We start from the raw sequence: 72,089 nt of genomic DNA, 5'->3' as shown, positions 1-72,089 counted from the left end.
GCTCTTTGAGGTTTCATTATGTTGGATTGAGTATTGGAATTGGGAACACTTGGTGTATGTCTTGCGATGGGATATCTATGGTGACAATGGGATGTTCTATTGATTCACCTGATGTATGTTTTGGCACTCAACTTGCGGATTCCCTAGGTGACATTGGGGTAATCTGTGCATAGGGGTTGATGCACGTTTTTGTCCTACGTTCTCCGATAGAAACTTTGGATTGATTCTTTGTTGCACGTTGAGGGATTGTTATATGATCCAATTTTGTTATCATTGTTGAGAGACTTTGCACTAGTGAAAGTATGAACCCTAGGCCTTGTTTCCAAGCATTGCAATACCGTTTTTGCTCACTTTTATTATTAGTTACCTTGCAGTTTTTATATTTTCAGATTACAAAAACCTATATCTACCATCCATATTACACTTTTATCAGCATCTCTTCACTGAACTAGTGCACCTATACAATTTACCATTGTATTGTGTGTGTTGGGGACACAAGAGACTCTTTGTTATTTGGTTGCAGGGTTGTTTGAGAGAGGACATCTTCATCCTACGCCTCCAACGGATTGATAAACCTTAGGTCATCCACTTGAGGGAAATTGCTATGGTCCTACAAAACTCTGCAATTGTAGGCCCAACAACGTCTACAAGAAAAAAGGTTGCATAGTAGACATCAGGCCCTAAGCCGGCAGATCTTGTGAGCCGCCCCTTCAGCCTTACACCTTGAACTCAAGGGCCTGACTGAGGCCCGTTGTCTTGAGTCGCCAACGGCCTAACTTGGCCCTTTCAGGGCAGGTTATATCATGGGGTTATATCCCCAACACTCTCCCTCATATAACATTGCAATAATGATTACTGGTCTAGTTATCGATTGCCTAGGGACAAATAACTTTGTTGTGTTACAAAAAGCTTTCTACTAAACACCTAACTTTATTATCTTGCAAATTACTCGTAGTTTTATTCTCTCTAAGTACATCTAGTTTTATTCTTGGAAACCTATCCTATCACACCTACAAAATAGTTTCACACTTGTTCTAGGTAAAGCGAGCGTTAAGTGCACATAGAGTTGTATCGATGGTCGATAGAACTTGAACGGAATATAAATTCTACCTTTAGCTCCTCGTCGGGTTCGACACTCTTACTTATCGAGCAATGCTACAGTTGATCCCCTATACTTGTGGGTTATCAGGGGATTTTTCATAAGTTTTGTATTTGCCCACACTTGCAAGTCAACACTTGACTCACAAGAGGGGGATTTTTTGTAGTTGAAGTTGCCCTGGTTGCAAGCCAAGCCGCGACTTGCAACTAGAGCCCCCAGTTGCAAGTAAACCCTCGACTCGCAACTTGGGGGGTCCTATTTTTTTGTATTTGCCCTTACTTGCAAGTAAATACTCGACTCACAAAAGGGGGGCTTTTTTTAGTTGTAGTTGCCCAGTTGTAAGTCAGTCCCTGACTTGCAACTTGAGGCCCCAGTTGCAAGTCAACCCTCGACTCACAACCTACCTAGGGGGGATTTTTTTTGTAATTTTCGCATTTGCCCCCAGTTGCAAGTCAACACTCAACTATTTTTTTTGTATTTATAGTTGATCCAGTTGCATGTCAAGCCCCGACTAGCAACTCAAGATCCCAGTTGCAAGTCAACCCTCAACTCGGTTTTGTTTTCATAATTTCTGTATTTGCCCCTAGTTGTAAGTCAACACTCGACTCACAACTAGGGGCTTTTTTTAGTTGTAGTTGCGCCAGTTGCAAGTGAAGCCTCGACTTGCAACTCGAAGCTCTAGTTGCAAGTCAACCCTCGAGTCCAACCTGTGGGATTTTTCGTAAATCTTGTACTTGCCCCCAGTTGCAAGTCAACACTTGACTCGCAACCGGGCGCTTTTTGTAGTTTTACTTTCCCAAGTTGCAATTCGACCATCGACTGGCAACTAGGGGGGCTGTTGCAAGTCAGACTTGCAACTAGAAGGCGAGTTGCAAGTTGACCATTGACACCAACTAGGGCTTTTTTGTAGTTATAGTTGCCCTAGTTGCAAGTAAACCTTTGATGACCCACAAGTATAGGGGATCAATCGTAGTCCTTCCGATAAGTAAGAGTGTTGAACCCAACAAGGAGCAGAAGGAAATGACAACTGGTTTTCAGCTAGGTAATCTCTGCAGGTACTAAAAGTAGTGGTAACAAATAGTTTTGTAACAAGTAAACAAGTAGCAGTAGTAACTAAGGTGCTACAATGTGGCCCAATCCTTTTCATAGCAAAGGACAAGCCGGAAAATTCTCTTATATAAAGCAAAGCATTCTCGAGGACACATGGGAATTGTCATCTAGTCACGTTCATCATGTTTAGTTGATTCGCGTTCGCTACTTTGATAATTTGATATGTGGGTGGACCGGTGCTAGGGTGCTGTTCTTACTTGAACAAGCAACCCCCTTATGATTACCCCCTCTCGCAAGCATCCACAACTATGAAAGAAGAATTAAGATAAATCTAACAATAGCATGAAACATATGGATCCAAATCAGCCCCTTACGGAATAACGCATAAACTAGGGTTTAAGCTTCTATCACTCTCACAACCCATCATCTACTTATTACTCCACAGTGCCTTCCCTTAGGCCCAAGTATGGTGAAGTGTTATGTAGTCGACGTTCACATGACACCACTAAAGGACGAACAACATATATATCATCAAAATATCAAACGAATACCAATTGCACATTGTTGGGAAACGTAGTAGAAAACAAAAATATTCGGCCTACGATCGCCCAAGAACAATATAAAGATGCATAACGGGTTGTGATCAACGATTGTTACCGACTCCAGGAGTGCAGCGGAAGTAGAGAGTTGGTGTAGATTGTATTTAGAGTCCCTCGAACGTTGATGACAATCCCACGAACTGCCCACGAACGATCCCTCGAAGGGAAGACCGAAAGCACGACCTCTCTACTTGGTTGCAAGCATACGGTCTTCACGATCTGGCAGCACTTCGCCGTCCCGAGCTAATCGTTGCCAGAGAATTAGAGGGAGGATATTAGAACCACATGGGGCTTCTAATTATGAGGATTAGAGGTGTCTAAGGCTCGCTCTAATTAGTCAACTATGACCAACTAGAACGTGCACTAGATAAACTAGAGGAGGCTCCAAAACTAGTGTACCCATAGGGTGGAAATCCTCTAGTATATATAGGTTAGAGGGGAGGGAGAGGGCTGCCATGAAGGGGGAAAATACCCCTTGGGGCGCCCGCCAAAGGGGGAGGAGTAGGACTCCTCCCCTAGTGCAATTCGGGCCCCCCCCCTACAAGGAAAGGGGGGCGCCTTCCTACTTGGGCCCTTGTGGCCCAGGTTGCCCTCCCCCTTTGGCCTTTTAAGGCCCATTGATATTTAAATTAAATATTAAATGTTCTAAACATTTTCAGAGCATTATATATATATATAATTTAACATCCCCGGAAACATTTTCCGCCTATATATAATTAATCGGTAATACCCGGTATTACCCAATATTCACCGAAACCCTTCCAGTGACCCCGAAACGCTTCCAGAACCTCTCGGAATTATTCCAGATATTAATGAAACAATTCCAAAAATATATTATCATCCCTCCCATCCCGCTAACACTCAGCAAATCATGATTACCTTAAGCTTGTGACCCCATAGGTTCAGTAAACCATAGACAGGAACGAAACCCCCTTCGTTCAATGACCGATAGCGGAACCATGGACATCCATATCGGTCCCTATGATTACACGAATAATATTTGACTGAACCTTTGGTTATCATGTGATGTTCCCTTTGCTTCGCGATACTTTACCAAACCCGGTGTGCATCGGTATCCTCCTGAGTCATCACCATGCTCACTATACCGTTGCTCCCGTTACCGGTTTTGTTCTTCTTCCTTGTTGACGTGTTCTGGCATCCTCGTGACGTAGTCACCTGTGTTTGGCCAAACGATGATGGATGCCATCACACCGAGAGGGCCCTAAGAATATCTCTCCATTGTCGGAGGAGCAAATCCCACTCTTGAGCTATCCGGTCACTTGTCAAACTTTCCGGTGTGCCTGAGAGTATTCGTTATGATCACATTGTTACAGATGATGTTTGAGCAACCCGAAAGCCCACCATTCAGTAGGAAGTGACAGAGACACTCTCATGGTCTGAGGAACTAAAACACATGCTAACACTCCATGTTATAACAGGTGATTTCAGACGATATAATCACATAGTATAACAGACAAGTATTGGGTCGATTCAATATGATCATTCTTCTAACATCATACCCTCAATGTTATTTTAGGACTATCGTTACACTTAGCGATATCCTAAGATCCGGAAAACGTGATCACCAACAACACTTGAGCCGGTCTTAGAGGCGAGACTGGGAACCTATTGTTTACCGTTTATCATTCACACGTGCTTATGAGTTTTCCACTGAATCGCATATTCCAGGATCATAACAATTATAGCATGAAATATAAACTCTTAACTATGAATAATGGAAATATAATAATACAATATTATTGCCTGTAGGGCATATTTCCAACTGTCCCCCACTTGCACTAGAGTCAATAATCTAGTTAGCACTTTTAACTTTTACACCAATGGCAATCCGCTGTCAGTCCATGCTTTGCTTGTGGAATAGACTTCGTCCTATCGATTCTGACAACTGCATATCCGCGTGTATCATTTGCATTTCTATGCATCTATAATGCTTTCACAAGAATTCATAATTTGTGTGAAACCAGCTTTGTATATATATTGAATTACTGGTAGAACTTTTGATTCCTTAGACTGAGTTATGGAAGCACTATTAAGAATAGTGTTCCAATGATACAATCATCTAGAAACCATACCAAGCTCATGAATGAACTTTCGATTCATCACCCTTCATTTTTTATTCTAAAGCAATAATATACCTAGCCTTCTGTTATAGAATTCACCACAGTAAATTTTTGGACAAATTCCAACTTACTGTGCCACTATAAACCACTTTTAGTTTGAAATTGAAAAATCACTTGGAGCATAGATGAAGATTTTATCGATGTACTACTTACAACGAGCCTTCACTGATGTAACTCCTTACAACAATATCTTCATTTTATCGGTGTGTGAGAAACATGTCGTTAATCCTTAACGATATTTTTCATTGTTGTCCTATGATCAACAATTTGACCATACTAGTAACTTTTACTTACAAGTAACTGAAGTATTGGAAATATCTGGTTGTTTACATACCATGGAATAGAAGTGTGGTTGGAATCATATTTTGCTCATCAGTATTTCAGGATACCGACTCCTTCCATGTGACATTGACAGGAAACTCTTCTTGACATTTTACATACTAAACTGCTTTAGTATTCTGTCAATATGTATTTTGGCTAAGTCCGATTAGAAACTACTATCTCCATGGATCATTATTTCTAATACCAAGAGTATTCATTGCCTAAGTATTTTACTGAAAAACTACTTTCAATAAAGTCATAATCCATGTCAAGAAATTTACATAACTTCCAATCAACAATATGTCATGTACATATAGTGCTTAGAAATATTATCATGCTCCCACTTACTTTCTTGTAAATACAAGCATCTTTGCTTTACTCGATGAAATTAATTTATTTGACCATTTCATCAGTACGAAGATTCCAACTCCACTATGCTTGCTTCAGATCATTATAGGATCTCTTAAAGTTTGCATACTTACTAGAATCCTCTAGATTTACAAAATTACCTTGGATCGTGTCAAACATACAACCTTGGTTCTATTTCCATCTCATTGAATCATTTTGACATCCATCTGTTTTATCTCATAATTGGAATATTTAATAATGGCTAGTTTAGCCCGAACAAACTTTAAATATTGCTATGATTAGACAATCTCATCATAGTCAATTCTTTGATCTTGTCATAAACTATTTGTAACAAGTCAAGCATTATAAAACATTTTTATCTTTGTCAGTTTATAGATCCATTACTATTCTTTAGACTCTAAGTCTTTCGAAGGGTTCACCAAGTTCTAAGCTTGAATTATGTGAACGGATACTATCTCGGATTATGTTGGCATATAGCCAATTTCCGGAGTCAGGGCCCATCACCGCTTCTCTATGATTTATAGGTTCATTGTTTGCCCAACAATATTTCGTCTACATACCACAATGGTCTGCACGAATTTTCGCAACCTATATAGCTCATCTGCAAGTTCGACCGTAGTCTCTATATCTCATGTAGAGGCTTTTGTATCAGTCACAGTAAGAAATTCTAGAATTACTTCCAGTGTTTCTTTTCTTTGAGCTGATTACGAAGATTCCGCAATCTTGTCGAGTTGCACTGTCCTCCCACTCACTCTTTTGTAGAAAACATTTTCTTCAAAACTTCCGCACTCTATGGCAACACTTTGCCTTGGCGTAGTGATAGAGGAAAACCAATTATTTGGGATAACCTACAAAGTAGCACTTATTTCAATAAATTTGATGGCGCTCCTTTTACAGTGTGAAAGCCAATGTCTCTAAAGCATCACTTTGAAAGTATATTGGCAAAATAATTAATGTCATCTTTGATCTCACCATGTCATACATAGTAAAACAATCTACTCTTAGTAGTGTTTCTAGGAGGTGCAAGCTATAAAATTCTTTTATAGCTCATGAGACATTCACTAAATTTGTAACTCAAATATTCTTTTCTGCAATTCAATTGTAGAAACATAATTTTCTTGTTCAATAATTTCTACTTCATTCTGAAAACCTTTTGAAACACTTCAAAAGATCCAGATTTACGTCTCAATTAGTAAATATAAATATCTACTTGAGTCATCCTTGAAGATAGATAAATCCACTCCTTGCAACAACACTTATTGGACTACACACATCGATTTGCATATTTCCAATTAGTTTGTTGCTCGTTCTCTATGGCCTGTGAATGGTATTTTAGTTTACTTCACTAATTGGACAAAACTTGCAAGTCTGAGATGATTCTCAATCAGATGACTTCAAAATTCATCACTATGGAATTTCTCCATGCTAGTTTCTCCAATGTGACTAAATGTAGTGCCACACACATGTGGTATTCTTTTAGTCTTGCTACATTTAGCGTAAGTGTTATGGATGTTTAATTTTATTATCAATATTCATAACATACATCTTATTCACAATAAGAGTATGCCCTTTTGTTCATAACATCGAACAACTATTGTTCTGTCATGGACAACCTCCTTCATAAATCAAACAACTATTGTTCTGTCATGAAGAACCTCCTTGTAACTTCTATGCAATGGGCTAGAGTGTATACAAACTCTAAAATGAATTATGATAATAAATACAGAGGAAATACACTGATAGAAATATTGTAACCTTTTACAATCCATCAAAATAATTTAGCCTCATTATTTGTTGGTCATTTAGGCCGTTCGAAGTTTCTTGCAATGATTTGCAATAATATGCAATAGAATTGATGTCCTTGTGATTAACCTTTTAACCACAATACCGAAGAATTAGTGATGAACAAATTGATCATTTTTCCCAAGAACTACACTTTACTTGACCAACCACCTCTACATCTCATAACTTGTATGACATTCATACCTGAGCTGGACATTCCAGTCTTCTTTTCTTTCTGCCTTTTACTTCTTATAGTTTTACTTGAATATTTCTCTTACTCTCAGAAGAAACAACAACTTTAAGAGTGGCGTGAGCCCCAAACTTCCCTAGGCATGTAAGTCTCATTACATCCTTCGGTTTTGTTCTTTCTCTACAAGTTTTCACTGTCAACACATGACTGGCTTTCTTCCAGATCTTACGCATTTCAGTCTTAAACATAGTTGAACACTTCACTAGAATTTGAAAACAAAACACCTCTTTAGATATTGCATATCTTTTACCCTTTGTTTGTTTCTGAAAAAAAATTTTAGTTCCAAGAATATCACATAACTGTCCCAAATATTTTGAAGTTCGGGTTTCTTGGAAGCAAGCACAGGATTGAACGACGTGAGTCTCATCATCCATAGCATCAGGAAGAGAGTATTGTAAACATGTAGTAGGACAAAATCCTTGTTGGCACTTTTAGAGGACGATCCTCTCAAACATAAAGTTTCAACCAGGTAAATAACAGTCAATCAATTTCAACAACAATGGTGGAACTGTGAGCAATAATTCTACAACTATAATGCAAACTACACATAGACATTGTTCATAATTAATTTGCACTAGTTATTAAACTTAATTAATACATAATTGTGCTCCCACTCAAATCAATATCTCTCATAATTGACAGTGAGTGATTCAAGATCCAAGCCTAGTTCTCAGCCATTGATGTGGACATCACAGGTGGCGAGAATTTTGACCGGTGGGCAAACTTTTGCCGATCATATCTCCATATGACTCTTGTTCATTTTTTGATGTGTTGTGCTTCGAGCTCAGAATGATTCTGCTAGAACTTTAAGACAACCGAGTGCTATCTGCAAGCATGGTCTGACCATCCCTGTCTTACACCTCGCGCCCCGTTTGTGCTCATGTGGACATGACCCATTCCGGAACGCTACGTGTTATAGACGGTTCCAACACTGGGAAGAGCACCTTTTAACTTAATATTTACTGTGAGAGATCACCCTAATAATTGACTATGCGCAATCAATGGGTGCAAACAACAAAGGGATAAACATCTCACGCAATTCATAATAGCATGATATGGTATAGCCCTAGGTACCGAGAGTTCTCCGTGATTGTCTTCAATCTCTAGTTGAAGCGACGTCACGGACAATATTTTGTTGTCGTGACAACCATTTCGAAAACATTGTCGTGGCGGCAATCTCAGAAAATGTTGTCGTGGCGACAGTTTAAGAAAATGTTGCTATGGCATCAAAATCTGAAATTCCGCCATGGCACGAAATTATAGCTCCTCGCCCTGCACCTTGGTACACCTTCTCCTCATCGGTGTCCTCCATGTACATCTTGCCACCATCACCTGTACCTATCTCTACGATATTTACAATAAGTTGGCAATCTCGTGGCTCAAGCCATCATGTCGTGACGCGCAGGCCACTCAACATTACAACATATAACCATCTCATACATAAACTCATTATCACGACGAAGTCTATACCACATCATATGCAAACCCTGCAAAACCAAGTTAGATGTCCTCTAATCGCTTTGGAAAATTTAAATTATGTGGCATCTAGGGTTTCTGGATAAACCTAGCTATCTGCGTGCACACCATAAAGTGATAATCCTTGTTGCTAGATTAACTTTTGGGGTGTATGAAAGAAGAGACTTAATTAAAAATCTCGTTCCCCCACACTGAACTTTTTCTAATACGCGTGACCCCCTAGAAGGTCATCCATCTTCATTGCCCCCTTGCGCACGCGACGGTTCACTATTCCTGACTATGGTGAAGCCCAAGGAACTGTTAGCAGATCGTCGACAGTCAGAGCCGATCGATTGTCAGAACCTTGTGGAAAGTGACACCATGCCGTCAATGAACTGAATGAAGCAACACTCTAGGGAAGCATAGCAAGAACATCACCCTCACATCCACATGTGATCTAGATCGAAGCCTACATGTACTCATAGAACCGCTCATGATGCCACTGTTGGGAAACATAATATAAACCTAAAAAATTCGGCCTATGATCACCTAGGAACAATATGAAGATGCATCACGGGTTGTGATCAACAATCGTTACCAACTCCGGGAGTGCAGCGGAAGTAGATGAGTCAATGTAGATCGTACTTGGAGTCCCTCAAACGTCGATGATGATACTGCAAACCACCCACAAATGTTCCATCAAATGGAAGACCGAAAGCACGACCTCTCTACTTGGTTGCAAGCGTACGGTCTTCACGATCCGGCAGTGCTTCGTCATCCAGAGCTAATCATCGCCGGAGAATTAGAGGGAGGATATTAGAACCACATGGGGCTTCTAATTATGAGGATTAGAGGTGGCTAGGGCTCGCTCTAATTAGTCAACTAGGATCAACTAGAACATGCACTAGATCAACTACAGGAGGCTCCAAAACTTGTGTACCCATAGGGTGGAAATCCTCTAGTATATATAGGTTAGAGGGGAGGGAGAGGGCGGCCACCAAGGGGGGAAAGTCCCCCTTGGGGCACCGGCCTCCCTGGTCCAATTCGCGCCCCCCCCCTACAAGGAAAGGGGAGGTGCCTTCCTACTTGGGCCCTTGTGGCGCAAGTTGCCATCCAACTCTTGGCCTTTTAAGGCCTATTGATATTTAAATGAAATATAAAATGTTCTAAACATTTTCAGAGCATTATATATATATATAATTTAACATCCCTGGAAACATTTTCCACCTATATATAATTAATCGGTAATACCCGATGTCGGTGTCAAAACCGGCGGATCTCGGGTAGGGGGTCCCGAACTGTGCGTCTAGGATCGATGGTAACAGGAGACGGGGGACACAATGTTTACCCAGGTTCGGGCCCTCTCTATGGAGGTAATACCCTACTTCCTGCTTGATTGATCTTGATGAATATGAGTATTACAAGAGTTGATCTACCATGAGATCGTAATGGCCAAACCCTAGAAGTCTAGCCTGTATGACTATGGTAATGAGTATCCGCATCCGGACTAAGCCCTCCGGTTTATATAGACACCGGAGGGATCTAGGGTTACATAAGGTCGGTTACAGAGAAAGGAAATCTTCATATTTGATCGCCAAGCTTGCCTTCCACGCCAAGGAGAGTCCCATCCGGACACGGGTGGAGTCTTTGGTCTTTGTATCTTCATAGCCCATCAGTCCGACCCATGGCTAACAGGTCGGACGCCCGAGGACCCCTTAGTCCAGGACTCCCTCAGTAGCCCCTGAACCAGGCTTCCATGACGAGGTGTCCGGCGCACAGATTGTCTTCGGCATTGCAAGGCGGGTTCCCTTTCCCGAATACTCCAAGATAGTCTTCGGATGCGAAGAATGTATCCGGACCTGTAACATAAATACCACACACACAGCCGTAGAGAGTATAATATTTCACGAGTCCAATCTGCTGACAACTTTTTGCAACATGACATCATGCTGGCCCGGTCTTTATTTCGAACCGTTTCTTGTCCTGCCGTTCCATGTTTCGAGGCGTGGCCTCTATTGGCACGTCTTGTCAAAGCAGAGATTGTTGGGGAACGTAGCAGAAATTCAAAATTTTCTACGCATCACCAAGATCAATCTATGGAGTAATCTAGCAACGAGGGGAAGGGGAGTGCATCTACATACCCTTGTAGATCGCGATGCGGAAGCGTTGCAAGAACGCGGATGAAGGAGTCGTACTCGTAGCGATTCAGATCGCGGTTGATTCCGATCTAAGCACCGAAGAACGGTGCCTCCGCGTTCAACACACGTGCAGCCCGGTGACGTCTCCCACGCCTTGATCCAGCAAGGAGAGAGGGAGAGGTTGGGGAAGACTCCATCCAGCAGCAGCACGACGGCGTGGTGGTGATGGAGGAGCGTGGCAATCCCGCAGGGCTTCACCAAGCACCGCGGGAGAGGAGGAGGAGGGAGAGGGGTAGGGCTGCGCCGAAAGAGAGACGTTCTCATGTGTCTTGGGCAGCCCAAACCTCAACTATATATAGGGGGGGAGGGGGCTGCGCTCCCCTTAGGGTTTCCACCCCCAAAAGGAAGCGGCCAGCCCTAGATCCCATCAAGGGGGGTGGCCAAGGGGAGGAGAGGGGGGGCGCCCCACTAGATGGGCCCTAAGGCCCATCTGGACCTAGGGTTTGCCCCCTCCCACTCTCCCATGCGCCTTGGGCCTTAGTGGGGGGGCGCACCAGCCCACCTGGGGCTGGTCCCCTCCCACTCTTGGCCCACGCAGCCTTCTGGGGCTGGTGGCCCCACTTGGTGGACCCCCGGGACCCTCCCGGTGGTCCCGGTACATTACCGATAACACCCGAAACCTTTCCGGTGACCAAAACAGGACTTCCCATATATAAATCTTTACCTCCGGACCATTCCGGAACTCCTCGTGACGTCCAGGATCTCATCCGGGACTCTGAACAACATTCGGTAACCACGTACATACTTTCCCTATAACCCTAGCGTCATCGAACCTTAAGTGTGTAGACCCTACGGGTTCGGGAACCATGCAGACATGACCGAGACGTTCTCCGGTCAATAACCAACAGCGGGATCTGGATACCCATGTTGGCTCCCACATGTTCCACGATGATCTCATCGGATGAACCACGATGTCGGGGATTCAATCAATCCCGTATTCAATCGTCGGTATCCCTATACCTTGTTCAATCTCGTTACCGGCAAGTCTCTTTACTCGTTCCGTAACTCACATCATCCCGTGATCAACTCCTTGGTCACACTGTGCACATTATGATGATGTCCTACCGACTGGGCCCAGAGATACCTCTCCGTTTACACGGAGTGACGAATCCTAGTCTCGATTCGTGCCAACCCAACAGACACTTTCGGAGATACCTGTGGTGCACCTTTATAGCCACCAAGTTACGTTGTGACGTTTGGTACACCCAAAGCATTCCTACGGTATCCGGGAGTTGCACAATCTCATGGTCTAAGGAAATGATACTTGACATTAGAAAAGCTCTGAGCAAACGAACTACACGATCTTGTGCTAGGCTTAGGATTGGGTCTTTTCCATCACATCATTCTCCTAATGATGTGATCCCGTTATCAACGACATCCAATGTCCATGGTCAGGAAACCGTAACCATCTATTGATCAACGAGCTAGTCAACTAGAGGCTTACTAGGGACATGGTGTTGTCTATGTATCCACACATGTATCTGAGTTTCCTATCAATACAATTCTAGCATGGATAATAAACGATTATCATGAACAAGGAAATATAATAATAACCTATTTATTATTGCCTCTAGGGCATATTTCCAGCAGTCTCCCACTTGCACTAGAGTCAATAATCTAGTTCACATCACCATGTGATTAACACTGACAGGTCACATCACCATGTGACCAACATCCAAAGAGTTTACTAGAGTCAACAATCTAGTTCACATCACTATGTGATTAACACTCAATGAGTTCCGGTTTGATCATGTTATGCTTGTGAGAGAGGTTTTTAGTCAACGGATCTGAACCTTTCAGATCCGTGTGTGCTTTACGAATATCTATGTCATTTTGTGGATTCTACCACGCGCTATTTGGAGCCATTTCAAATAATTGCTCTACTATACGAATCCGCTTTTCTACTCAGAGTCATCCTGATTAGTGTCAAAGTTCGCATCGACGTAACCCTTTACGACGATCTCCTTTTCACCTCCATAATCGAGAAAATTCCTTAGTCCACTAGATACTAAGGATAAGTTCGACCGCTGTCATGTGATCCATTCCCGGATCACTATTGTACCTGTTGACCAACTCATGGCAAGGCACACTTCATGTGCGGTACACAACATAGCATACTGTAGAGCCTACGTCTAAAACATAGGGGACGAGCTTCGTCCTTTCTCTCTCTTCTACTGTGGTCAGGTCTTGAGTCTTACTCAATACTCACACCTTGTAACACAACCAAGAACTCCTTCTTGCTGATCTATTTTGAACTCTTTCAAAATCATGTCAAGGTGTGCGTTCTTTGAAAGTATCATCAGGCGTCTTGATCTATCTCTATAGATCTTGATGCCCAATATGTAAGCAGCTTTATCCAGGTCTTCCTTTGAAAAACTCCTTTCAAACAACCCTTTATGCTTTCCAGAAATTCTACATCATTTCGGATCAACAATATGTCATTCGCATATACTTATCAGAAATGTTGTAGCGCTCCCACACGCTTTATTGTAAATACAAGTTTCTAACAAACTTTGTATAAACCCAAAAACTTTGATCACTCCATCAAAGCGTATATTCTGACTCCGAGATGCTTGCTCTAGTCCATGGAAGGATCGCTGGAGCTAGCATACCTTTTAGCATCCTTAGGATCGACAAAAGCTTTCTGATTGTATCACATACAACCTTTCCTTACGTAAACTGGTAAGGAAACTTGTTTTGACATCCATCTGCCAGATTTCATAAATGCAGCTAATGCTAACATGATTCCGACGGACTTAAGCCTCGCTACGGATGAGAAAATCTCATCGTAGTCAACTCATTGAACTTGTGGAAATACTCTTTGCCACAAGTCAAGCTTCATAGACGGTAACATTACCGTCCATGTCCGTCTTCTTCTTAAAGATCCATTTATCTTGGATTTCATGGCTTCTAACCATTTGTCGGAATATGGGCCCACCATCGCTTCTCCATAGCTCGTAGGTTCATTGTTGTCTAACAACATAGCTTTCAAGACAGGATCACGTACCACTCTGAAGTAGCACGCATCCTCGTCGTCCTACGAGGTTTGGTAGTGACTTGATCCGAAGTTTCATGATCACTATCATAAGCTTCCACTTCAATTGGTGTAGGTGCCACAGGAACAACTTCCTGTGCCCTGCTACACACTAGTTGAAGTGACGGTTCAATAACCTTATCAAGTCTCCACCATCCTCCCACTCAATTCTTTCGAGAGAAACTTTTCCTCGAGAAAGGACTCGTTTCTAGAAGCAATTACTTTTGCTTCCAGATCTGAAATAGGGGGTATACTCAACTGTTTTGGGTATTCTATGAAGATGCATTTATCCGCGTTGGGTTCGAGCTTATCAGCCTGAAACTTTTTCACATAAGCGTCGCAGCCCCAAACTTTTAAGAAATGACAGCTTAGGTTTCTCTAAACCAAAGTTCATACGGTGTCGTCTCAACGGAATTGCGTGGTGCCCTATTTAAAGTGAATGCGGTTGTCTCTAATGCCTAACCCATAAACGATAGTGGTAATTCGATAAGAGACATCATGGTATGCACCATATCCTTTAGGGTGCAGTTATGATGTTTGGACACACCATCACACTGTGGTGTTCTAGGCGGTATTAATTGTGAAACACTTTCCACAATGTCTTAATTGTGTGCCAAACTCGTAACTCAGATATCTCTATGATCATATCATAGACATTTTATCCTCTTGTCACGACGATCTTCAACTTCACTCTGAAATTACTTGAACCTTTCAATAATTCAGACTTGTGTTTCATCAAGTAAATATTCTCAGCATCTACTCAAATCATTTGTGAAGTAAGAACATATCGATATCCACTGCGTGCCTCAGCACTCATTGGACTGCACACATAAAATGTATTACTTCCAAGAAGTTGCTCTCTTGTTCCATCTTACTGAAAACGAGGACTTTCAGTCATCTTGCCCATGTGGTACGATTTGCATGTCTCAAGTGATTCAAAATCAAGTGAGTCCAAACGATCCATCTGCATGGAGTTTCTTCATGCATATATACCAATAGACATGGTTCGCATGTCTCAATCTTTTCAAAAACGAGTGAGTCCAAAGATCCATGTACATGGAGCTTCTTCATGCGTTTTATCCCAATATGACTCAAATAGCAGTGCCACAAGTATGTGGTACTATCATTACTTTTGGCATGAACATGTGTATCACCACGATCGAGATTCATTTTAGGTGCAAGACCATTGAAGGTATTATTCAAATAAACAGAGTAACCATTATTCTCCTTAAATGAATAACCGTATTGCGATAAACATAATCCAATCATGCTCAACGCAAACACCAAATCTCGATTGTAGAGGGAGCATGCGATGCTTGATCACATCAACCTTGGAAACACTTCCAACACATATCGTCACCTCACCTTTAGCCAGTCTCCGTTTATTCCGCAGCTTTTATTTCGAGTTACTAACACTTAGCAACCGAACCGGTATCTAATACCCTGGTGCCGCTAGGAGTACTAGTAAAGTACACATTCATATAATGTATATCCAATATACTTCTGTCGACCTTGCCTGCCTTCTCATCTACCAAGTATCTAGGGTAGTACTGCTTCAGTGACCGTTCCCCTCATTACAGAAGCACTTAGTCTCGGGTTTGGGTTCAACCTTGAGATTCTTCACTAGAGCAGCAAACGATTTGCTGTTTCATGAAGTATCCCTTTTGCCATTGCCCTTCTAGAAACTAGTGGTTTTACTAAACATCAACAATTGATGCTCCTTCTTGATTTCTACTTTCGCGGTGTCAAACATCGCGAGTTGCTCAAGGATCATCATGTCTATCCCTGATATGTTATAGTTCATCACGAAGCTCTACTAGCTTGGTGGCAGTGACTATGGAGAACCATCACTATCTCATCTGGAAGATTAACTCCCACTCGATTCAAGCGATTGTGGTACTCAGACAATCTGAGCACATGCTCAACGATTGAGCTTTTCTCCCTTAGTTTGCAGGTTTAAGAAACTTGTCAGTGGTCTCATACCTCTTGACGTGGGCACTAGTCTGAAATCCCAATTTCAGTCTTCGGAACATCTCATATGTTCTGCGATGTTTCAAAAACGTCTCTTGTGCCATAATTCTAAACCGTTAGCATTACGCACTGAACTATCACGTAGTCATCAAAACGTGTATGTCAGATGTTTCGCAACATCTATAGACGACGCTGAGGTTCAGCACACCGAGCGGTGCATTAAGGACATAAGCCTTCTGTGCAGCAATGAGGACAATCCTCAGTTTACGGACCCAGTCCGCATAATTGCTACTATTAACTTTCAACTAAATTTTCTCTAGGAACGTATCTTAAACAGTAGAACTAAAGTGTATGACATAATTTGCAAAGACATTTTGACTATGTTCATGATAATGAAGTTCATCTGATTATTGAACTCCCACTCAGATAGACATCCCTCTAGTCATCTAAGTGATACATGATCCGAGTCAAACTAGGCCGTGTCCGATCATCACGTGAGACGGACTAGTCATCACCGGTGAACATCCCCATGTTGATCGTATCTGCTATACGACTCATGTTCGACCTTTCGGTCTCTTGTGTTCCGAGGCCATGTCTGTACATGCTAGGCTCGTCAAGTCAACCTAAGTGTTTTGCATGTGTTCCGAGGCCATGTCTGTACATGCTAGGCTCGTCAACACCCGTTGTATTCGATCGTTAGAATCTATCACACCCGATCATCACGTGGTGCTTCGAAACAACGAACCTTCGCAACGGTGCACAGTTAGGGGGAACACGTCTCTTGAAATTTTATAAGGGATCATCTTACTTACTACCGTCGTTCTAAGCAAATAAGATGCATAACATGATAAACATCACATGCAATCAAATAGTGACATGATATGGCCAATATCATCTTGCTCCTTTGATCTCCATCTTCGGGGCACCATGATCATCTTTGTCACCGGCATGACACCATGATCTCCATCATCATGATCTCCATCATTGTGTCTTCATGAAGTTGTCACGCCAACGATTACTTCTACTTCTATGGCTAACGCGCTTAGCAATAAAGTAAAGTAATTTACATGGCGTTATTCAATGACACGCAGGTCATACAAAAAATAAAGACAACTCCTATGGCTCCTGCCGGTTGTCATACTCATCGACATGCAAGTCGTGATTCCTATTACAAGAATATGATCAATCTCATACATCACATATATCATTCATCACATCTTCTGGCCATATCACATCACATAGCAAATGCTGCAAAAACAAGTTAGACGTCCTCTAATTGTTGTTGCAAGTTTTTACGTGGCTTGTATAGGTTTCTAGCAAGAACGTTTCTTACCTACGTAAAACCACAACGTGATATGCCAATTTTTATTTACCCTTCATAAGGACCCTTTTCATCGAATCCGTTCCGACTAAAGTGGGAGAGACAGACACCCGCTAGCCACCTTATGCAACTAGTGCATGTCAGTCGGTGGAACCTGTCTCACGTAAGTGTACGTGTAAGGTCGGTCCGGGCCGCTTCATCCCACAATGCCGCCGAAACAAGATAAGACTAGTAACGGCAAGAAGAATTGGCAACATCTACGCCCACAACTACTTTGTGTTCTACTCGTGCATAGAAACTACGCATAGACCTAGCTCATGATGCCACTGTTGGGGAACGTAACAGAAATTCAAAATTTTCTACGCATCACCAAGATCAAGCAATGGAGTAATCTAGCAACGAGGGGAAGGGGAGTGCATCTACATACCCTTGTAGATCGCGACGCGGAAGCATTGCAAGAACGCGGATGAAGGAGTCGTACTCGTAGCGATTCAGATCGCGGTTGATTCCGATCTAAGCACCGAAGAACGGTGCCTCCGCGTTCAACACACGTGCAGCCCGGTGACGTCTCCCACGCCTTGATCCAGCAAGGAGAGAGGGAGAGGTTGGGGAAGACTCCATCCAGCAGCAGCACGACTGCGTGGTGGTGATGGAGGAGCGTGGCAATCCCGCAGGGCTTCACCACGCACCGCGGGAGAGGAGGAGGAGGGAGAGGGGTAGGGCTGCGCCGAAAGAGAGACGTTCTCATGTGTCTTGGGCAGCCCAAACCTCAACTATATATAGGGGGGGAGGGGGCTGCGCCCCCCTTAGGGTTTCCACCCCCAAGAGGAGGTGGCCAGCCCTAGATCCCATCAAGGGGGGCGGCCAAGGGGAGGAGAGGGGGGGCGCCCCACTAGATGGGCCCTAAGGCCCATCTGGACCTAGGGTTTGCCCCCTCCCACTCTCCCATGCGCCTTGGGCCTTAGTGGGGGGGCGCACCAGCCCACCTGGGGCTGGTCCCCTCCCACTCTTGGCCCACGCAGCCTTCTGGGGCTGGTGGCCCCACTTGGTGGACCCCCGGGACCCTCCCGGTGGTCCCGGTACATTACCGATAACACCCGAAACCTTTCCGGTGACCAAAACAGGACTTCCCATATATAAATCTTTACCTCCGGACCATTCCGGAACTCCTCGTGACGTCCAGGATCTCATCCGGGACTCTGAACAACATTCGGTAACCACGTACATACTTTCCCTATAACCCTAGCGTCATCGAACCTTAAGTGTGTAGACCCTATGGGTTCGGGAACCATGCAGACATGACCGAGACGTTCTCCGGTCAATAACCAACAGCGGGATCTGGATACCCATGTTGGCTCCCACATGTTCCACGATGATCTCATCAGATGAACCACGATGTCGGGGATTCAATCAATCCCGTATTCAATTCCCTTTGTCCATCGATATGTTACTTGCCCGAGATTCGATCGTCGGTATCCCTATACCTTGTTCAATCTCGTTACCGGCAAGTCTCTTTACTCGTTCCGTAACTCACATCATCCCGTGATCAACTCCTTGGTCACACTGTGCACATTATGATGATGTCCTACCGAGTGGGCCCAGAGATACCTCTCCGTTTACACGGAGTGACAAATCCCAGTCTCGATTCGTGCCAACCCAAGAGACACTTTCGGAGATACCTGTAGTGCACCTTTATAGCCACCCAGTTACGTTGTGATGTTTGGTACACCCAAAGCATTCCTACGGTATCCGGGAGTTGCACAATCTCATGGTCTAAGGAAATGATACTTGACATTAGAAAAGCTCTGAGCAAACGAACTACACGATCTTGTGCTAGGCTTAGGATTGGGTCTTGTCCATCACATCATTCTCCTAATGATGTGATCCCGTTATCAACGACATCCAATGTCCATGGTCAGGAAACCGTAACCATCTATTGATCAACGAGCTAGTCAACTAGAGGCTTACTAGGGACATGGTGTCGTCTATGTATCCACACATGTATCTGAGTTTCCTATCAATACAATTCTAGCATGGATAATAAACGATTATCATGAACAAGGAAATATAATAATAACCTATTTATTATTGCCTCTAGGGCATATTTCCAACAGAGATCGTGTCCCCTTATTACGGGATTCTTATCAACACGGTCGTGGGTAATCCAACCGTCTCTTTGGTACGATTCCTGGGGAATAGGCATGTTTTAAGGCCCGAGAGGAGGCGTTTGATATTCACAGCCTTTATAGAGGGGTACATACCCGCCCTTCTCCTCCGCGCTTGCTCCTTCTTTAGCTTTCCCCACCTCGAGCCCTAACACCCGGGTTTCAATCACCACGAACCTCGATCATGTCCGGCTCCAGCCTTCAAGGCTGGTGGGTGGCTTCTTCCGTTACACAGGAAGACATCGCAAAACTCTGAGCGGCCAGATATCTGACCGAGGAAATCCTCCACCGGCTCCCTGCTGAAGGGTGATGTCTACTACACAACCTTCTTCTTGTAGACGTTGTTGGGCCTCCAAGTGCAGAGGTTTGTAGGACAGTAGCAAATTTCCCTCAAGTGGATGACCTAAGGTTTATCAATCCATGGGAGGCGTAGGATGAAGATGGTCTCTCTCAAACAACCCTGCAACCAAATAACAAAGAGTCTCTTGTGTCCCCAACACACCCAATACAATGGTAAATTGTATAGGTGCACTAGTTCGGCGAAGAGACGGTGATACAAGTGCAATATGGATGGTAGATAAAGGTTTTTGTAATCTGAAAATATAAAAATAGCAAGGTAGCAAGTGGTAAAAGGGAGCGTAAACGGTATTGCAATGCTAGGAAACAAGGCCTAGGGTTCATACTTTCACTAGTGCAAGTTCTCTCAACAATAATAACATCATTGGATCATATAACTATCCCTCAACATGCAACAAAGAGTCACTCCAAAGTCACTAATAGCGGAGAACAAACGAAGATATTATGGTAGGGTACGAAACCACCTCAAAGTTATTCTTTCTGATCGATCTATTCAAGAGTCCGTAGTAAAATAACACGAAGCTATTCTTTCTGTGCGATCTATCCTAGAGTTCATACTAGAATAACACCTTAAGACACAAATCAACAAAAACCCTAATGTCACCTAGATACTCCAATGTCACCTCAAGTATCCATGGGTATGATTATACGATATGCATCACACAATCTCATATTCATCTATTCAAACCAACACAAAGTACATCAAAGAGTGCCCCAAAGTTTCTACCGGAGAGTCAAGACAAAAACGTGTGCCAACCCCTATGCATAAGTTCACGAGGTCATGGAACCCGCAAGTTGATCACCAAAACATACATCAAGTGAATCATGTGATATCCCATTGTCACCACAGATAAGCACATGCAAGACATACATCAAGTGTTCTCAAATCCTTAAAGACTCAATCCGATAAGATAACTTCAAAGGGAAAACTCAATCCATTACAAGAGAGTAGAGGGCGAGAAACATCATAAGATCCAACTATAATAGCAAAGCTCGCGATACATCAAGATCGTATCACCTCAAGAACACGAGAGAGAGAGACAGAGAGATCAAGCACATAGCTACTGGTACATACCCTCAGCCCCGAGGGTGAACTACTCCCTCCTCATCATGGAGAGCGCCGGGATGATGAAGATGGCCACCGGTGAGGGATCCCTCCTCCGGCAGGGTGCCGGAACAGGGTCCCAATTGGTTTTTGGTGGCTACAGAGGCTTGCGGCGGCGGAACTCCTGATCTAGGTTATTTTCTGGAGGTTTCAGTATTTATAAGATTTTTTGGCGTAGGTTTCACGTCAGGGGGGTCTTCGAGCCGTCCACGAGGCAGGGGCCCACGCCCAGGGGGGTGGGCGCGCCCTCCACCCTCGTGGACAGCTCGGGACTCTTCTGGCCCAACTCTTTTGCTCCGGAGGCTTCTTCTGGTCCATAAAAAATTATCAAAAATTGGCACGTCAATTGGACTCCGTTTGGTATTCCTTTTCTGTAAAACTCAAAAACAAGGAAAAAACAAAAACTGGCACTGGGCTCTAGGTTAATAGGTTAGTCCCAAAAATCATATAAAATAGCATATAAAACATCCTAGAAGGATAATATAATAGCATGAATACTTCATAAATTATAGATACGTTGGAGACGTATCAAAGGGCAGGTTATTCCTACCCCTAGATCCGGCAAGAGGGTCGTGTTTATCTCCCACTTCTTCCGAGGTTTAGGGTTTGCTCTCAATCCCTTTGTTCGTGGGCTCATGTTCTATTACGGGCTAGATTTTCACGATCTGGCCCCGAACTTCTTCCTTCTCATATCGAAATTATCGTCACATGCGAAGCATTCCTCCGAATCCCTCCACACTTCGGCTTATGGCTGAAGACCTTCAATCTGAAGCCACAGGTGATCGAGGGGAGACAGGCAGAGTGTGGTGGTGCCACAGTGAGAAAGCTTACTAACGCTCCTTGGCTAAAAGGATCCTTTGCAGAATCTTCAAATTTATGGCAGCAGGAGTGGTTCTATATCACCAAGCCTCGTGGTTCCAAGTGGGCCACTGCTCCTGCGTTTCGATCTAGCCCTCCGACTCAGCTCTCGTCGTGGATCAGTAAGGGGCTATATTGGGGATCAATTGATGAAGTGTGAACTCTGCAGAGCCGCATTCGAAGCCTCCTCGAGAAGGACATTGATCTTATCAATGTGGTTCAAGTAATGCTAGTTCGCCGGACTCTACCGTGCCAACGACGACCTCTCCGCCTGTGGGAGTTTAATCCGGAAGGAGCGCGAACCCTCCAACACTTCTTTGGCACTAAGCACAAAGGGATGTGGAAATTCTTTTTCGGAAAACGAAAACAATGGCCGGATACCACCGAGGACATCGGCCTCGATTGCAACCATCCGGATACCCCGGTAAGCGCTTAACTCCCGAACACTTTGAGTACGCTGTAATATGTTACTAAGCATACTGCCTATTCCCAGGGCTAGATAAAGAAAGCGGAGCGAATCAGGTGTTCGGCCCCCCTCCCTGAAGACTCAGCAGATTCCCTACTAACAAGGATGCTGGCCCCGGCACCGTTCCAGATGCCTGTGGAGGGGGACAAGGCGGAAAGCGGATAGGAAGAAAAGCGGCTTCCACCCCGAAGGTATATCAGGCACTGCGCCCGGGGGAACCAAAATTCCGTCGTCCGAAGACAAAAGTGAAGGAGAAGTCAAGGTACCTTCCCCCCGGGGTAAGAAAAGGGGTGCCTCCGAAGATTGGAAGGAAAAGGCCCCCAAGCGAGGCAAGATGCCATCGTCAGGCGGCTCAGGCTTGGAAGATGACGTTGTCGCACAGTTTCATAGTGAGGATAAGCCTCTGGCCAAATCGCAAGTTGAACAAGGGAGTTCTTAAACATATCTCGTCCCTTTCCCGCTACCAAGGTAACATTGGGAATATATATTTTGCAGTCCGGCAGACTGTCCTCTTCAACAATCCTCCTCCTCGGGGGACCTTCTTTCGAAGATGATGGAGAGCGAAACGCCTCCACCAATTTCCTCACCCAATAAGGCGGACGACTATGAAGTGTCGTCCCGGAGGGTCTCTCCCGATCAGCAAGTAGTGTGGGGGATGAAGAAGACATCACCCGGAGGTGATACCCAAGTCGCGCAGGGTTCAGGGGCCAACAATGAAGGTCCGGACTATCCGGTTTAGAACCGGAGATGATTGTAGGGACGAACAAACGGGTTCCTTCAAAGGGAGGCCGTGTTCCAACGGCGGCTTCCGAAGACCCAGAAGCACTGGATAAATTGACGAACATGCTGCGACAACCGTCCGTCTCAGAGGAACACCGTACCTTGATGGGTATGGTTGTCGAGAGGGTTCTGTCCGCGAAGAGCGGTTTGCATGAAGCCTTCACGAGCCTGCTAAGAGGCTTCGAGATTTGTGATGTAATATTTTCAACTACGTTTTATTCGCAAAATGCACCTATATATAGGTAGTAGCCCCTGAGCCTCGGATTGGCTTCCCAAGGGAGGCGATCAGAGGATCAAAAGAGATATGCTCAGGGAATGACGTGATTGAATTGGAACACATGCAATTTCCCCCTCAGTGACCGCCCAGACTACAGAAGTCGCCGAGCTTCAGCGGAAGCATGATGTGGCGAGTGAGGACATCATGCTTATCCACAAGCGTCTTGACGAGTCACAAGGTATGTATTTCGGGCAGTCATTATATGCACTTGCTTATAATATAAGCGGGACTTGAAGGATTGTATGCTAAAATATGCATAACTACAGATGGTGCTGCCGCGGTTGAGATTCTTCGGGCGGAGCTATTCCGAGTCAAGGAGCAGGCCCGGTTTCGTAACGCAGCTGCCAAAAAGGCATCGGCCGAATTGAAGGCCGAACAGGCTGCTCGGCGTCAGGACGAGGAGAAAATATCCAAGATGACGCGTGAGCTCGAAGGTGCCGCTAGCCGCTGCGAATTCCTCGAGAAGGATAATAAAGCAAAAGCGGCTGATCTTGGTACGGCCTTACGAGAGGCAAAAGAAGTGCGGTCTGAGTCTAGAGCTGCTCGGGAGGAGATCCGGCAAGCTGGGGAGATCGTGGCTGGTAAGCCCTTTTTATTGCAAACTAAGTTCGGCGATCCGAATTATACCCCGCTTAACCAAGTGTGGAGTTCTCTAGACGAGTTATTGGACTTGCCGAAGAGTGGGCCGATGCGGTGCAGTTTTACCAAGCGCAAGAAGGATATGCAACGGAGAAGCTTTTCTGGTCACAATTCGGTGCGTCAAAGCGCCCGCTATTGCTAAACGAACAGATGACCCAATGGGCCGAGCTTCACAGGCTGTCCGGTGCTGTCATGAAGGACATCGTGGTCCGGCTGTGGCCAACCGAGCCAGTTCCGGATAGTTATTTTGGTTTGGTGCAGCGACTTGCTGACACGGTGCCGCGTATCGATGCTGTGAAGCGATCAACGTGCATTGAAGGTGCACGGATGGCCTTTGCCCGTGTCAAGACATACTAGGCGAAGATGAAGGCCACCGATGTTGCAGCGAAGAGTCCACCCAAGGGCAAGGAGCGTCACGCGCCAGAGCACTATTTTGAGGATGTCTTAGAGGGTGCCCGCTTAATAGAGGGTCAATGCTCGAAAGATGTAATTTTCGAGTGAATTGTATGAAAAATTGTAAAAGAGAATATGATAATAAGGCTAGTTTCTTTTTTAGTTTCGCCTAAAAACTTTTATTCCTCTTGATCGGCCGTTTTTGTATAATTTGAAAGTTTTCCAGTCGTCGGCTTCAGCCCCCTCGTAAAAATACGGGGGTGTTCGGAAAAGCATTTGATCACTCTTGACCCAACGTCTTGGTCCACTAAGGAGGTGTCAATGCGGCAAACCAGGCAATCAGACTATAGGGTGTCAACACTTTCACTTAGCCATAGGAGTTTTATGGTGGGTCTACGATATAGCCCCTGGTATGCACACGACTTATTCCAATATGGTGCGTTGCATATGTGACCTGAAGAGAACGTCCTTCGTATAATACGGAGGGAATCGCGACAGATCCCGATAAGTCATCAAGTGGTTGACCAGCTCTCGCCGCATCATGACAGTCAGTTTTCGGCTTTCTCTACTGAGGTGCTTAACCAGATGAACCGGAAGCACAATCGCAGTAGTTCTCCCTTTACTACCTTAGCCGATAGAGCAGAACGTAAGGTAGCAAGCACAGGAGCCGGGCAACCCAACTATTGACCCAAGACATGATTCAGAGCTGATGCATATAAGGCCAAACTCGCGATGCCGAGGTACGCTATAGAGCTTTTCGGACTTGGTCGGCAACTCATTTGTTCTCATCCCGAGCCCCTGGCAAGTTATGCCGAGGTGTGAAAACAACCAAAGGAGCGAAATTCAGTTCTTTAGAAAAAGGCGAATGCTGAATACAGATTATGTTCACTGGGACCTGAGTGATATGCCAATCGTTATGTTACTAATAAAAATGCCATGGCCCCGGCTATTTGACATGCCATGGGTCGAAGGCTGAGGAAAAAGGCACCTTACAGGCTCGAAATATAGAGTGCGGTCTTCAAAAAGTTGTTTTGGACCTCCTGTCGCACGTCTGCGTCACCTGTCCTCGGTTGAGGGACTCCTTTGACGGGAATGGCCCTTGGATAAAAGTATTAACCCGAACTCCGATAGAGTCCGTGAGATAACCAGCCTCCGAGTCACCTGTGGAGGGAACATAAGAAAAAAAGGTAGTTAGAAGAAATAGGAGAGGCTGTGAAGTGCTTGCAAGTCCTTCCGTATTGTGCTTCCGCCGATGCCCAGGGTATTTCAAGTGCATAATTATGTATGCGTAGTACCAAATTTGCAGGCGTTTTAGGCGAACGGCGGAAGCCGAATTGCTAGTCCAATATGGACATTGATCGGTCATGTTGAATGGAGACCGGCGGCTTAATGGCCGATGAGGTGTGCAGTGTGACAGGACCGCTGTGCGGTTCGGCTGAGTTAGCCGTGACGTGCTCTTCTGTACGGAGGTAGCGTTCCGTGCGTTCCCCTGTAGGGGTGTGCGTCACATGCCATGTTCACCATTTTTACTTTGGGGGGGAAACTGCTTTTGACCCCTAGTATTTGTTTGGTGAGTTTCTTCATTGTCGCTATCACCGGGCGGCCTCCTCCCTTTGTGTCCGGCGTTGAGCTTGCCGGCCTACTTGAAGACCCAACAACTTCTGTTGGTATGATTGGCTGGTTTGTCGGGGTGGCCATGAATCTGGCAGGGCCTATCCAGTATCTTGTCTAAGGCGGATAGTCCGTCCTTGCTTGCCTTGAATGGCTTTTTCCGTTGACCGGGTTTGGGACCGCTGAATCCACCGTTGACCGTTGTGTCCTGCATTTTTTCATTGTGTTCGTGCTTGCTGCATCGCGGCTTGCCATTGCCGTCTCAGACTTTGGATGTGCCCGGATCGCTGGCGCTGCTGCTTTTACGAGCCAGCCAGCTGTCTTCGCCCGCGCAAAAGCGGGTCATCAGAGCGGTAAGGGCTGACATGGATTTTGGTTTTTCTTGTCCGAGGTGGCGGGCAAGCCATTCGTCTCGGACACTGTGTTTGAAGGCCGCTAGGGCTTCCGCGTCCGGACAGTCGACAATTTGGTTCTTTTTAACTAAGAATCTAGTCCAGAGTTTCTTGGCTGACTCTCCGGGCTGTTGGACAATGTGATTTAAGTCATCGACATCTGGTGGCCGGACATATGTTCCTTGGAAGTTGTCGCAGAAGGCGTTTTCCAAGTCCTCCCAGCTGCCGATAGAGTTTTCCGGCAGATTGTTTAACCAGTACCGAGCTGGTCCTTTGAGTTTTAGTGGTAGGTATTTGATGGCATGGAGGTCATCTCCACGGGCCATATGGATATGGAGAAGAAAATTCTCGATCCACACCGCGGGGTCAGTTGTTCCATCGTATGATTCGATATTCACGGGTTTAAACCCTTCTGGGAATTCATGCTCTATTACTTCATCAGTGAAGCAGAGTGGGTGTGCGGCGCCTCTATATTGGGCCACGTCGTGACGTAGCTCAGATAGAGTCCTTCTGTGGTTTTTGGCCCAGGCGCGACTAGGTTTGTCACGTCTGAACAGATAGCCGTAGTCGCGTGTCAAAGTATCTCCTCGCGATTCGTAGATCGATCTGTTATGTCCTGCTCTACTGTCCAGGTCCTGTCGAAGGTCATATGTAGCATTCCGAGCTGTCTTATCTCTGTTTTTACGTTGCGGTGGGGCGGGCTGCTGTTCGGCTGGGGTTGCCATTTTATCTCGACCGCATTGTGGTCGGTCGGCCGCATTGTCCCGACCGCGTGGTATAAATTTTTTTGCCTCCTCCTCGAACTGAGGTAGCAATCTACGCTTCGGGTAACACTTGGTTGGGCGCTTGAGGCTGTATTCTTCAGCTGCTAGGATATCTGCCCATCTATCGTTGAGCAGGTCTTGGTCGGCTTGAAGCTGTTGCTGTCTCTTTTTCAGGCTCCTTCCAGTGGCTATTAGCCGGCGTTTAAAGCGCTCCTGCTCGAGAGGTTCCTCAGGAATGATGAAATCTTCGTTGCCGAGGCTCTCCTCGTCCTCGGAGAGTGGCAGATAATGACTGTCCTCCGAGTCTTCATGTGTGGCCTGTTCATCGGGGCTAACATGCCCGTTTCTTTGTTCCTCATGTTCGGAAGTTATCTCAACGGGGCCTTCATTGTTTTCGGCATCGTCCAGAGTATTATTTTCTCCGGTGCCAGTATTGTTGTTTTCAGAACGACGCGACTTAGAGCGGTGGCGGGAGCACCGGCGTTTGGGCTGTGTCTCAGGGGGTTTATCCTCAACTGGATCTTCTTTGTCGTCGTCGTTAGTTTCTTTATATGTATCCACCATGTATACATCGTGCGAAGAAGTGGCCGTCCAACATCCAGTAAATGGCGGGTTTTGGCCTTGCTCCTTATCGGCATCGTCGTCCATACCGTCGATGTCTTCGGAGCCGTAATTGAGCATGTCGGTTAAGTCCTCGACGGTGGCTATGAAGTGGGTGGTGGGTGGGAAGCGAAATTCTCCATCATCAGCCTCAAGTTCGAACCGGACATAATTTGGCTGTGAGTCTCCCGCCAAGGACAGATTCTTTAATGAGTTTAGCACATCGCCAAAAGGCGAGTGTCGGAAGATGTCTGCGGCGCTGAATTTGAAGATCGATAACCGATCAAGCTCGGCGTCCGCGGACGCGCATGGTTTGGAACTTATAGCCGGAAACGAGTCCGGAGTTCCGGTGACGCAGATATCACATGAGGCTAAGTCTGTGTGCGGCTCCAACGCCGCGGAATCTGTGGCCTCCGTGGCGGGGTTGAGCTTCCCGTCCTCGGATGGTGCGATTTGCTCCGGATCTAAGGCCAGAGTAGTTACAGGAGCTATCTCCTGGATGTGGTCCGATGACAGATTTAAATCATGTTCATCGAGGTGACAAGGAGCGGCTGGCGCGGTCTCGAATCTGTCGAAGATCAAGTCTCCGCGGATGTCTGCGACGTAGTTCAAACTCCCGAATCTGACATGATGGCCAGGGGCGTAGCTTTCGATCTGCTCCAGATGGCCGAGCGAGTTGGCCCGCAGTGTGAAGCCACCGAACACGAAGATCTGTCCGGGGAGAAAGACATCCCCCTAGACAGCATCGTTGTAGATGATCGAAGGGGCCATCAAACCTCTTGTCGACGGCACACTAGAACTCTCAATGAAAGCACCAATGTCGGTCTCAAAACCGGCGGATCTCGGGTAGGGGGTCCCGAACTGTGCGTCTAGGATCGATGGTAACAGGAGACGGGGGACACAATGTTTACCCAGGTTCGGGCCCTCTCTATGGAGGTAATACCCTACTTCCTGCTTGATTGATCTTGATGAATATGAGTATTACAAGAGTTGATCTACCACGAGATCGTAATGGCCAAACCCTAGAAGTCTAGCCTGTATGACTATGGTAATGAGTATCCGCATCCGGACTAAGCCCTCCGGTTTATATAGACACCGGAGGGATCTAGGGTTACATAAGGTCGGTTACAGAGAAAGGAAATATTCATATTTGATCGCCAAGCTTGCCTTCCACACCAAGGAGAGTCCCATCCGGACACGGGTGGAGTCTTCGGTCTTCGTATCTTCACAACCCATCAGTCCGGCCCATGGCTAACAGGCCGGACGCCCGAGGACCCCTAAGTCCAGGACTCCCTCACCCGATATTCACCAAAAACCTTCAGGTGACCCGAAACGCTTCAGGAACCTCTCGGAACTATTCTGTATATTAATGAAACAATTCCAAAAATATATTCTCATCACTCCTGTCCCACTAAGCTTGTGACCCCATAGGTTCGTTAAACCATAGACATGAATGAAACCCTCTTCGTTCAATAACCGATAGCAGAACCGTGGACATCCATATCAGTCCCTATGATTACATGAATAATATTCAAGTGAACCTTTGGTTATCATGTGATGTTCCCTTTGATTCGTGATACTTTACAAAACTCGGTGCGCATCGGTATTCTCCTGACTCATCACCAAGCTCACTATACCATTGCTCTCGTTACCAGTTTTGTTCTTCTTTCTTGTTGATGTGTTCTGGCATCCCCGTGACATAGTCACCTGTGTCTGGACAGGCGATGATGGGTTCCGTCACACCGAGAGGTCCCTAAGAATATATCTCCATCGTCGGAGGAGAAAATCCCACTCTCGAGCTATCCGGTCACATGTCAACCTTTCCGGTGTGCCTGAAAGTTGTCGTTATGATCACCTTGTTACAGATGACATTTGAGCAACCCCAAAGCCCACGGTCCAGTTGGAAGTGACCGAGACACTCTCATGGTCTTAGGAACTAAAACACATGCTAACACTCCGTGTTATAACAGATGATTTTAGATGATATAATCACATTGTATAACAAACAAGTATATGGTCGATTCAATATGATCATTCTTTTAACGTCATACCCTCAATGTTGTTTTAGGACTATCGTTACACTTAACGATATCCTAAGATCCGGAAAACGTGATCACCAACAACACTTGAGCCGGTCTTAGAGGCGAGACCCGAAACCTATTGTTTACCATTTATCATTCCACACGTGCTTATGAGTTTTCCACTGAATCACATATTCCAGGATCATAGCAGTTATAGCATGAAATATAAACTCTTAACTATGAATAATAGAAATATAATAATACAATATTATTGCCTCTAGGGCATATTTCCAACACACATGATTACTTATAACAAGACTTCTCCCATGTCCTCAAGAACAAAAGTAACTACTCGCAAATCATGTTCATGTTCAAGATTAGAGGGGTATTGAATATTCTTAAGGATCTGATCATATAATCATCCACCAAATAAACCAACTAGCATCAACTACAAGATGTAATCAACACTAACTAGAAACCCACATGTACCAATATGAGGTTTTGGGACAAGGATTGAATACAAGTGATGAACTAGGGTTTGAGATGAGATGGTGCTGGTGAAGATGTTCATGAAGATTGGTCCTCCCATGATGAGAGGATCCTTTGTGATGTGGATTGCTTCGATTTACCCCTCCAGGAGGGAAGGATCCCACGATTTTGTGACTGAATTTAGTGCGGTCGATTTGGAAGTTTAGGAATTTTGGATTCTTTTGGATGAGCTTCCAATTTTTTTAGGAAAGATTCTAACGATACCTTTTAAAGAGTTAGGATGGTCTCCCATGTCGGGCGGTGGTGAGCAGGCAATTGACTCATGAAGACGAGCAACACGCTGGTATGGCAACACGAAAGAAGGCGAGAACACATGGAGAGAGTGTGATGTTGGGTGGAGGGCTTCTCCATGGTACTTATGTAGTGGTGATGACTAACATTTTTGTTTGAAGTATCATCCCGATTAACTGATATGAAAGTACTTCACTGGTATTTCTAAAAAATCTACAACATCAAAATAAAAGGAGATAAAACTATGATTGTGAAAAAATTGACTCCTTTTTTCAAAAAGTTTTTTATTAGCCACCTCCATTGAATGGACAAAACTTTACAAGACACAAGTTAAATGCACCATTGATACATCAATTTGTCATGGACACTCACTTTAATCCACCTACGTGAAAACACTACATTTAGCATGGTAAACTACGCTCAATTTTGTATAAATGGGGGTATCTACTGAGTCGGCACGGGCCGGTCTGGAAGGAAGTTTGTTGTGTTGCAAAAAACACCTAAAGCAGCATGTGAAGGTCACATGGGGATGCGAGGAGGCGGGACTTTCAAAATATCGACCTCATCATTTATAGTAATTCACATCTCTCTCTCGCTCCCTCTCTCTCTCTCAGTTCAGAACAAACAAAACAAAGCGACGAAGAAACCGTACTTTGGCGGAGCTTCGTCCATGTAGCGGAGAGCCCCCGGGTTGTGGTTAGTACTCATTCTTGTAAGTTTTCTTTGCAGAACTTGATTGATGTTGGCCATGCAGTCGATAGGGTTTTGAGGGTGGTTGCAGAGCTAAATTTTTGTTAGAAATGGCAAATTTTATTGTTGGATGTGACAAGGTGGCTTAATCGTTGGTATTCACTTGTGATGGTAGGAAGCAATGACGAATCTAATCAAAAAGTTAGGGTTTGTGAACCTTGGATGAAAATTTTATCCCCTCCCTCCCACCCCCTATTCAATTCATGTTATCCTCATAATGAATGTTGTTAATCAAGGAAATATGCCCTAGACGCAATAATAAAGTTGTTATTTATATTTCCTTATATCATGATAAATGTTTATTATTCATGCTAGAATAGTATTAACCGGAAACTTTATACATGTGTGAATACATAGACAAAACAGAGTGTCCCTAGTATGCCTCTACTTGACTAGCTCGTTAATCAAAGATGGTTAAGTTTCCTAGCCATAGACATGTGTTGTCATTTGATGAACATGATCACATTATTAGAGAATGATGTGATGGACAAGACTCATCCGTTAGCTTAGCGCTATGATCATTTAGTTTATTGCTATTGCTTTCTTCATGACTTATACATGTTCCTCTAACTATGAGATTATGCAACTCCCGAATACTGTAGGAACACTTAGTGTGCTATCAAACGTCACAACGTAACTGGGTGATTATAAAGATGCTCTACAGGTGTCTCCGATGGTGTTTGTTGAGTTGGCATCGATCGAGATTAGGATTTGTCACTCCGTTTGTCGGAGAGGTATCTCTGGGCCCTCTCGGTAATGCACATCACAATAAGCCTTGCAAGCAATGTGACTAATGAGTTAGTTGCAGGATGATGCATTACATAACGAGTAAAGAGACTTGTCGGTAACGAGATTGAACTAGGTATGGTAATACCGACGATCGATCTCGGACAAGTAACATACCGATGACAAAGGGAACAACGTATGTTGTTATGCGGTTTGACCGATAAAGATCTTCGTAGAATATGTAGGAACCAATATGAGCATCCAGGTTCCGCTATTGGTTATTGACCGGAGATGTGTGTCGGTCATGTCTACATAGTTCTCGAACCCATAGGGTCCGCACGCTTAACGTTCGATGACGATTCGTATTATGAGTTTATGTGATTTGATGTACCGAAGGTTGTTCGGTGTCCTGGATGAGATCACGGACATGAGGAGGAGTCTCGAAATGGTCGAGACATAAAGATTGATATATTGGAAGGTGATATTCGGACACCGGAATGGTTCCGAAGTGTATCGGGTATTTTCCGGAGTACCGGGAGGTTACCGGAACCCCCCGGGGGATTAATGGGCCACAATGGGCCTTAGTGGAGAAGAGAGAGGGCCGGCCAGAGGTGGCACGTGCCCCCCCTTGCCCAGTCCGAATTGGACAAGGGGAGGGGGCGGTGCCCACCTCCTTCCTTCTCTTCTCTCCTCTTTCCCTTCTTCTCCTACTTGGACTAGGAAAGGGGGGATTGATTCCTACTTGGACTAGGAGTCCAAGTAGGACTCCCGCCATGGCGCGCCCCCTCCTAGGGCCGGCCTCCTCTCCTCCCCCCTTTATATACGGGGGAGGGGGCACCCCATAGACACACAAGTTGATCTTTAGCCGTGTGCGGTGCCCCCCTCCACAGTTTTCCACCTCGATCATATTGTCGTAGTGCTTAGGCGAAGCCCTGCGCCGATAACTTCATCATCACCGTCACCATGCCGTCGTGCTGACGGAACTCTCCCTCGGCCTCAGCTAGATCTAGAGTTCGAGGGACGTCACCAAGATGAACGTGTGCAGATCGCAGAGGTGTCGTGCGTTCGGTACTTGATCGGTTGGATCGCGAAGACGTTCGACTACATCAACCACGTTACTAAACGCTTCCACTTTCGGTCTAAGAGGGTACGTGGACACACTCTCCCCGCTCATTTCTATGCTTCTCCTAGATAGATCTTGCGTGATCGTAGGAATTATTTTGAAATACTACGTTCCCCGACAGTTAAGATCTACTAGTATGTGTTTTTCGGTGGTATGGGACAAAACATGGCAAATGTGGATGAAAAAATTGGCAAATTTAACCATTATGTTGAGGTATGTCCTAGTCACTACCAAAGTGTGCTCTGTCCATGAGCCATCATCCACCGAGACCATCGCCGGCGAGGCCCCTGCCATGAGCACTCGATCACCATGAGCCATCACCTGAGCTTTCTCAATGAAGAACGAGGGAGAGCCCTATGGTACGTAAATGCCCAATGCCACACAAGCTATCACTATCGGGCGAGACGATCATAATGGCATCGCTGGCCTCAAATCGCTAGACTAGGGATCAATGTTGAGACAGAACAAGAAAACAATATGACTATGGGGTGACAATTCAGTAGATTATGGGATCCTTGCTAGAAAACAAAAAGTGCATAGCCACACGAGGGAGCAGGCACAATGGACATGGGGTTTTGTAAAAAAAATGCTGGCTTAGTGTGCCGCACATCGTCTCCTCGTCTTGTTTCGGCTGGATTTATACAAGATGCAACATGATGGGCAAGTTTAGAGTGCTAAACATGGCGTTTTCGAGTAGGTGAAATAAAGTGAGTGATGGGACAAGTTTTGTAGGGAGAGTGTCAAGACAAGTTAGGGCGTGTTTGGTTCCTAGTGTACTTTTGGTATTTCTCTAGAGTATGGCCCAGTGGAGTCTTCTTGAGGTAATGCAGGCTCTAATGTATGCTCTACATCCTTTTGACCGTCCGAAAAATCCCAACCAACAACACACCGCCTCACAATGTAAATTGCACTAATTCAGGCCTACATATGAGGAAATGGTCTATTTGAGCATTCCTAATGAGCCTCACTGAGGGGTGCTTTGAGTTTTGCATGAGCCAGACAGCCAACCAACTCAGATTTGATCCCCCTAAAACCTACATGGGGTTGTGGACAACCAAACACGCCTTTAGGACATCTCTAGCAGACCCTCTATACTAAAACTGTCATAAGTGCTCCCTATCACACTTTACTATTTTTGTTAGGGAAATCACTATTCGGCAACTAGCAGATCCCCTATCCTAAAAATCTTCTACCCACAAAGACATGTGGGTTCACAGGGTGTCACCGGAGTCGAGGAAGCAAGGTTGGCAGTTGGCATCGGCACATCGTGAAAGATCGTGGATGTCGCCTAGAGGGGGGGTTAATAGGCGCTTTAAAAAAATTATGGTTTAGGCTTGAAAAATGCAGAATAAAACTATCATTTAATTTGTCAAGCACAAAACCTGAATCGACTAGGCTCACCTATGTGCACCAACAACTTAGGCTAAGCAAGATAAACAACTAAGTGATAGCAAGATATATATCATGTCATAATATGGCTATCACAAAGTAAAGTGCATAAGTAAAGTGCTCGGGTAAGAGATAACCGAGGCACGCGGAGACGACGTTGTATCCCAAAGTTCACACCCTTGTGGATGGCAATCTCCTTTGGAGCGGTGTGGAGGCACAATGCTCCCCAAGAAGCCACTAGGGCCACTGTAATCTCCTCATGCCCTCGCACAATGAAAAATGATGTGATTCCACTAAGGGACCCTTGAGGGCGGTCACCGAACCCGTACAAATGGCAACCCTTGGGGGCGGTCACCGAAACCGTACACTTTGGCAACCCTTGAGGGTGAGGGAGTCCTGGACTAAGGGGTCCTCGGGCGTCCGGCCTATTAGCCATGGGCCGGACTGATGGGCTGTGAAGATACGAAGACCGAAGACCGTACCCGTGTCCGAATGGGACTCTCCTTGGCGACAAAATATGTAGATTCCTTTCCTTGTAACCGACTTGGTGTAACCCTAGATCCTCCTGGTATCTATATAAACCAGAGGACTTAGTCCGGAGGGAGATATACTCATTACCATAGTCATACAGGCTAGATTTCTAGGGTTTAGCCATTACGATCTCGTGGTAGATCAAATCTTGTAATACTCGTATTCATCAAGATCAATCAAGCAGGAAGTACGGTATTACCTCCATAAAGAGGGCCCGAACCTGGGTAAACATCGTGTCCCCTGTCTCCTGTTACCATCGACCTTAGACGCATAGTTCGGGACCCCCTACCCGAGATCCGCCGGTTTTGACACCGACATTGGTGCTTTCATTGAGAGTTCCACTGTGCCGTCGATGACAGGTTCGATGACTCGCCTTCTCCTTAAATACAATATCACCGCCGGAGGAGAGCTGGCCCCAGGCCAAACCCTCCGGCTGGGCGGCTTCACCATGACCGCCCGTCTGGCCATTAAGCCGACGATGGCCTCTCGGGCCATCGAAAATCCCCTTCGTATCGACCCCAAAGACTCCAAGCAGATGGATCCAGCGGAGTTTTCGTCTTTAAACGAGCTCTTTGATCGCATCGCCACCCTGGGAATCGCCATAGATTACGATAGCGGTAGTCGAGGAGCAAGACGGCGACTCTTCCCCTATACTGAAGACGGACTATGCCCGGATCGCCGACCCTACAGAGCCGGATACCCACCAGCAAAAGGAGGTGACCGGCCTTCCGAACATAGAATCGGACGGCGGGTATAAGCAACTAGAAGATACTCCGGAGCCCGGACTGTTAAGTCTGGAAAACCTTCAAACTCCGGATCATTGACCGGGTCAGGGTCCGAATCCAATTCCACCCACCCACCCAGATATAAGCGCTCTTATGAGCATAAAACAACAGTCTCAGGAAACGGTCCACCACTTCTGGGCCAGATTCCTCCTTGTCAAGGACAAGGTTAAAGATTGCCGCGACGAGGACGCGATATCAGCGTTCTGCAACAATTGCACGGACGAAGGAATACTCAACGCCATCAACCGCTGTCGCTTATTACACTTCGGTGACTTGGCAACTATCGTGTAGAAGTACAACGCAATGGAAAGTGCCTGGAAAACTTAGGCAACCCGTTGGGAACCATCGGCCCCCACTCAACCCCTCATTCAGGCGAAAAGGGCACACCCTTGTAGCATGCCTGATCCCATAGTAAAGAAATATAAGATCATTACGGGGCGTGGAACCGTTCTGGAAGGATGGCTCGATGGGCCATGCAAATTACACGCAACACCGGACAACATACCAACACACAGCCTTAGAGCATGTTGGATACTCCGGCAAGTGGCCAAGAGCGGCGAAAATATCCTCATCAAGAATATCCCAGAACAACACCCCCGAGAAGACGATGACCCCAGAGTATTGACAATCTTCAAGACATTCGCCTCAAACAATAAGCGCAAAAGGGCACTCCGCGACCTCGCCGAAGTTTGTCAAATCGCCGCGATAAACCCTTGGAACGACACGGCTATAACCTTTAATGCCGGTGACGAACCGAAATACCAGACAGTCCGAGCGCCAGCCGCATTAGTCCTCATGGATGGCGGCAGCGGACTAAACCTCATCTATGAGGATGCACTCCACAAAATGGAAATAGACAGAAGCCGCATCAAGCAAAGCAGCACGACCTTCCGAGGAATCATTCCCAGTCGGGAGGCGCGGTGCGTAGTAAAAATCACACTTGACGTGGTATTCGGCACGCCGGAGAATTATCGGCCCAAAGAAATAACCTTCCAGGTGGCCCCTTTCAGCAGTGGATATCACGCCCTGTTGGGGCAAGATGCTTTTACACGCTTCCAAGCTATACCTCATTACGGGTACATGAAGCTCAAAATGCCCGGGCCCAATGGCATAATCACTCTTGTGAGTGATCCGGACATAGCACTCCGCACCGAAAACAAAACCGCATCCCTAGCCCTCTAGGCATTATCTGAAGCCCTCGCGGCCGAGGAATTAACTGCACTGCGGTCCACGGTGGATAGGGACGATGTGATCTTAGACAAACGACCCAAATCCACCTCCTTCAAACCGGCAGAAGAAATAGTCAAATTCCAGGTCCACCCAACGGACCCCAAGAAGACAACATCTATTGGGGCACAACTAGACCCAACGGTCGACGCCGCGCTACGAGATTTCCTTCGTGAAAACTGGGATATATTCGCTTGGCACCCTTCTGACATGCCTGGAATCCCACGCGAACTGGCCGAACATAGCCTCAATATATTAAAGGGATACAAACCAGTCAAACAAGCACTGCGGCGCTTTTCCGAACCCAAACGCCAAGCTATTGGGGAGGAGCTGGCCAAGCTAATTGAGGCCGGATTCATTAGAGAAATAAAACATCCGGACTGGCTGGCAAACCTGGTGATGGTACCAAAGAAGGACAAATCCTAGCGCATGTGCGTCGACTTTAAAGACCTCAATAAGGCTTGCCCTAAGGATCCCTTCCCCCTCCCCCGCATCGATCAAATCATTGATGCTACCGCAGGACACGACTCACTATGTTTCCTTGATGCATATTCCGGATACCATCAAATCAAAATGAAGGAATCCGATCAAGCCGCAACAGCATTTATTACCCCGTATGGCCCATTCTGCTTCAACACCATGCCCTTCGGGCTCAAGAACGCCGGCGCCACATACCAACGCATGATTCAAACATGCCTGGAGAAACAGATCGGCAAGAAAGTTGAAGCCTATGTGGACGACGTCGTCATCAGAACTAGGCACGTTGAAACACTAATAGACGATTTACGTCTCACATTCGACAACCTGCGAGCGTATGACATTAAGCTCAATCCGGAAAAGTGTGTTTTCGGCGTCCCCGCGGGAAAACTGCTAGGCTTCATCGTTTCCAATAGAGGAATTGAAGCAAATCCAGCCAAAATTCGAGCTCTGTCTCAATTGGCTACGCCAACGGACCTCAAACATGTCCAAAAACTCGCGGGTTGCGTGGCAGCTCTAAGCCGCTTTATCTCCAGATTGGGAGAAAAGGCACTGCCACTCTATCGCCTTTTACGGCGAACCGATCACTTCGAGTGGACGGACGCGGCAACAGCCAGACTAGAGGAAATAAAAACCCTTCTAGCGAGCAACCCAATCCTGGCCACGACAAACGTCGGCGAACCCATGTTATTATACATATCGGCAACACATCAGGTGGTGAGCGCTGTGCTCGTCGTTGAACGAGAACAGGACGGACACAAATTCCCACTTCAGAAGCCAGTATACTACGTATCCACTGTCCTTACACAATGCAAATCTCGGTACCCCCATTATCAAAAGATAGCATACGCGGTCTTTATGGCATCCCGAAAGCTACGACACTACTTCCAGGAGTGTTCGATCACGGTGGCTTCCGAAGTACCACTCAATGACATAATAAACAACCGCGACGCCACGGGCCGGATTGCCAAATGGGCCATTGAGCTCCTTCCATTTGATATTACATACAAACCACGTCGAGCTATTAAATCCCAAGTACTGGCTGACTTCGTCGCCGAATGGACAGAGGCCGAACTCCCTAAAGAGTACGACACATATTCCAATTGGGTTATGTATTTCGATGGCTCCAAAATGCTGGCAGGGCTAGGAGCGGGCGTCGTTTTAACGTCCCCTACTGGATACGTCGTTCAGTACGTACTCCAAATACTATACACAGACTCCAACAGCGCGGCCGAATACGAGGCCTTATTGCATGGTCTCCGGATGGCTGTCTCCATGGGCATACAACGCCTGGAAGCGTGCGGGGACTCAAACCTTGTAATATCTCAAATAAATGGAGACTTCGATGCCAAAGATCCGAAGATGGCAGCTTATCGTAATGCCGTCATAAAAATGTCGGCTCGGTAAGAGGGGCTCGAGTTCCATCATGTGGCTCGAGAAAGTAATGAAGCGGCGGACGTTATTGCTCGTATCGGCGCTAAGCGCGACCCCGTCCCACCTAATATCTTTCTGGAAAGGCTTTTTAAGCCATCCGTGGTATGGCAGGGGGAAAACGGCAACACTAGTCTGGATCCGAACATAACCCCAGATTCAGAACAGACCGATATCATCGGAGGCTCAGCCACCGAAATAACACCGTCGGCGTATCTCATCATGGTAGTCATTGCCCCATGGACCGAACCTTTCCTAGCCTACCTAAATAGGAAGGAACTTCCTGAGGATCAGAATGAGGCCTGCCGCATTGTCCGGTGTTCGAAGGCTTACAAGGTTCACGATGGAGAGCTCTATAAGAAAAGCGCCACCGGAGTCCTTCAAAGATGTATCTCTGAGGAGGAGGGGCGGCAACTCCTGGCTGAGATTCATGCCGGTCTCGGCGGGCACCATGCCGCAGCTCGGGCCCTTGTTAGCAAGGCCTTCAGTACAGGGTTCTATTGGCTGATGGCCCGAGCGGATGCATAGGACCTTGTCCAATGTTGCGTTGGATGCCAACTCTTCGCCAACCAAAGCCATATACCCCCCACCGCCCTACAAACAATCCCCATCACTTGGCCTTTTGTGGTCTGGGGACTGGATATGCTCGGATCCCTTAAAGGAGGAAGCCATAAGAAAAAATATCTGCTGGTCATGGTGGATAAATTCACCAAGTGGATAGAGGCCAAACCAGTTAAAATGGCCGAGGCCGGGCCAGTAATAGACTTTATATCCGACGTCGTACACCGTTATGGTGTTCCACACAGTATCATCACGGATAACGGCTCCAACTTTACAGCCGACGAAGTGAAAACCTGGTGCGCTAATCTGGGCATCAAGCTCGATTACGCCTCTGTCTATCATCCACAGACAAATGGTCAAGTCGAAAGAGCCAATGGTCTTATTATGAGTGGCATTAAGCCTAGACTAGTGCGGTCCTTGAAAGAATCAGACAAGCACTGGGTTGAGGAGCTCAACTCCGTACTCTAGGGGCTGCGGGCCACGCCTAATCGCACTACCGGATACACACCTTTCTTCATGGTGTACGGCGCAGAGGCAGTACTGCCCTGCGACATTATTCATGACTCACCTCGAGTGCGCATGTACGAAGAGAGAGGGAGAGTCCGAGCTTGATCGGCAGGACAACTTAGATGCCCTGGAGGAGGAGCGCGACGTCGCAAAAACCCGTTCCGCATTTTATCAACAACAGGCTCGCAGGTATCAAAGCAGAGAGGTGCGGGCCAAAACTTACAACGTCGGTGAACTCGTTCTACGCCTGCCGGAGAAAAAAAGGACAAACTCAAGCCCAAGTGGGAGGGTCCCTTTATCATCGACGAAGTTCTCACCGGAGGGGCATACCGCCTGCGTGATGCGTCAGACAATCGACTAGAGCCGAACCCCTGGAACACGGCCAGACTCCAAAGATTCTATGCCTAGCGCCGAAATCTTTGTTCGTCTCCTTCCCCCTATTGTTTCCGTTATTTTTTCTCTCTCTTTACGTTTTTTCTCTTTAGCTTTAAAAGCTTTTGTGCGGTTAGACCGTGCACCCCCGACGCATACATCTTGAAGTATGTACGTCTATTATACCTGGGGGCTTCTTGGACAGAGCTTGCTATTATTATTTTTCGAGCATCAAGCTCTTCACATATGTGTTTTCTACCATATGTACCTTTTCTTCGCCACTATATGCATCGATATGACTTCAATTTTGGCCAAGCTGGGTTGCCTGGCTCCTGTGCTTATGCCCTCCGTTCCCGTTAGTTCGGCTAGGGCATAAAGGGAGCACCTCTGCGATTGTTACTGCCGGGTCATCCGGATGTGTACCTCAGACTGGGTGAAGCCGAAAGCTAGCGTTCTTAAGGGAATATTCGGTCGGTGAATTAAAGACGTTTTTGCAATTACTCCATTGCGAACCCCCAGAAGTTACATACACTGTGATTTTTCCATCACAATTCGGACATGTACATTAATACATGCACACCCAGGGAAAGGAACCCTTAACGGAACTATTCTCTCTGGAAGATGTTTCTTACACTCTTAATGTAATATAACATAACTAGCCGGATAATTGTCTGTTCAAGCAACTATGACCCCTACGCCTTGTTTCCATGCATACCCGGTCTACTCGGCCGTTCTGGTATTCGGAAACACTCCGCACCTTCGGGTCGAGAGGTTGAAGCGAAAAGGTCCGCCATGACAATCGTTTTACAATTCAGCTAGAGTTACATATGCAAAGGAAAGTACATAGTCACTTGGACTCAAAAACTTCCTCCTCTATGCCGTCCAGCAGGCTATCTAACTTACAATCCTATTGGGAATACTTGGCGGCTACTTCTACTTGGTTATATACTAAACTAACGGGAATTTCTTCCCCATTTGACCCTAGTGGTCCGACTCGGGCCATGGGATTTGGATCCAACCTGGTGTACCGCGTTTCAACCATGGCCCAGGCCTCTCGCGCACCCTCTCGGCAGGCCGATATCTTCCATAGTCGGATACACCGTCGCGCTCCCTTGAACAGCTCTACAAGCTCCTCCATACTCCCTGGAGGGGAGGCGGAAGGCTATAAGGCCTTGGCTACACTCCGCATTGCCTGCCGAGCCTGCTCGTGCAATTGCGATAGCCCTTGCAGAAGATCACTTGATGATCCGGACACCTCCTCTTCGGGACGGCCTGTCAGCATACCTGCAATCATAGCTATATCAGCTACTTTTACCTCCAAACTGTTATAAGGTAAATTCGGCCACGTACTGAATATGCCGCCTTGCAGCTTTTTGATCTCCTTTACGGAGTCGGGTAGCTGAGCTCGCACGTATTTCAGTTCTTCGCCCAGTTTGGTATTTGAATCTTGGAGTTTGTTTTCCTCCTGTCTGACTCGGGCCAACACCCGCTCGCCTGCGGCATGCAGTCTTTTCGACTCTTTTTCCTCCAGTTGATCCGATGATCCTGTTATGAGATAAAGCCGCGATGTTAGCACAGTCACTATACAATAACTGTTTCTCAATGGAGGGAAATATTACCGGAGGACGCCTCCTTGGATTTTTCCAGTTCGGTGGTCACTGCGTTTAACTGCGTCCGGCACTTTTCCAGCTATTGGGCCAGCAAGTCGTTCTTCTCCGAAAGAACCTGATTATGCAGCGATCCTCAAATCAGTTGTCCCAACTAATTTAAGTCTCGGGGGCTACTACCATACGGTTATCATACTGAGTCACAGTAAACTTACCTGCACATCTTTTAAATGCTGCTTTGTGGCTCCGCTAAGCCCATCTCGAGCAGCTCGGATGTATGCTTCAGCCGAGCTGAAGGCATTAAACGCCTCTTTCGAACAACGGGGGTCTCGTAAAATGTCCCTCCAGCGTCGATGATTCATGGCGCTCTCCACTTCCGAGTTGGTGGCGGACATGTTTTCCGAGCCCTCGGCCGAAGGAAAGTCCGGCGTCACTCCCATATTGGCCCCCGTCCCCTCGGCCGGGGCTGGATCCTGGCTGTTGGGAGTATTACTGCCCGGACCCCCGGACATAGTCCGGCGGACTCTTTTCCTGATACAGGACGAACATGAAAGTCACAGTTGGATGTGACTATTAAATAGCATATTTTGCAAACCCATACCTCTTTGACGAGGGCTCGCCCGTGTCTTCGTTTGCCTTCCTCTTTCAAGGCTTGCCCAGTGCAGGAGCCGCTCTCTTCGGAGTCGCTCCTGGAGTAGCACGGTATGTCGAACGCCTCCCCTTCGAAGCACGAGACAGTGCGATGGGTGAGGCGGAATGAGGGAACCCTTTCGGGGGAGATGTCTCCTGACTACTTACGTGTGAAGCGGGGAGAAGACCAGGGTAATCGGCAATGATGGCCACTTCGGTGCCATCGTAGCTCGCCTGGTAAAACACGCCATTCTCGAGCACCACGAATATGTTCGGATCCTCTTCGAATCCGGGGTCAAGGTCCTGATTGTGGCCCTCGGGCTGCGGGGCGGGGCTGTAAAGCCCTTCGGAGATCTTTCGCCAGTGCTGCTATCAATGGGTAGGTTGTTATTCGTTAAATAGGGAGTGAAATGAGTAGAACAGTTAAGAGTTGGGGGCTTACCCAGCTAGGAGGATTGTACATGGAATATCCTTCTCTGTGTGTGATGCGCAGGAACTCCTCTTCCTCACCCTTGAATAGTTCAGCCAATATTCTGGCTAGGGCGGCAGGGGTGTCCGGACCTTTCCTGCTGTAGCAGGAGGCGTCATCTTCAACATTGTAGTTCCACATAGGAAGTCCTCTATATTGGAGTGGCTGGACCCCCCGCACTATGGAGGTCGCCATTACTTCAACTATCGTATATCCGGACTGGGCGGGCGTCCTGATCTTGCTCAGGAGTTGGCGAACTTCCGCGCTATCTTCCTCCTCGAGGCTCCGAGGGCGCCAGCTGTGGCGTTTCTTCAGAGGAACACTTGTAAACTCGGGGAGACCCCTCCGGACTGGATCTGGAAGTACGACATCTTCAATGTAAAACCATTCAGAGGTCCAATCTTCGGAATCTTTCTTCGGTGTGCCGGATAGGTATTCGGTGTGCCGGATAGGTATCCGGTCTCAGCAATGCGCCATATTTCGGCCCCGCCGACTTCAAATATCGATCCCTCGTGGTTGCGCGGGACAAGACAAAACAACTTTCTCCACAGATCAAAATGGGCCTCACAACCCAGGAACAATTCGCATAAAGCGACATAACCCGCAAGTGCGGGATGGAGGCTGGGGTAAAATTGTGCAGCTGGAGGGCGTAATACTCCAGAAGCCCTCGGAGGAATGGTTGAATTGGAAATCCCACGCCCCTCAGCAGAGAGAGGATGAAGCACACTTGTTCCCCCGTGGATGGATTGGGGAAATCCTCCGCCTGGGGTTTGCCATTGAAAGAAGCCAGCCCTGCTCGAACAGGGACCAGATCCGCGGGGGGGAGAAATCCCTGCGTTTGCAACTTCGCCAATTGACTGTGGGACACAGAGCACCTCTCCCACTCGCTGTCAGTGTCAAAACCGGCGGATCTCGGGTAGGGGGTCCCGAACTGTGCGTCTAGGATTGATGGTAACAGGAGACGGGGGACACGATGTTTACCCAGGTTCGGGCCCTCTCTATGGAGGTAATACACTACTTCCTACTTGATTGATCTTGCTGAATATGAGTATTACAAGAGTTGATCTACCACGAGATCGTAATGGCTAAACCCTAGAAGTCTAGCCTGTACGACTATGGTAATAAATATCTGCTATCCGAACTACACCCTCCGGATTATATAGACACCGGGGGGATCTAGGGTTACATAGAGTCGGTTACATAGGCAGGAATCTTCATAGTTGATCGCTAAGCTTGCCTTCCACGCCAAGGAGAGTCCAATCCGGACACGGGTAGAGTCTTCGGCCTTCATGTCTTCGCAACCCACCAGTCCGGCCCATAGATAATAGGCCGGACGCCCGAGGACCCCTTAGTCCAGGACTCCCTTAGTAGCCCCCGAACCAGTCTTCAATAACGAAGTGTTCGGCGCACAAATTGTCTTCGGCATTGCAAGGCGGGTTCCTCCTCCGATGACCTCCAAGTGATGTATTCGGTCGTTGATCAATGTCGCTCCCCTCGGCTTCTGCGCGTCAAATAACTTTGTCTTCCACGTGTCGAGCGAATGCAAGGTCAGGGTATTTTTGCAAATAGCACCCTGCCCCGGCAAGGAAGAGCGCCTATTTAAAGAGATTGGATCCCAAATCCATTCGGCACCCCGCAGAGAAAAATCCCCGGAGACTGGTAGGAGAAACCATTCCAACATGGCTAGCGTTCCCAGCTCCTCCTCTCGTTCCGTCCTAGAGAAAGGCGGGTGGGAGAGGTGTTCTGTGTCCCACAGCCAATTGACGAAGCTGCAGATGCAGGGATTTCTTCCTCCTGCAGATCTAGTCCCTGTTCGAGCGGGGCTAGCTTCCTTCAATGGTGACACTCAGGCAGAGGGCTTCCCCAATCCATCCGGGGGAGAGCAGGTGTGTTTCGTCCCCTACCTACTAAGAGGCGTCGGATTTCCAATCCATCCGTTCCTCCGAGGGCTTCCGGAATATTATGGCCTCCAGCTGCACAACTTCACCCCTGCCTCTATTCTACACATTGCAGGTTACGTTGCCTTATGCGAACTATTTCTGGGCATTGAGGCCCATTTTGAGCTGTGGAGGAAGTTGTTCTGTCTTGTCCCGCGCAATCATGAGGGGTCAATATATGAAGTGGGCGGAGCCGAAGTATGGCGTATCGCCGATACAGGATATCTGTCCAGCACGCCCAGGAAGGCATCTGAAGAATGGCCTTCCGAATGGTTCTACATTGAGGACGTCGCGCTTCCCGACCTAGTTCAAAAGGGTCTTCCTGAATTTGCAAGTGTTCCGCTGAAGAAACGCCACAGTTGGCGTCCCCGGAGTCTTGAAGAGGATGGCGGCGCAGAAGTTCGTCAACTCATGAGCAAGATAAATACGCTCGCTCAGTCCGGACTCACAATAATCGAGGTAATGGCGACCTCCATAGTCCGAGGGGTTCAGCCGCTTCAATACAGACGGCTGCTAATGTGGCACTATAATGGAGAGGATGACGCCTCCCGTTGTGGCCGGAAAGGTCCGGATACCCCCGCCGCCCTGGCCAAGATATTGGCCGAGCTGTTTAAAGGGGAGGAAGAGGAATTTCTTCGCATTAAGCACAGAGATGGGTATTCTATGTATGATCCCCCCAGCTGGGTAAACCTCAACCCCTCTGTTTCACTCATTCCACTTCCGGATTACTTTTGATAAATTTCAAATCCGTTTGTTATGACAGCACTGGCGAAAGGTCACCGAAGGACTTCATAGTCCCGCCCCACAGCCGGAGAACCACAACCGGGAGCTTGATCCTGGGTTTGAGGAGGATCCGGATATATTCGTGGTGCTCGCGGAGGGAGTGTTTTACCAGACGAGCTATGATGGCACAGAAGTGGCCATCACCGCCAACTACCCTGGCCTTCTTCCCGTTTCGCGCGTAAGTAATCAAGAGACACCTCCTCTAAAAGAGTGCTCTTATTCTATCTTACCCACCGTACTGTCTTGTGCTCCAAAGAGGAGGCGTTCGGTGATTCCGAGGAGATCGGCTCCCACACCGGGCCAGCCTTCGAAGAGGAAGGCTGGTGAAGACACAGCAATGCTTTCATCGAAGAGGTACGGATCCATAAATATGTTTTTCAGCGGCCGCACCCGACTGTGCCTTTGTGCATTTGTCTAGTTCGAAGAAAAGGGTCCACCGGACTATGTCTGGGGGTCCGGCCAGCCGTACTCCCAACAACCGGGATTTAGACCCCGCCAAAGAAACGGGAGCCGGTACGGGAGCAACGCCAGACTGTCCTTCGGCCGAGGGTTCGGAAAATATGTCCGTTACCAACTCGGAGGTAGAGAGCGCCATGAACCATCGGCGCTGCAGGGCTGTTTTACGAGACCCCGGGTTCTCGGAAGAGGCATTCAATGACTTCAGCTCGGCTGACGCATACATCCGAGCTGCTCGAAACGGGCTTAGCAGAGCCACAAAGCAGCATTTAACAAATGTGCAGGTAAGTTCACTGTGCCCAAAATATGATAACCATATGCCAGTAGCCCCCGAGACTTAAAGTAGTTGGCACAACTGATTTAAGGATCGTTGTATAACCACGCTCTTACGGAGAAGAACGTCATGTTAGCCCAAGAGCTAAAAAGGTGTCAGACACAGCTAGCTGCTGTCGCCGCTGAACTGGAGAAATCCAAGAAGGCGTCACCTTGTAATATTCCCCTCCATCGAGAAAATATGATTAAATGCCATTAATGCTAACAGTGTTGCCTATACCATGACATAATTGTCAGTGGAACTCAAGGAGGCGCTGGAAGTTGCGCAAGCGGATGAACAAGAAGCCAAAAGGCTACATGCTATGGGAGAACGTGTGCTGAAGCAGGTCATTGTTGAGAAAAACCAACTCCAGGATTGCAAGACCCAGCTGGGCGAAGAGTTGAAGGATGTGCGGGCCCAGCTAGCCGATTCTGTAAAGGAGAACAAGAAGCGGCGGGGCGACATATTCAGTATGTATCTGAACTATTTTAAAAGTAGTTCGGCGATAAATGGAACTGATATAGTTATGATTGCAGGCGTATTGACGGGCCGTCCTGAAGAGGAGCTGTCCGGATCATCAAGTGATCTGTTGCAAAGGCTGTCGCAAGTGCACGAGCATGCTCGGCTAGCCATGCGGAGTGTTGCCAAGGCCTTATGGCCATCCGCCTCCCCTCCCAGAAGTATGGAGGAGCTTGTAGAGCTGTTCAAGGGAGCACGGCGGCGTATCCGACTATGGAAGATATCGGTCTGCCGAGAAGGTGCGCGAGAAGCCTGGGCCATGGTGAAAACGCGATATACCAAGCTGGATCCTAATCACATGGCCCGGGTCGGACCGCTAGGGTCGAATGGGGAAGAAATTCCCCTTAATTTAGTATATGACCAAGTAGAGGTGGCCGCCAAATATTCCCAACAGGATTGTAAGTTAGACTGCCTGTTGGACGGTATAGAGGAGGAAGTGTTTGAGTCCAAGTGACTATGTACTTTCTTTACCATGTGTAATTCTAGCTGAATTGTATAGCATTTGTCATGGCAGACCTTTTCGCTTCAAACTCCGGACCCGAGGGTGCGGAGTGTTTCCGAATACCCTCGCGGCCGAATAGACCGGGGTATGCCTGGAAAACTAGGCGTAGGGGTCATAGTTTCATGAACAGACAAGTTGTATCCTGCTAGTTATGTTATATTACATTGAGATCGTAAGAAACATCTTCCAGAGAGAATAGTTCCGTTAAGGGTTCCTTTCCCTGGGTGTGCATGTATTAATGTACATGTCCGAATTGTGATGGAAAAATCACAGTGTATGTAACTTCTGGGGGTTCGCAATGGAGTAATTGCAAAAACGTCTTTAATTCACCGACCGAATATTCCCTTAAGAACGCTAGCTTTCGGCTTCACCCAGTCTGAGGTACACATCCGGATGACCCGGCAGTAACAATCGCAGAGGTGCTCCCTTTATGCCCTAGCCGAACTAACGGGAACGTAGGGCATAAGCACAGGAGCCAGGCAACCCAGCTTGGCCAAACCTTAAGTCATATCGATGCATACAGTGGCGAAGAAAAGGTACATATGGAAGAACTCATATGTGGAGAGCTTGATGCTCGAGGAATAATAATGAAAAGCTTCTGTCCAAGAAGCCCCCAGGTATAATGGACATGCATATTTTAAAGATGTATGTGTCAGGGGCGTGCGGTCTAGCCGTACCAAAGCTTTAAAGCGAGAAAGTAAAAAGTAATCAGAAAAGAGAGAAAAAATAATGGAAACTACAGGGGAGGAGGAGATGAACAAGGGGTTTGGCGCTAGGCATAGAATCTTCGGAGTCTGGCCGCTTTCCAGGGGTTCGGCTCGAGGCGATTGTCTGATGCATCGCGAAGACGGTACGCTCCTCCGGTGAGAACTTTTTCAATTATGAAGGGACCCTCCCATTTGGGCTTGAGTTTGTCCTTTTTCTTCTTCGGCAGGCGTAGAACGAGTTCGCTAATGTTGTAAGTCTTGGCCCGTACTTCTCAGCTTTGATATCTTCGAGCCTGCTGTTGGTAAAATGCTGAACGGGCTTTTGCGACATCGCGTTCCTCCTCCAGGGCATCTAGGCTGTCCTGCCGATCAAGCTCGGCTTCTCTCTCTTCGTACATACGCACTCGAGGTGAGTCGTGAATAATATCGCAGGGCAATACGGCCTCTGCGCCATACACCATGAAGAAAGGTGTGTATCCGGTAGTACGGTTGGGCATGGTCTGCAGCCCCCAGAGTACGGAGTCGAGCTCCTCAACCCAGTGCTTGTCTGATTCTTTCAAAGACCGCACTAGTCTGGGCTTGATGCCGCTCATAATAAGACCGTTGGCTCGTTCGACTTGACCGTTGGTTTGTGGGTGGTAGACGGAGGCGTAATCGAGTTTAATACCCAGAGTAGTACACTAGGTTTTTACTTCGTCGGCTGTGAAATTAGAGCCGTTGTCAGTGATGATGCTATGTGGGACACCATAACGGTGCACAACACCGGATATGAAGTCTATCATCGGGCCGGAGTCAGCCGTTTTGACCGGTTTAGCCTCTATCCACTTAGTGAATTTGTCCACCATGACCAGCAGATATTTTTTCTTATGGCTTCCCCCTTTAAGGGGTCCAACCATATCCAGTCCCCAGACCACGAAAGGCAAAGTGATGGGGATAGTCTGTAAGGCAGTTGGGGGCATGTGGCTTTGGTTGGCGAAGAGCTGGCACCCGACGCAGCGCTGGACAAGGTCCTGCGCATCTGCTCGGGCCGTCGGCCAATAAAACCCTGTACGGAAGGCCTTGCTAACATGGGCCCGGACTGCGGCGTGGTGTCCGCCTAGACAAGCGTGAATTTCTACCAAAAGCTGCCGCCCCTCCTCCTCGGAGATACATCTTTGAAGTACTCCGGTGGTGCTTTTCTTGTAGAGCTCTCCGTCGTGAACCTTGTAGGCCTTCGAGCACCGGACAATGCGGCGGGCCTCATTCTGGTCTTCGGGAAGTTCCTTCCTATCAATGTAGGCCAAGAAGGGTTCGGTCCATGGGGCAATGACTGCCATAATGAGATGGGCCGACGATGTAATTTCGGTGGCTGAGCCCCCGATGATATCGGTGTGTTCAGAATCTGGGGTTGTGTTTGGATCTGGACTGTTGTTGCCGCCCTCCCCTTGCCACACCATGGATGGCTTAAAAAGCCTTTCCAGGAAGATGTTAGGTGGGACGGGGTCGCGCTTAGCGCCAATGCGAGCAAGGACGTCCGCCGCCTAGTTACTTTCTCAGGCGACGTGATGAAATTCAAGCCCCTCGAACCGAGCCGACATTTGTAAAACGACATTGCGATAAGCTGCCATCTTTGGATCTTTGGCATCAAAGTGTCCGTTTATTTGAGATATTGCGAGGTTTGAGTCCCCGCGCACCTCCAGGCGTTGTATGCCTATGGATACAGCCATCCGAAGACCGTGCAATAAGGCCTCGTATTCAGCTGCGTTGTTGGAGTCTGTGTATAATATTTGGAGTACATACTGGATGACATCTCCAGTGGGGGACGTTAACACGACGCCCGCTCCCAGCCCCGCCAACATTTTGGAGCCGTCTAAATACATAACCCAATTGGAATATGTGACGTACTCTTTAGGGAGTTCGGCCTCTGTCCATTCGGCGACAAAGTCAGCCAGTACTTGGGATTTGATGGCTCGATGGGGCTTGTATGTTATGTCGAATGGAAGTAGCTCGATATCCCATTTGCCAATCCGGCCCGTGGCATCGCGGTTGTTTATTATGTCATTGAGTGGGACCTCAGAAGCCACCGTGACTGAACACTCCTGGAAGTAGTGTCGTAGCTTGCGGGATGCCATGAAGACCGCGTATGCTATCTTTTGGTAGTGGGGGTACCGGGATTTGCACGGTGTGAGAACAGTAGATACGTAGTATACTGGTTTTTGAAGTGGGAATTTGTGTTTGTCCTGTTCTCGTTCGACGACGAGCACGGCGCTCACCACCTGATGTGTTGCCGATATGTATAGCAACATGGGTTCACCCGCGTTTGGTGCGGCCAGGATTGGATTGCTTGCTAGGATGGTCTTTATTTCCTCCAGTCCGGCTGTTGCCGCGTCTGTCCATTCAAAGTTATCGGTGCACCGTAAGAGGCGATAGAGTGGTAGCGCCTTTTCTCCTAATCTGGAGATAAAACGACTTAATGCTGCCACGCAACCAGCTAGTTTCTGGACTTGTTTGAGGTCTGTTGGTGTAGCCAACTGTGACAGAGCTCCGATTTTAGCTGGGTTTGCTTCTATTCCTCTGTTGGAAACGATGAACCCCAGCAGCTTTCCAGCGGGGACGCCGAAGACACACTTTTCCGGGTTGAGTTTAATATCATACGCGCGGAGGTTGTCGAATGTGAGATGTAAGTCATCTATTAGTGTTTCGATGTGACTAGTTTTGATGACGACATCATCGACGTAGGCCTCTACTGTCTTGCCGATCTGCTTCTCCAGGCATGTTTGAATCATGCGTTGGTATGTCGCGCCGGCGTTCTTGAGCCCGAAGGGCATGATGTTGAAGCAGAATGGCCCGTATGGGGTAATAAATGCTGTTGCAGCTTGGTCGGACTCCTTCATTTTGATTTGATGGTATCCGGAATATGCATCGAGGAAACACAGTGAGTCGTGTCCTGCGGTGGCGTCAATGATTTGATCAATGCCGGGGAGGGGGAAGGGATCCTTAGGGCAAGCTTTGTTGAGGTCCTTGAAATCGACACACAGGCGCTCGGATTTATCCTTCTTTGGTACCATCACCAGGTTTGCCAGCCAGTCCGGATGTTTGATTTCTCTAATGAATCCGGCCTCGATAAGCTTGGCCAGCTCCTCCCCCATAGCTTGTCGCTTGGGTTCAGAAAAGCACCGCGGTGTCTGCTTGACCGGTTTAAATCCCTTTAATATATTGAGGCTATGTTCGGCCAACTTGCGTGGGATCCCTGGCATATCCGAAGGGTGCCAGGCAAATATGTCCCAGTTTTCGCGCAGGAATTCTCGTAGTGCAGGGTCAACTGTTGAGTTCAGTTGCACTCCGATAGATGCTGTCTTCTTGGGGTCCGTTGGGTGGACCTGGAATTTGACTATTTCTTCTGCTGGTTTGAAGGAGGTGGATTTGGGGCATTTTTCGAGGATCACGTCGTCCCTGTCCACTGTGGAGCGTAGTGCGGTTAATTCTTCGACCGCGAGGGCTTCGGATAGCGCCTCCAGGGCCAGGGATGAGGTTTTGATTTTGGTGCGGAGTGCTATGTCCGGATCACTAACGAGAGTGATTATACCGTTTGGTCGGGCATTTTGAGCTTCATATACCCATAATGGGGTATAGCTTGGAAGCGTGTAAAAGCATCCCGCCCCAACAGGGCGTGGTATCCGCTGCTGACAGGGGCCACTTGGAAAGTTATTTCTTCGGACCGATAGTTCTCCGGCGTGCCGAATACTACGTCAAGTGTGACTTTGCCCGCGCACCGCGCCTCCCGACTGGGAATAATTCCTCGGAAGGTTGTGCTACTTTGCTTGATGTGGCTCCTGTCTATTTCCATTTTATGGAGTGTGTCCTCATAAATGAGGTTTAGTCCGCTGCCGCCATCCATGAGGACCTTGGTAAGTCGAAACCCGTCCACGATGGGACTGAGGACTAACGCGGCTGGCACTCGGACTGTTCTGTACTTCGGTTCGTCACCGGCATTAAATGTTCACTCGGACTGTTCTGTACTTCGGTTCGTCACTGGCATTAAATGTTATAGCCGTGTCGTTCAAAGGGTTTATTGCAGCGATTTGGCAGACTTCTGCGAGGTCGCGAAGTGCCCTTTTGCGCTTGTTGTTTGAAGCGAATGTCTCAAAGACCGTCAATACTCTTGTGTCGTCGTCTTCTGGGGGATGCTGTTCTGGGGCGTCCTTGATAAGGATGTCCTCGCCGCTCTTGGCTACCTGCCGTAGTATCCAACATGCTCTAAGGCTGTGGGTTACCACGCTATCTGGTGTTGTATGCATTTTGCATGGGCCATCAAGCCACCCCTCCAGAACGGTGTCGTGCCGTATAGTGGTTTTATGTTTCTTGACTGTTGGATTGGGCGTGCCACGGGGGTGCGCCCTCTTCGCCTGTAGGGGGAGTTTAGTTGGGACCGACGGTTCCCAGCGAGCTACCTGAGTTTTCCAGGCGCTCTCCATCGCGCTCTACTTTTGTACGATGGTTGCTAAGTCAACGAATTTCAGTATGCGGCGGCGATTGATGGCGTTGAGGATTCCTGCGTCCGCGCAATTGTTGCAGAACGCTGATATTGCGTCCTCGTCACGACAATCTTTTACCTTTTCCTTGATAAGGAGGAATCTGGCCCAGAAGTGGTGGACTATTTCCTGAGACTGCTGTTTTATGCTCATGAGACCGTCTATGTCGGGGTGGGTGGGTGGTATTAAATCCGAACCCTGACCTGAACGATTATTCGGAGTGTGAAGTCCTTCCGGACTCAACAGTCCGGGTTCCGGAATATCTTCTGATAATTTAGGGCTGCCGTCCGATCCTATGTTCGGAGGGTTGGTCGCATCCTTTCGCGGGTGAGTATCCGGCTCTTCCTGATCGGTGATCCGAACATAGTCCTTCTTTGATATAGAAGAAGACTCGCCGTCCTGCTCCTCGACTACCGCAATCTGGTGGGTGACCGGTGGAGTCTTGATTTCTCCTTGATCGGTTTTAGGCCCGATCTGATTGTAATCTGTGGCGATTCCCAAAGCGGCGATGCGATCCAGGAGTTCGTTCAAGGACAAAAACTCTACCGGATTCATCTGCTTGGAGTGCTCAGAGTTGATGCGAAGGGGGGTTTCGATGGCCCGAGAGGTCATCGTCGGCTCAACGACCGAACGGGCGATCATAGTAAAGCCGCCCAGCCGGAGGGTTTGGCCTGGGGCCAGAGCTCCTCCGGAGGAGATGTTGTCTTTAAGGACAAGGCAAGCCATCGAGCCTTTCATCGACGGCACAGTGGAACTCTCAATGAAAGCACCAATGTCGGTGTCAAAACCGGCGGATCTCGGGTAGGGGGTCCCGAACTATGCGTCTAGGATCGATGGTAACAGGAGACGGGGGACACGATGTTTACCGAGGTTTGGGCCCTCTCTATGGAGGTAATACCCTACTTCCTGCTTGATTGATCTTGATGAATATGAGTATTACAAGAGTTGATCTACCACGAGATCGTAATGGCTAAACCCTAGAAGTCTAGCCTGTATGACTATGGTAATGAATATCTGCTATCCGGACTACACCCTCCAGTTTATATAGACACCGGGGGGATCTAGGGTTACATAGAGTCGGTTACATAGGCAGGAATCTTCATAGTTGATCGCCAAGTGATACGTCTCCAACGTATCTATAATTTATGAAGTATTCATGCTATTATATTATCCATCTTGGATGTTTAATGGGCTTTACTATGCACTTTTATATTATTTTTGGGACTAACCTATTAACCCAGAGCCCAGTGCCAGTTCCTGTTTTTCCCTTGTTTCAGTGTTTCGAAGAAAAGGAATATCAAACAGAGTCCAAACGGAATGAAACCTTCGGGAGAGTTATTTTTGGAATGGAAGCAATCCAGGAGACTTGGAGTGTACGTTAGGGAAGCAACGAGGTGGCCACGAGGCAGGGAGGCGCGCCTGCCCCCTGGGCGCGCCCCCCACCCTCGTGGGGCCCTCGTGGCTCCCCTTACCGACTTCTTTCGCCTATATATATCCATATACCCTAAAAACATCGGGGAACAGAATAGATCGGGAGTTCCGCCGCCGCAAGCCCCTGTAGCCACCAAAAACCAATCGGGGCCCTGTTCTGGCACCCTGCCGGAAGGGGGAATCCCTCACCGGTGGCCATCTTCATCATCCCGGCGATCTCCATGACGAGGAGGGAGTAGTTCACCCTCGGGGCTGAGGGTATGTACCAGTAGCTATGTGTTTGATCTCTCTTTCTCTCTCGTATTCTTGAGGTGGTACGATCTTGATGTATCGCGAGCTTTGCTATTATAGTTGGATCTTATGATGTTTCTCCCCCTCTACTCTCTTGTAATGGATTGAGTTTTCCCTTTGAAGTTATCTTATCGAATTGAGTCTTTAAGGATTTGAGAACACTTGATGTATGTCTTGCCGTGCTTATCTGTGGTGACAATGGGATATTCACGTGATCTACTTGATGTATGCTTTGGTGATCAACTTGCGGGTTCAATGAACTTATGCATAGGGGTTGGCACACGTTTTCGTCTTAACTCTCCGGTAGAAACTTTGGGGCACTCTTTGAAGTACTTTGTGTTGGATTGAATAGATGAATCTGAGATTGTATGATGCATATCGTATAATCATACCCATGGATACTTGAGGTGACATTGGAGTATCTAGGTGACATTAGGGTTTTGGTTGATATGTGTCTTAAGGTGTTATTCTAGTACGAAATCTTGAATAGATCGATCTGAAAGAATAACTTTGAGGTGGTTTCGTACCCTACCATAATCTCTTCGTTTGTTCTCCGCTATTAGTGACTTTGGAGTGACTCTTTGTTGCATGTTGAGGGATAGTTATATGATCCAGTTATGTTATTATTGTTGAGAGAACTTGCACTAGTGAAAGTATGAACCCTAGGCCTTGTTTCCTAGCATTGCAATACCGTTTACGCTCACTTTTATCGCTTGCTACCTTGCTATTTTTATATTTTTCAGATTACAAATACTCATATCTACCATCCATATTGCACTTGTATCACCATCTCTTCGCCGAACTAGTGCACCTATACAATTTACCATTGTATTGGGTGTTTTGGGGACACGAGAGACTCTTTGTTATTTGGTTGCAGGGTTGCTTGAGAGAGACCATCTTCATCCTACACCTTCTACGGATTGATAAACCTTAGGTCATCCACTTGAGGGAAATTTGCTACTGTCCTACAAACCTCTGCACTTGGAGGCCCAACAACGTCTACAAGAAGAAGGTTGCGTAGTAGACATCAAGCTCTTTTCTCGCACCGTTGCCGGGGAGGTGAGTGCTTGAAGGTATATCTTTAGATCTTGCAATCGGATCTTTTTGTTTCTTGTTTTATCACTATTTTAGTTTATAAAAGAAAATTACACAAAAAAATGGAATTGAGTTTGCCTCATACGCTTCATCTTTTTAATATCTTTCGTGAGAATGATGGAAAGGAAAATTGTGCTCAAATGCTAGAAGAAGAAGTCTATAAAATGTTTGGCACTAAATATTTGAATGATGAGCATGATTGCAATGTTGTTAGTATGAACTCCTTGAATATCCATCTATCTATACCTCTATACCTATACTAATTACAGACCCCTAGTAATTCCCACGTTAATCAGTAATTAGGAGCCGTTAATCTCGTGGGACCAAATTATTACGGTGCAGATCTTCCGAATTTTCCCATATCAATACTGTGCACTTATGGCAAAACTCACGTGGCAAAGCAGAGAAATTTCTGCAACCTCTACAAAAACGTGCAAGACACAAATTCTATTTAGCTAATCTATCTTTTCCTTTAAAGTGCAATTTATCTTTGTCTACAATTAACGTAACAGTTGCCCAAAAAAGGGGTCCACTAAATCTGCCCACATGCACGCAACAATATCTTCCCAGTAAGGAAAAACGGCCCAATGATTGCTCCAAAATAAAAGCCTGAAGGCCAACGCACCTTTCTAGGTTGAAAAAAATAGAATACAAAAGAATTATATCTCTGTTCAGAAATAACCTCCTCTCAATCTATGTTTTTTCTTTGACATCAACCTCTCAATTACATGTTAACAGTCCACGATCTCTTTTCTCTCCCATTTAAAAGGAACAAGCTGAACCAATATCTAAGCAAGTATACTTTTGATGCTAACAGCATGCAATTGGTTCCTGTGCGGTCTTCACCTTCCATCCGTCCACACCTTGATCGGCCCTCCCTCAACTCCAAGCTGACAAGCCACCATCGCCATCCAGTGGCACACCACCGTTCATGCATGTTTTTTTGCCCTTCAATCTGAAGGAGATGCGTTGGCTACTCAAGTACCTCCGTTTGTTTCGTTCTAACCAATTTCATTAATTCGGTTCTTTGATTATCTAATTGACATGGCGTGTGAGTTTTGTGCCAGCGATACAGGGCCTGTCTACTAGATTCTCTCCTTGCAACTTTTATTGTTGTCTCGATTTGGTGTGGTCAAAATCCTTGCCCCACCACAAGCAGCACCTTTGCACCATCGGGGAAATCTGTCATAGCAAACAGAGGTATGTAACATGCTTTGGTGTTTTCCGCTTTCGTTTAGATTGCTAGAGTTGCTCAACCACACCATTCATTGATTAGCAGCTGGCCTGAGAAGTTGATCGGTCACCTGTAGCACCTGATTCCCTTCTTGACCCTCTCCTTCTGGTCATTATCCACCGGCAGGTCAATGCAAAACGGATCGTTTCTTTTCCGCCACCTTGCGGAGGCCGATGTTTGGCTGCCCTCCTGCCATTCTGGCACTCTGGTACAGGTCACTGTGCCATTGTTCTCGAAGAACTATGTCACACGAAGCGAGATATCTTCTTACTAATCTGGAACATAAGTCTTTCTTCTTACTAGGATTCGCTCACCGGTGCATTCATCTCTTTTTGGAAAATACAGCCTTCATATTTTACACGCCTATACATGGGTGTTGTCCCACCAATAATCCATCTAATACATGATGCACATTTATGAAGACTGATGAGGCTGAATTAATATATCAATCTGGTGCTTCCGGATCAGCACTTGAAGAAGCAACCCCTTTAGTTCATAATTTATGATACGAAAGTCAGGGGAAAAATCAACTAAGTCATGTGTGCTTTTCTAATTAATTACTATACACTAATTCCAATTTTTTTCAGAAGCAGACTAGGATACGTGGATTGTGGCAGCACACAAGTAAACCGATGAGCTACATTGGCCGTTCACCATTCGTCGGATCAGCAGCCATGTCGACCAGAGGGACGGAACAGTTCTATATTAGGCGACGGATACATGGGGAAGCAACTAAGCATATGTGGGTGCATGTGATCGCATAGGTAAGGCCATAGCTGTTCAAGCCCTACAGGATCTTTATTGCTGGTTTTAATTACGAGTTTACAACACCATCTATACATACTACTTATCCATTTATTTCCTTACCCTCTTTGTTTCTTTCTCTCCTTGATACCCTGTCAAAAGGGGATCAACATCCATATGCGCAACAGCACACACAACAAACTATGACTTCGGTTGCACGTCCAATGGCAACCACGGTACATGATGATATCATGTTTGCTGCAAGACGAAGTACAAGTTCATAATTTGGTGCTTTGCATGATCCCTTAGTAAGTTATATTTGTCCACATACCACATACATAAAAACAGGTAGCAGCGGTTGCATGATGAAAATGTCCTCTCAATATGCATGCTATGAATACTATCACCAGAAAGCCAAGGACTAACAATTATTCAGGGGCCAAGATTGAGGAAAGACGTCCAAGATTGGAAGTCGGCCGGCCTAAGAGGGGCAAAACCGTTGTACATTATATTGTATGGACCTACCAAGATCCTAAAGATAAGTGATGATGGAGATCATGGGGACCACCCTTATAACCGTATGTCCAATTAATATTCTTATTTGATTATTTTTTCTTTTCTCTTTTCGAAAGAATCCATCCTGCCTCTATGGTCATCCTGACCACTTCATATTGTTATCTAATCTCCCCCTTAATTAATATAAAGAATTACTGCAGCTGAATTCACTAAAAAAATATTCAGTTGGTTTTAATTTGTTCAACCATTATGGCATATCAATTTTGGATTGCATGTTCTTGGCAGTTGCATTTGAATCATATTTGATGTGCACAAAGGCTTCAGTGTCAAAGTGTTAGCTTGAGATCATCAGGCACCTGTTATGCATCTGTCCAGTTAAAAGGATGTTCAGACTAAGACTCACCCTACCATATATGGCTGTGACACTCTGAACCAAGCAAGTTGGTCATATGTGTCGAGCACATTAACTCTTTGGAAGAAGATCCACCAAGTAAAGAAAAGAAATCAAATATCTTCTTAACCTTATCACCAGAAAAATTAGCAAGAGATGAATAGTAACATTTTTAAGAAGAAAGATATGTTTGAATAGGGATATATATTATGGCGACGATTAGAAGAGCCCTTAATGAATGGTGCCGAGCCTGCGGAAGTTTCTTATGAATATAGTCAACACTCTATATCAAAAGTTGTAAGATTTTAGAAATATTTTTGGGGACATATGATCCATGTTTATTATACATATGATTCAACAGAAGTTTGATTGAATGCATAGTTAAAACGTGACTGACTTTTATATGGACGGAGTATTTCCCAAAGGACTCACTGCCAACTGTGTGAATATTCCAAGATATTTCCCGCAAAAAAATATATTCCAAGATAGTTAGTGCGCATAAATGTTCAAATCCATAGCTGCATAAATATACATAAGCAATGTGTTAGACCACTACACATGCTTCCGAAAGGAGGCAAAAAAATGTATGCCTGATTGATGACCGTTCATGCATGAAATTAATTTCTGATTTCTAATTATTTTGGTCATATAATGGAAATAGAGACAATATAAAGATCCAACAGCATGCTATCACACACGCGTGTGCGCGCGTGCACACACACACACACAGACACACACAAATAACATTTACCGAGATCTCACAAATAAAAGGTGTGGCTACTCTCGGGTGTACTACAGCCGACTTAAAAAACACATATGAAACATGATCCCCAAAAATCTGAAATTTCACAACATATGAAAATCTACTCTCAAACATATTTCTGGTGCCCCAATTCTTTTAGTTTCAGATGGTATGTCCAGCCAAAGTAGTTGTACACATACATTACTATGTTCTATTATTCGAGATTCTAAGACAATATTTAGTAACTAGCCCGTGTGATGCACGGGTTCACGACTAGTAGTACTAATGATGATTGCACTAGTCATGATGAGAATATCTCTTATAAGCATGTCAACTTTTGTGGAGTGCATAGAGTTTGCAAGTACATACCAAATAGGGAAAATAGATTTTGAAAGAGGCATAAGTATTTGGAAACTAAATGGTTGCAAGAAAGGCTAGATGTTTGTGCTGAAAATTTAAAATTTCTTCACCATACTTGTGAACTTTGCAATGAACATGGTCATTTAAATATCAAATGCAAATTGTTTCATGATCGAATCGTGTCCAAAAATTGTGATGACTTGATTTCCCTTGCACATCACAATGAACTTAGTTTGCTTTTGGGTTATGAAGAAATGAAACGTCAAACTAAGCATATTCCAGAATATAACCTTGAGAAATTCCTCGACATTGATCTAGAAGAAATTTATATGTATTGTGCGGTGAATTGCATTGAAAATCCTTATATTGCCAATTACATAAAAAAAGAAAACAAATGGAGGATGAAGAGAATACTAATGAAAAGGAAGAGACTTCCCAATATTCTCCTATTATTTCTTATGATGAATCAGGTAACGAGGAGGAGCCTTCTATTCAACCAATCTCATTAATAAGGAGCTCCAAAAAGAGGATTGAACCCACACTTGATGTGAAGAAGAAAAATAAAAGACGGAGAAGCAAAGGTAGAAAGGTATCCCTCCCAAATGATGTTGCTCCTATTACTCATTGTGATGATGATAATTGCTATACTATTGGTGCTATCCATACTATTAATGATGAGAGTGATTATGCTTATGATATGAAAAGGCCCAAGCTTGGGGATGCTATGTTTGATGAGAATGACAAGTTTGAGAATATATTTGCTGCAATTAATGTTTGTCCCAAGCTTGGGGATGCTATGTTTAATGAAGATGATATTTTTAGCCTCCCAAGTTTTGATGAGCAAATTTGTTATGATGATAGCATGCCTCCTACTTATGATGATTATATTGATGAAAGTGGGTTTGGAAGAGTGTCAACTTTAGGAAGTAATGATCCCACTATTTTGGAGGATGTAGAATCTTATAATATTTATGGAAGTGGATTTGGAGAGGTCATGACTTTATTTAGTGATGAATCCGCTATTCCGGAAGAGGTTTCAATTGATTATGATGAGAACAAAGTTGCTACTTATGATGATTATTGTGATGACACTTATGCTATAAAAAGTAGTGATGATTATATTTATAAAACTTGTCATGATTATGATTACCCTTTTTCTGAATATTACTCTTTTAATGTGGAAACAATTTATAGTATTCGAGTCTCTTATGATACTCCCACTATTCCGAATGAGAAGAATTTTGCTTATGTGGAGAGTAATAAAATTTCTATGCTTGTAGATCATGAAAAGAATGCCTTAGGTGCTGGTTATATTGTTGAATTCATTCATGATGCTACTGAAAATTATTATGAGGGAGGAACATAGGCTTGTCGGAGTTGCAATAATATCAAGTTTCCTCTCTATGTGCTTAAAGTTTCGAAGTTATGCTTGCTTTGCCTTCCTATGCTAGTTGATTATTGTTCCCATAAGTTGTTTTCTCACAAAATCCATATGCATAGGAAGTGGGTTAGACTTAAATGTGCTAGTCATATTCTTCATGATGCTCTCTTTATGTTTCAATTCCTATCTTTTATGTGAGCATCATTGAAATCATCTTGCCTAGCTAGGGCGTTAAACGTTAGCGCTTGTTGGGAAGCAACCCAATTTTATTTTTGTTTCTTGCTTTTTTCTTCTGTTTAGTAATAAATATTTGATCTAGCCTCTGGTTAGATGTAGTTTTATGTTTTAATTAGTGTTTGTGCCAAGTAAGACCTATAGGATCTTCTTGGATGATAGTTATTTGATCTTGCTGAAAATTCCAGAAACTTTCTGTCCACGAAAACAATTGTTTAAAATCACCATAAGGTGATAAAATACTGATTACAATTGCAGCAGATCAATAATCAAATTATCTAGGTCTTCCTATTTTGGTAGAATTTTTTGAGTTCCAGAAGTGTGCGTTAGTTACAGATTACTACAGACTATTCTGTTTTTGACAGATTTTGTTTTTCGTGTGTTGTTTGCTTATTTTGATGAATCTATGGCTAGTAAAATAGTTTATAAACCATAGAGAAGTTGGAATACAGTAGATTTAACACCAATACAAATAAAGAATGAGTTCATTACAGTACCTTGAAGTGGTGTTTTGTTTTCTTTCGCTAACGGAGCTCACGAGATCTTCTGTTAAGTTTTGTGTTGTGAACTTTTCAAGTTTTGGGTAAAGATTCGATGGAATATGGAATAAGGAGTGGCAAGAGCCTAAGCTTGGGGATGCCCAAGGCACCCCAAGGTAATATTCAAGGACAACCGAAAACCTAAGCTTGGGGATGCCCCGGATGGCATCCCCTCTTTCGTCTTCATTCATCGGTAACTTTACTTGGAGCTATGTTTTTATTCACCACATGATATGTGTTTTGCTTGGAGCGTCATTTTATTTTCTTTTGCTTTGCTTGATGTTTGATTATTATCCCAAGATCTGAAATTCTTAAATGAGAGAGAGTCTTCACATAGCTACATAATTATTTAACTACTCATTGATCTTCACTTATATCTTTTTGGAGTGGTTTGTCATTTACTCGTGTGCTTCACTTATATCCTATGAGTAAATAGTTGAATGCTTTGAATGTCATAAATCTGAAATTATATATGTTTCATTTGCCTTTTCCATGGGGAGTAATGCCTTCACATATAAGAAGTAGAGGTGGTAAATTTATTAAAGGTTAGCAAACTTTGTATTGGTCACTTGAACAATTCATGAAAGAATATTGAAGGAAGAGAGATTTCACATATAATACTATCTTGGACATATTCTATGATTGTGAGCCCCATTAATTATTTTCAAACCTGAGCAAATTAGTTGAAGTTGGACAAGGAAGACAACATAATGAGTTATGCTTGGGTATATTTGTATAGAAGTTATATTGTTATGAATCCTCTAACATGTGGTGCTTGCTATTTAGAATCCTTTGCTAGCCAAAATTTCTGTACTAAGCGGGAATACTGCTTGTGCATCCAAATTCCTTGAACCAAGTTTCTTCCATGAGTGTCCACCATATCTACCTATATGCGGTATTTACCTGCCGTTCCAAGTAAATTTGCATGTGCCAAACTCTAAACCTTCAAATAATAATCTGTTTTGTATGCCCGAATCGCTCATGTAGGGACTAGGGGCTGTTAGTATCTTCCATGCTAGGTGGGTTATTCTCACGATGAGTGGACTCCGCTCATCATTCACGAGAAAATGGCTGGTAACTGGGATGCCCAGTCCTTTGATCAAAAGATCAAAAACAAATTCGCAAATAATTTAAACAAAACTCTCCCAGGAATGTTGATAGTTGGACGGCACCCGTTGTTTTGGACAAGCCATGGAGTGTGAATGTTGGTGGAGGGGGAGTAAAATCTTTACCTTTCTGTTTGGGAACCGCCTATAATGTATGTAGTATGGAAGATATTGGGAACTCTTGGTCGTTATGTTGACAATGAAAGCATACCTCTCAAAATTATTTTCATCTCTGTTTTAGCTTCGAGCTCTGGCACCTCTGCAAATCCCTGCTTCCCTCTGCGAAGGGTCTATCTTTTACTTTTATGCAAGAGTCAGTAGTATTCCTTCTCATTCCAACCTACTCTTTAGTTGGCAAGCATCATGTGATGGAAAGATCTAAGCATATATGGCCATTCAAATATATTTGATCATGAATTATTATTGTTGACATTACCCATGAGGTAAAAGGTTGGGAGGCGAAACATTAAGCCCCTATCTTTCTCTGTGTTCGATGAATACTATTTGTTCTAAATATGCTTTCAGTGGTAGCAATCATGGAAGACTATATGATAGTTGAGTATGTGGGATTTGCTAAATCAAAGCTCTGACATAGACTCTTCCTGAAAATAAGATGAATTGTAATTGTTTGATGACTAATAACACGGTTTGTTAGTTTTCAAGAAAGTTTATGATCTATACTTTAACATGTGAATAGCTTGTTACTTGATCATGAAAAGTTTTATGAGTTGAGCTATTGTTATTGAAGGAAATATGCCCTAGAGGCAATAATAAAGTTATTATTTATTTCCTTATTTCATGATAAATGTTTGTTATTCATGCTAGAATTGTATTAACCGGAAACATAATACATGTGTGAATACATAGACAAACAGAGTGTCACTAGTGTGCCTCTACTTGACTAGCTCGTTGATCAAAGATGGTTATGTTTCCTAACCATAGACATGAGTTGTCATTTGATTAACGGGATCACATCATTAGGAGAATGATGTGATTGACTTGACCCATTCCGTTAGCTTAGCATTTGATCGTTTAGTATATTGCTATTGCTTTCTTCATGACTTATACATGTTCCTATGACTATGAGTTTATGCAACTCCCAAATACCGGAGGAACACTTTGTGTGCTACCAAACGTCACAATGTAACTGGGTGATTATAAAGGTGCTCTACAGGTGTCTCCGATGGTACTTGTTGAGTTGGCATAGATCGAGATTAGGATTTGTCACTCCGATTGTCGGAGAAGTATCTCTGGGCCCTCTCGGTAATGCACATCACTATAAGCCTTGCAAGCAATGTGACTAATGAGTTAGTTGCAGGATGATGCATTACAGAACGAGTAAAGAGACTTGTCGGTAACGAGATTGAACTAGGTATTGAGATACCAACGATCGAATCTCGGACAAGTAACATATCGATGACAAAGGGAACAACATATGTTGTTATGCGGTTCGACCGATAAAGATCTTCGTAGAATATGTAGGAGCCAATATGGGCATCCAGGTTCCGCTATTGGTTATTGACCATAGAAGTGTCTCGGTCATGTCTACATAGTTCTCGAACCCGTAGGGTCCGCACGCTTAACGTTCGTTGATGACATAGTATTATATGAGTTATGTATGTTGGTGACCGAATGATGTTCAGAGTTCCGGATAAGATCACGGACATGACGAGGAACTCCGGAATGGTCTAGAGATAAAGTTTCATATATGGGATAATAGTGTTTGGTCTCCGGAAGGGTTCCGGAATTCACCGGAAGGGGTTCCGGATGTTTCCCGAAATGTTTGCGTACGAGAACACTTTATTTGGGCCAAAAGGGAAAGCCCACAAGGTTTTTGGAAAGCGCAAATGGAAGTTTTGCGGAGTCCAGGGGCCAGACGCCAGGGTCCCTGGCGTCTGGGTCCAGATGCCGGGAACCCTTGCGTCTGGCCCTGGAGTCCGAGAAGGACTCTTGCCTTTCGGGTGAAACCGACTTTGTGGAGGCTTTTACTCCAAGTTTCAACCCCAAGGCTCAACATATAAATAGAGGGGTAGGGCTAGCACCCAAGACACATCAAGAAACACCAAGCCGTGTGCCGGCAACCCCATCCCCTCTAGTTTATCCTCTGTCATAGTTTTCGTAGTGCTTAGGCGAAGCCCTGCGGAGATTGTTCTTCACCAACACCATCACCACGCCGTCGTGCTGCCGGACCTCATCTACTACTTCGCCCCTCTTGCTGGATCAAGAAGGCGAGGACGTCATCGAGATGAACATGTGCTGAACGCGGAGGTGTCATACGTTCGGTACTTGATTGGGACGGATCGTGAAGGTGTACGACTACATCAATCGCGTTGATAAACGCTTCCGCTTACAGTCTACCAGGGTACGTAGACAACACTCTCCCCTCTCGTTGCTATGCATCACCATGATCTTGCGTGTGCATAGGATTTTTTTTTAAATTACTACGTTCCCCAACAGTGGCATCCGAGCTAGGTTTATGCGTAGATGTTATATGCACGAGTAGAACACAAGTGAGTTGTGGGCGATACAAGTCATACTGCTTACCAGCATGTCATACTTTGATTCGGCGGTATTGTTGGATGAAGCGGCCCGGACCGACATTACGCGTACGCTTATGCGAGGCTGGTTCTACCGACGTGCTTTGCACACAGGTGGCTGGCGGGTGTCAGTTTCTCCAACTTTAGTTGAACCGAGTGTGACTACGCCCGGTCCTTGAGAAGGTTAGAACAACACTAACTTGACGAACTATCATTGTGGTTTTCATGCGTAGGTAAGAACGGTTCTTGCTCAGATGATCATGTTTTGTAACCGAGTTACGGCAACTGGCAGGAGCCATATGGTTGTCGCTTTATTAATTGCAATGCAATCGCCCTGTAATTGCTTTACTTTATCACTAAGCGGTAGCGATAGTCGTAGAAGCAATAGTTGGCGAGACGACAACGATGCTATGATGGAGATCAAGGTGTCGCGCCGGTGACGATGGTGATCATGACGGTGCTTTGGAGATGGAGATCAAAGGCACAAGATGATGATGGCCATATCATATCACTTATATTGATTGCATGTGATGTTTATCCTTCATGCATCTTATTCTGCTTTGTTTGACGGTAGCATTATAAGATGATCTCTCACTAAATTTCAAGGTAAAAGTGTTCTCCCTGAGTATGCACCGTTGCCAAAGTTCGTCGTGCCGAGACACCACGTGATGATCAGGTGTGATAAGCTCAACGTTCATCTACAACAGGTGTAAGACAGTTTTGCACACGCAGAATACTCGGGTTAAACTGGACGAGCCTAGCATATGCAGATATGGCCTCGGAACACTAAGACCGAAAGGTCGAGCGTGAATCATATAGTAGATATGATCAACATAGTGATGTTCACCATTGAAAACTACTCCATCTCACGTGATGATCGGTTATGGTTTAGTTGATTTGGATCATGTGATCACTTAGATGATTAGAGGGATGTCTATCTAAGTGGGAGTTCTTAAGTAATATGATTAAATTGAACTTTAATTTATCATGAACTTAGTCCTGATACTATTTGCATATCTATTTGTAGACCAATAGCCTGCGATGTAGATCCCCATTTATTTTTGATATGTTCCTAGAGAAAATAAAGTTGAAAGATGTTAGTAGCAATGATGCGGATTGGATCCGTGATCTGAGGATTATCCTCATTGCTGCACAGAATAATTATGTCCTTGATGCACCGCTAGGTGACAGACCTATTGCAGGAGCAGATGCACACGTTATGAACGTTTGACAAAGCTCGGTATGATGACTACTTAATAGTTTAGTGCACCATGCTTTACGGCTTAGAACCGGGACTTCAAAAACATTTTGAACGTCACGGAACATATAAGATGTTCTAAAGAGTTGAAATTGGTATTTCATACTCATGCCCGTGTCAAGAGGTATGAGACCTCTGACAGTACTTTGCCTACAAGATGGAGGAGAATAGCTCAGCTAGTGAGCATGTGCTCAGAATGTCTGAGTACTACAATCACTTGAATCAAGTGGGAGTTAATCTTCCAGATAAGATAGTGATTGACAGAGTTCTCTAGTCACCATCACCAAGTTACTAGAACTTCGTGATGAACTATAATATGCAAGGGATAACGGAAATGATTCCCAAGCTCTTCGTGATGCTGAAATCGACGAAGGTAGAAATCAAGAAAAACATCAAGTGTGGATGGTTGACAAGACCACTAGTTTCAAGAAAAGGGCAAAGGGAAGAAAGGGGGACTTCAAGAAAAACGGCAAGCAAGTTGCTGCTCAAGTGAAGAAGCCCAAGTCTAGACCTAAGCCTGAGACTAAGTGCTTCTACTGCAAATGGACTGGTCACTGGAAGCAGAACTGCTCCTAGATACTTGGCGGATAAGAAGGATGACAAAATGAACAAAGGTATATTTGATATACATGTTATTGATGTGTAATTTACTAGTGTTTATAGCAACCCCTCGGTATTTGATACTAGTTCAGTTGCTAAGAGTAGTAACTTGAAACGGGAGTTGCAGAATGAACAGAGACTAGTTAAGGGTGAAGTGAAGATGTGTGTTGGAAGTGGTTCCAAGAATGATATGATCATCATCGCACACTCCTTATACTTTAAGGATTAGTGTTGAACCTAAATAAATGTTATTTGGTGTTTGCGTTGAGCATGAATATGATTTGATCATGTTTATTGCAATACTATTATTCATTTAAGTTAGAGAATAATTGTTGTTCTGTTTACATGAATAAAACCTTCTATGGTTATACACCCAATGAAATTGGTTTGTTGGATCTCGATCATAGTGATACACATATTCATAATATTGAAGCCAAAAGATGCAAAGTTAATAATGATAGTGCAACTTATTTGTGGCACTGCAGTTTGGGTCATATTGGTGTAAAGCGCATGAAGAAACTCCATGCTGATGGACTTTTGGAATCACTTGATTATGAATCAGTTGATGCTTGCGAACCATGCCTCATGGGCAAGATGACTAAGACTCCGTTCTCTGGAACAATGGAGCGAGCAACAAACTTGTTGGAAATAATACATACTGATGTATACAGTCCGATGAATGTTGAGGCTCGCGGCGGGTATCATTATTTTCTGACCTTCGCATATGATTTGAGCAGATATGGATATATCTACTTGATGAAACATAAGTCTGAAACCTTTGAAAAGTTCAAAGAATTTCAGAGTGAAGTGGAAAATCATCATAACAAGAAAATAAAGTTTCTACGATCTGATCGCGGAGACGAATATTTGAGTTACGAGTTTGGTCTTCAACTAAAACAATGTGGAATAGTTTCACAAATTCATGCCACCTGGAACACCACAATATAATGGTGTGTCTGAACATCATAACCGTACTTTATTGGATATAGTGCAATCTATGATGTCTCTTACCGATTTGCCACTATCGTTTTGGGGTTATGCATTAGATACAGCTACATTCACATTATATAGGGCACCGTCTAATCCGTTGAGACGACACCGTATGAACTATGGTTTGGCTAGAAACCTAAGCTGTCGTTTCTTATAGTTTGGGGTTGTGATGCTTATGTGAAAAAGTTTCAGCCAGATAAGCACAAACCTAAATCGGAAAAGTGCATCTTCATAGGATACCCAAAAGAAATTATTGGGTACACCTTCTATCACAGATCCGAAAGACAATATCTTTGTTGCTAAGAGTGGATCCTTTCTAAAGAAGAAGTTTCTCTCGAAAGAAGTGAGTGCGAGGAATGTAGAACTTGATAAGATAATTGTACCTTCTCCCGAATTGGAAAGTAGTTCATCACAGAAATCAGCTAGTGATCTCTACACCAATTAGTGAGGAAGCTAATGATGATGATCATGAAACTTCAGATCAAGTTACTACCGAACCTCGTAGGACAACCAGAGTATGGTCCGCACCAGAGTGGTACGGTAATCCTTTCTGGAAATCATGTTACTAGACCATGACGAACCTATGAACTATGAGGAAGCGATGATGAGCCCAAATTCCGCGAAATGGCTTGAGGCCATGAAATCTGAGACGGGATCCACGTAGGAGAACAAAGTATGGACTTTGATTGACTTGCCCGATGATCGGTGAGTCATTAAGAATAAATGGATCTTCAAGAGGAAGACAGACGCTGATAGTAGGGTTACTATCTACAAAGCTCGAATTGTCGCAAAAATGTTTTCGAAAAATTCAAGGTGTTGACTACGATGAGATTTTCTCACTCGTATTGATGCTTAAAAGTCTGTCCGAATCATGTTAGCAATTGCTGCATTTTATGAAATCTGGCAAATGGATGTCAAAACTGTATTCTTTAATGGATTTCTTAAAGAAGAGTTGTATATGATGCAACCAGAAGGTTTTTGTCGATCCTAAAAGTGCTAACAAAGTGAGCAAGCTCCAGCGATCCATCTATGGACTGGTGCAAGCATCTCGGAGTTGGAATATATGCTTTGATAAAGTGATCAAAGCATATGGTTTTATACAGACTTGCGGTGAAGCCTGTATTTACAAGAAAGTGAGTGGGAGCACTACAGCATTTCTGATAAGTATATGTGAATGACATATTGTTGATCGGAAATAATGTAGAATTTTCTGGAAAGCATAAAGGAGTGTTTGAAAAGAGTTTTCAAAGAAAGACCTAGATGAAGCTGCTTACACATTGAGCATCAAGATCTATAGAGATAGATCAAGACGCTTGATAAGTTTTCTTTTTCAATTGAGTACATACCTTGACAATATTTTGAAGTAGTTCAAAATGGAACAGTCAAAGAAGGAGTTCTTGCCTATGTTGCAAGGTGTAAAGTTGAGTAAAGACTCAAAAGCCGACCACGGCAGAAAATAGAAAGAGAATGAAAAGTCATTCCCTATGCCTCAGTCATAGGTTCTATAAAGTATGCTATGCTGTGTACCAGACCTATTGTATACCTTAGCATGATTTTGGCAAGGGAGTACAATAGTGATCTAGGAGTAGATCACTGGACAGCGGTCAAAATTATCCTTAGAGGACTAAGGAAATATTTCTCGGTTATGGAGGTGATAAAAGAGTTCGTCGTAAAGAGTTACGTCGATGCAAGATTTTGACACCGATCTAGATGACTCTAAGTCTCGATCTAGATACATATTGAAAGTGGGAGCAATTAGCTAGAGTAGCTCTGTGCAAAGCATTGTAGACATAGAAAATTTGCAAAATACATACGGCTCTGAATGTGGCAGACCCGTTGACTAAATTTCTCACAAGCAAAACATGATCACTCTTTGGGTGTTAATCACATAGCGATGTGAACTAGATTATTGACTCTAGTAAACCCTTTGGGTGTTAGTCACATGGAGATGTGAACCGATCACATAAAAATGTGAACTATTGATGTTAAATCACATGATGATGTGAACTAGATTATTGACTCCAGTGCAAGTGGGAGACTGAAGGAAATATGCCCTAGAGGCAATAATAAAGTTATTATTTATTTCCTTATTTCATGATAAATTTTTCTTATTCATGCTAGAATTGTATTAACCGAAAACATAATACATGTGTGAATACATAGACAAACAGAGTGTCACTAGTGTGCCTCTACTTGACTAGCTCGTTGATCAAAGATGGTTATGTTTCCTAACCATAGACATGAGTTGTCATTTGATTAACGGGATCACATCATTAGGAGAATGATGTGATTGACTTGACCCATTCCGTTAACTTAGCATTTGATCGTTTAGTATATTGCCATTGCTTTCTTCATGACTTATACATGTTCCTATGACTATGAGATTATGCAACTCCTGAATACCGGAGGAACACTTTGTGTGCTACCAAACGTCACAACGTAACTGGGTGATTATAAAGGTGCTCTACAAGTGTCTCCAATGGAACTTGTTGAGTTGGCATAGATCGAGATTAGGATTTGTCACTCCGATTGTCGGAGAGGTATCTCTGGGCCCTCTCGGTAAAGCACATCACTATAAGCCTTGCAAGCAATGTGACTAATGAGTTAGTTGCAGGATGATGCATTACGAAACGAGTAAAGAGACTTGTCGGTAACGAGATTGAACTAGGTATTGAGATACCGACAATCGAATCTCGGGCAAGTAACATACCGATGACAAAGGGAACAACGTATGTTGTCATGCGGTTCGACCGATAAAGATCTTCGTAGAATATGTAGGAGCCAATATGGGCATCCAGGTTCCGCTATTGGTTATTGACCAGAGAAGTGTCTCGGTCATGTCTACATAGTTCTCGAACCCATAGGGTCCGCACGCTTAACGTTCGTTGACGATATAGTATTATATGAGTTATGTATGTTGGTGACCGAATGATGTTCGGACTTCCGAATAAGATCACGGACATGACGAGGAAGTCCGGAATGGTCCGGACATAAAGTTTGGTATATGGGATAATAGTATTTGGTCTCCGGAAGGGTTCCGGAATTCACCGGAAGGGGTTCCGGATGTTTCCCGAAATGTTTGGGTACGAGAACACTTTATTTGGGCCAAAGGGGAAAGCCCACAAGGTTTTTGGAAAGCGCAAAAGGAAGTTTTGCGGAGTCCAGGGGCCAGACGCCAGGGTCCCTGGCGTCTGGGTCCAGACGCCGGGAACCCTGGCGTTTGGCCCTGGAGTCCGAGAAGGACTCTTGCCTTTCGGGTGAAACCGACTTTGTGGAGGCTTTTACTCCAAGTTTCGACCCCAAGGCTCAACATATAAATAGAGGGGTAGGGCTAGCTGATAACCCACAAGTATAGGGGATTGCAACAGTTTTCGAGGGTAGAGTATTCAACCCAAATTTATTGATTCGACACAAGGGGAGCCAAAGAATATTCTCAAGTATTAGCAGTTGAGTTGTCAATTCAACCACACCTGGATAACTTGATATCTACAGCAAAGTATGTAGTAGCAAAGTAGTATGGAAGTAACGG

This window comes from Aegilops tauschii, chromosome 5 (assembly GCF_002575655.3).
Source record: "Aegilops tauschii subsp. strangulata cultivar AL8/78 chromosome 5, Aet v6.0, whole genome shotgun sequence".
In the NCBI taxonomy this organism is placed as follows: Eukaryota; Viridiplantae; Streptophyta; class Magnoliopsida; order Poales; family Poaceae; genus Aegilops; species Aegilops tauschii.
The sequence above is the reverse complement of the archived record's forward strand: the minus strand, read 5'-3'. Positions refer to the sequence as shown.